Source organism: Panicum virgatum, chromosome 7N (genome assembly GCF_016808335.1).
Source record: "Panicum virgatum strain AP13 chromosome 7N, P.virgatum_v5, whole genome shotgun sequence".
NCBI lineage: Eukaryota > Viridiplantae > Streptophyta > Magnoliopsida > Poales > Poaceae > Panicum > Panicum virgatum.
In genome coordinates this window covers 19642782-19714870 of record NC_053151.1, presented here as the reverse complement: position 1 = coordinate 19714870, position 72089 = coordinate 19642782, and positions in this window count along the sequence as shown.

Here is a 72089-nt window from a genome sequence, read left to right as displayed (position 1 = left end):
TTGCCTTGATCCAAGAGCCAATGAGCCTAGCTTGCGACGGGACTTTTTCGATTCTGGAATTCGACTTGGACTTGAGGTCCACTGATTTGGAAGTTGATCCCGATGGTGATCCGTGATTAGCTTGTTAGCTTGTGGTCGTTGGCGTTGCTAGCCTGTGGAGATTGGTACGCACCAATATGGATGCTGCATGGAATCTTGTGTGCACTCGCCATGACGCTGATGGAGCCACGAACATAATCTGGTCCACGTGGCCGACATGGGTATGTTGAGCACCTGGTGGAAGTCGTCAAGGACTCGGCCACCAACAGTGCCGCATCTTTTCCCCCTTTTTTTTTGTAGCAGAACCGCTTCAAGGAATAGACCGGTTCGACTTGATTGTAGCCGCTGCTATATCTTCTTGGACTCGAGCTCGGCAACGGGACTCGCGCAGAGACAAAACAGAAATAACTCCGTTGGACCCGATTTGGATTGTGACTGTGTTGAATTCCATCTTGCCTCAGGCTTCGGCTTTGATCGAGCTGACTCGGATTCGCCGCCATTATTTCTGATTAGATCAGAAATTTTTGGATTCACCAAGATCATCAGCAACTTTGTCAATGTCGCGGATGAAGTTTGGCGCCGATGATGTAGACTCCCTGATCTTGGCCAGATAGCTGATGAAGCTGCCAACACCATTGGTGATGCCTATCTAGGAGCCGCAGACGAGCGTTGTACCCTAGCTGGGCACGACATTGTTGAAGTTGAAGTTGGCCATCGAATTCGCCGATGAACTCGCCGAATCCCCTACCTGGCGCGCCAGCTGTCGGTGTTTACCGCCAAACCAGCTCAGGAATACCCTTAGCAGTAAGGTTTGTAGGTAGGGATCGACTGCTCTGGAACTCGATGGTGCAAGGAACACAAAAATTTAGACATGTTCGGACCCCGAGTTGCATAATACCCTACGTCCTTTGTGGTTGTTTGTATTGCCTTAGGTGTTGATGTTGTTTGGAGGGGGTCCCTGCCCGCACTTATATATCCGAGGGGACAGGGTTACATGGAAAGTCCTAGCCGAGTACAGTTGGAGTCCTACTACAACACGATCGGGTAGTTTCTTTGTACTGCAGCTAGTTCTATGCCTATTCGGGTAGTTACAAGAGATGTGAGGTACATCAATGAGTTATCCCTTACTCTAGAATATTCTATGCCTGTGAGCAGTCCCGCTGCCCCGGGTTTGACAGGACCGGGCCTACCCCCACCCCGAACCACTACCCCACGAGAAGAAGAAAGCTCCAAGGACCCATCCAAAGAGGTCAACATGGTATGACTCCTAGAGATTGAAGACGATGACGACTCGATGGAGCGAGTCAACCTCGACGAGTACAACTCCGACGACTACAAGGAGTACCTCTCCGATGAAGACATGCTGAACGACCCGGTTACCGCTCAGGCGAAGGCCACACCTGAGCATAGATCTCTCCCACAAAAACCCACCCCCTCCTCCCTCCTCCGGCAGTCACGGTTCCTGTGAAGCTAGAAGACGAGGACAGGGAGGTTGAGATGGCGCGCCACAGGATCCGCAACTAGAAGCTAGAAGACCAGGACCTTCCTGGAAGTTTCCTAGATGAAGGCGGTGGCCAGTGCTTGGGCCCACTGGTCTGCCGACCAGTGAGTGGTTCCACCGACCTTCTTCTTTGGAGGGAAACTAGATGTTCATTTCATTCGACTTGGCATGTTTGGTTCATATGCTTGGCTTATGTGTGTGGTCCTTTTATGATGAATATTTGAGTTAGTTTATCTTGCATGTCAACTTGAGTAGTAAAATCTTGTCATAACATCAGTTTCATCCCCCTTATTTGGGTGCTCTAGAACTAAGGCTCCTGATAGTGATAGATGTCCTTGCACAAAGCTAGAGTAGTAATCGTCAATGCAAATGTGGCATTTGGGTTAAGGTTTACGTTTGAATATTGCCATGTTTCAATGGTTTGTAGAGGTAGCCTACAGGTGGTGACAGCCCTATTTTGTGCCACCGTAATCCTCCATGTTAGGTTGGGGGGGTAGGAGGTGCATAAATGTCCATGATGGCCAGACAATCATATCTATCTGACATGTGTGGTTCTCCCAGTAGTGTCATGAATCTTTAGTTCATCTTGATCATGCAGTTGGATAAACAACTCCGATATATTTTATGCTTGCTAAAGTTCCATGATGTTTCTAGTACCCTTGTTCGCTCTTCATTCCTCTACTACCCATGACTATTAAGTATGTTATAAGCTCATCTTGTGTCCCACTACTTTTGCCATATATTATCATTTATCCCTATTCAGATCTAGATATTAATTCAGTAGAAGTTCTCCCTAGTTTAGTAAATTCTTTACACCGCCGTCTTCCCTGCGGAAATATGAATGACATCCCAGTATACTCTCGGGTAAAATGCTACACTGGTAATTCTTTGTGCTTGCGGAATGATTCATGATTCAAGAATACTCAAGTTCCTCAGTAATTGTGCTAAGAAATGTTAAGCATTTCTTGGTACCATTGCTTGTACAGGTATTTTAATTATGTATCTAGAGATGATGTTAAGAAATACCAACAGCATACTTTGTTTGCGAGAACATCCATGGTCTAATAGGTCCTCGGAAGGAGTATAGGGACTGGGAGAGGCAAGTAAGTAAAAAACTTTGTCAATGTTTGAACTTGTACTGTAAATAGTCATAATTAATATTTCCACTTTTCCAAAGATTTAGGCGATGAACGACGCACTTATCTCAGAGGAAAGGATTCTGGCAATTCAAGAAGCCATGTGCGGATTTATTGTTGAGCAAGTCCTCGACACAAATGGCGAATACTACTATGATGGAGAGACATTTATTGTTGAGCAAGTCTCCGGCGACGAAGACACAAAGGGCGAATACACAAAGGCCCCTTTGCTCCGGCCCAAGCCTCCGGCGACGGGCCTCCGCTTCGCTCCATCGGAAGTCGGCCTTTTCTTGTGCAATAATTTGGATCACAACATAACAAACTCCACCTTGAGACAAATTCCTTCTTGTAGCATGAATCAAATCATCATCTGAACACAACAAAGAACAAAACTTCTGGCGCCAAATAGCCTCTTGGGCCAAACTATCAAACCAACTAAGCTTGAGCAAAGCTCAAACTTAGCAATAGGAACTGGCTTTGTCATCATATTAGCAGGATTATCATGAGTATAGATTTTGCATACTTTTAATTTACCTTGTGTGACCACATCACATACATAATAGTACTTGGCATCAATATGCTTAGTTCTCTCATGGAACATCTGATCTTTAGGGAGACATATAGCACTTTGATTGTCACAGAACAAGTTAATGCAAGAATCAACTCCACAAAGCTCAGGAAATAAACCTTTCAACCAAATTGACTCTTTGCACACTTCAGGAATAACCACATTTCGGGGTCGTTGGGAAAAGAATCTAGGCATCACATATACCCGGGTGGCAATAGGCTATCTCATCGCACTGTTTTCAGTTGGGATAATGCAGGTTTGTTGCAACGACGGTCGGCGTGGCAATATGTTGTTGAAGCAACGACCTTGGTCGTCGTGCTAACCAGTGCGAAGGTTGCTATAGCTGATTTTGCAACCACGTAGGTTAGATGCAATCACGCACTAGTGCAATGGAAGATTTCGGTTGCAATAGCATATATTGCAACGATATCCAGGTGTGGCAATAACTCATATGGTGTTGCAATATCCTTGTAAGATATAGCAACAATTTGTTACCCTTGGCTATATCCTAAGAGGATGTCACAATGCCTCTTGAAGTCGTCGCTATACATTTGAAGGATATACCAATGCCAGGACTTGTCATCGTTATATCCTTAGAAGATATCACAACGCTAGGAAGAGTCGTTGGTATATCCATAAAGGATATCACAATGCCGGTTATTGGCGTCGTTATACCCTTAGACGATATCACAACGCCAGGTCGTGTCGTCGCTACATCCGTAGAGGATATCACAACGCCAGAACGTGTCGTCGCTACATCCGTAGAGGTTATCACAATGCCAGATATTGGCATCGCTATATCCTTAGAGGATGTCACAATGCCAGGACGTGTCGTCGCTACATCCGTAGAGGATATCACAATGCCAGTTGCAGCTGTCGCTATACCATTAGAGGATATCACAATGCCAGTTGCAGCTGTTGCTATATCCTTGTAGGTTATCACAACGCCAGTTGTAGCTGCTGCTATATCCTTGGAGGATATCACAACGTCACTTGGAGTCATCGCTATATACTTATAGGATGTCCCAACGATAGTACGAGGCGTCGCTATGTCGTTATAAGATATCCCAACGGTAGTTCGAGTCGTCGCATTTTATTTGGTATCTATCCCGTCAACGATACGATTCGTTGCTATATTCTGTGTCGGAAATCCCAACGCCATATGAATCGTGCCAATATCAGAACAAATCCAAATATAATAGAAATTGATGCAAAACACAATTCCAATCTGTGACACCCTAGCTGTCTGCACAGTAGAACTGCATTTATTTTATGCATCATGTGCTTAATTTGTGTGAGCAAGGGTCTTATTTTAAAAATATAAGGTTAATTGTGTAAATATGATTTAATGCAAGGTCCTTTCTATAATTTAATTTGAATAGGGTGTGCAAATATTGCTTTTGTGAAGGGTTTCTTTGTAAAATTCAGTGTAATCATTACATGGCAGGAAATTTTAATTTTCAGTCTAAAATTAAGGTGAAATTGCTTTGGAAAAGACAAAAGTCCATTAAATTCAAAATCCTTTCTATGTTTTCAAAATAACTCTTTAACCTTTGGTCAAATCAATTTTTGCACAACACCAAAGTTGTAGATCTTGAAAAGTTAAACAACTTTCATGTTGGGCACTTTTTCATTTGAGTCCTAGTTTAGGAGTTATTTTTGTTTTATAGTAGGACCCCTGAACTTTTCAAAAATTGCAAACAAGTGCAGCCTTCATCTCCCTCCTCTCTCCCTCTCTGCTTCCTCTGCCGCCGGCGCAGAGCGGCGCCGCCCGCCACCGAAGAAGGGCCGGGAGGCCACCTCCTGCTGGCCACCGCCACACGCGGCACCCCCGCAACCCCCTGGCCCCACTCCACCCCGCACTGGATCCATCCTCCCCTTGCCACGCTGCCCGGTCGAGCTCCGCGGCCGCCACCTCGCTGCCACCGTGGCAAGCTCGGGGAAGAGCTCCGGCTTCCCATCTCTCGCGCGCCTCAGCACCAGGAGAACCCCCGCATCCCAGTTTCCCCGTCCCCTCGCCAGCTCCCCGCCCCAAAACTCCAGAACGCTGTCGCCGCACGCCCGAACGCCGGCGAGCTCGAGCTCACCGATGCTCTGCCCTTCCAGACCTCCTCCACCCGCGCAGACCCCGCCATCAGCTCCACCTAGCTCTTGCGCAGCTCCCCGGCCACTCCTCTTCCACCCTCGACCACCGGAGCACCCTCGCCGCCGATCTCCTACGCCGACCGCCGCTACTCACTGTCGACGAGCCTCTTCCGGCCGCCTCCTCCTCGACCCAAACCCACTAGCAGGTAGCGCTTGGCGCCCTAAAGCTCCCCAGTCCCTCCAACCTCGCCGCCGACGCCCAGAGCCGCCGGAATCGGCCGGTCAAACTCCTCCCTTTTCTCTGACTCCGTCCAAGGGCTCTTTTGCAAGCCTCTTTTTCTTTCTAGGCGCCTATCTGCAAGATTTCAGTCCTTTCTCTTTTGTTTCTAGCTGAACTTTGAAAATGCCTAGAAATTCGTACAAACATTAGAAAAATACAAATTCAAATGTTTTGGAATCCTTGTTACAAGACCTACAAGTTTTGTTATATACACATCTTCAGTTATGGTCTGCATGTTAATCCAAGAAAAAGAATAGAATAAATAGGCTTTAATTGTTCTAAGAGTTGTACTCAGTAACTTCATGTGGTTTTTGGCTATAATATGTCATGTAGTGTTACTAGTGCCGGGTAAAAATTTGAACCCTTTTTGACATCTTTAACTAGGTCAAAGTTTCAATATTCCTAGATCTACTATTTTTGTTAATGTATTTATTCTGGTAGAACTATTATAGTTCTGTGTCTGAAACTTTTTACATACATACATGTCACTAAAAACTTGCTGTTTCTAAAGTTTGGGAAATTTTAGATCTGTTTAACTATATTTTTGATTTAATACTTGTTAAATAGGCTTTAATTATGGTAAATAGTTTCCTTACTTAGAAAAATTTGAAAATATTTGTGGAACTCTATTTTGGTCATATATTCATGTCTGTAAAATTTGAGGTCCAGAAACTCTATATAACTTTCTGTACTAATTAGTTTTACCATATGTAGTTTAATTTTGTCTAAATTTTTACTTCTGTTTTATGCCTAGTTAAATTTTCAAAAATTTATAGGGCGTTCATAAGCATAATATGGTACGCGGTAAGCCTAGTAGCTGATTGGACCGGTGAGTGGATATATCTTTCACTGTCTCTTAGAGATAGGTTTTTATTATGTTTATGTTGCGCAACACCACGGGTGTAGGGAGGAAGTTGGTGTCCTGTAGTCGGGGAGAGTGACCCTATCCACAAGCCAGAATGAAAGGTCAACAGTTGTTTGGGAATGACCCGATGGTGTTCTAAACGTGTTTGTTAGGTTGGAAATCCGATTCGAATCGTCCGTCTCTCGCGGATATTGAGACTACATGATCCCTTTGCCACACAGAGTAATAAGAGTAATATTATTATGATCAATCTTGATGTTTGACTAAAGTTCTACCATGGTTGATTAGAATTAGTTGCTTACATGGAATGGTTAATCAACTAGAATATTGAAAGCTAAAATGTGAAATTAAGGACCTACTCTTTTTTGCTTTTCAGCAAAAGGAAAACCAGAGCCTTACAGAACCCTGCATAGTCTAGCTAAGTGGACTAAGTATATCCGTTGACGGTTAAGTCTTGCTGAGTATTAGTATACTCAGCCTTGCTGTTGAATCCTGTTTCAGGTATGAGTTTCGAGGACCAGACCGCTAGTCTGACATGGCCTTGCTCTTTGCCCTATGGCTGGTCCGTAGAGTGGGATCCGTCTCCGGCCGGCAATGACCCCGACTAGTGATACCTTGCTTGGGCTAGCTTGGTATGCTTTTGCGACGTGTTGTAGCCGTCGTGTTTTCTTTCTGCTGCTTAAATTCTGAACTTTAAACTTATGTCTTGTATAACATTTTACTGAGTTTGGACCTGTAATAATACTTTGAACTTGTTGTAATAAATGCTATGCCTGTGTTGTAAGATATATGGTTGTAATATCTCTGACTCGCCTTCGTGTGGGGTATGCTTGTTCGATCCGAGATCCGGTGGTTGTATCGGGACGTTACCCGACAGACCAAGAATTGTTCCGTTTGAAGTGCGTTTGAGTCAGTGTTGCCTTTATGGTGATGGCCAGCGCACTTGAGCCGGGATAATTTAGGTTGTTCTGCCACAGCTGGTATCAGAGCTGCAAGTGTACACCAGAGTTGTTGGAACTTTAAAAATTGATTTCCGTATAAAATTGGACCAACAAAGTATTTATAAAACTATGTTGGTTTCATTAAGGATTGTGCATAGAATGTAAAGCCCTAGGGGAATTTAAGGGGGTTACTAAGGTGGCTATCTACTTATGGTTTACTTATATCTGACTTCCAGCACTTTACATTTCTGTCAAACCTTACTTTTGTGCACAATCAATCTTTTAAATTCTGTAACGACGCACCTACGCTAAGGTAAGAAGGTAAGGATCCTCAGTCAGTTGAGGGAGTCTGACCTTTGTGTTGGTGATACGAGCCGAACGCTGCCCTGAAGCAGTGGCTTACTTGAGGTGCTACCAATATACCAACTATTAGTTGACTATATTGGGAGTAAAGTATACACAGTCAGCTGAGGGAGTCTGACCTTCCTGTTGGTGATGCGAACCGAACGCTGCGCTCAAGCAGTGGCCTACTTGAGCTACTGCCATTATATTGACCATCGGTCAATTATATTGGGAGTAAAAGTACCCCATGAATACGTTGCCCTGGTAGCGTATGAGCACTGTCCATGCAGTGTTGGACGCATGGATGCCGCTTCTATAGTGAGCGGTAATGTATGGGAACGCTTTCATGAGTGCTGGCATGAAAGGTTCAATGCATATATATGTTCTGTCAATCTTCTGCAGGTATACGAACCGCGATTCGATAAGTTAAGAACGGTTAGAATTTATCGACTAGATATTATAGGGAGAGACGTATCTATGTTATGCCATCGTACTAACTGCGTAAGCCCAACAATAGTTGGCAATTGTTTATCTTGAGAGGGCGAATAGATCGTGCATGCATAATTTGAGGATGTTTGATTTGATTCCTAGGATTTGAATTTGTTACATGAGCCTTTTTAAGGAATTTCTAGTATGGGTCATCATGAATATGTCTTTGTATGCTTAAACAATAGGTTGAGTTAAAACTCGATATGTGGTAAGGAAGTGTGATGGTAGGTTTGTAATATAAAGAATACCTTGGATTTAATATAAGTAGTGACTACCAGTTTGGAAATCATGTCCTTTCTGCTTGCCGAATTTTTATCTCTTCATCTGTGCATTTTTAGACTGTTTGATGAATACCAAAGTTGTTGAAAATTTTGTAACCTGGGTGTTCACCAATTTTAGCCTATTTGGATCTGTGTAGCTATATTTATAGTCAAAACACTACCATGATCCCTATTGAAAAATAGCATAGCACAGAATGACTCAAAGTGAATCTTTAGGTTACCTTTCCTACTATTTTGCTTCAGGAGTTGAATACCGAAATGGTAGAGTACGAAGTTATCTAACAGCTGACCAATTTTGAGCTATGTTGGTTGAGCAAATGTGTGTTATGCATATTGTGTTACACCACATTTTGTTAAATTCTACTGATTTGGTTTTGCTATCCAATGTATGATCATTACATATACCATTGATTTTGGGAGCAAGGATAATGTATCTAATGGATGTCTTCCCTAATTACAGATGGTTGGTCATACCCGTGGATTGCCCGAAGGCTTCGGCCGTGAAACTGGCAGTGGATCTCAGTAGCCACCGCCACCACCGCCGAATCTGGCCGAGCTAATGGCCATGCAAACCGAATTGCTTCGTCAGCTGGTGCAAGGGCAGCAGAATCTGCCAGGCCAACAGCAGCGTGGAGGACGTGATGAGCAACCAACAGGTTACCAGGAATTCTTTGGTACCCAACCTCCGCTGTTCAGCCGGACTGATGAACCATTGGACGCCGATGCTTGGCTCCGTACTATTGAGTCCAAGTTTGCCTTGCTAGCAGTACCTTGTGCTGATGCGAACAAGGCTCATTTCGCCGCCCAGCAGCTTCATGGCACCGCGCGCATTTGGTGGGATCACTATTGTGCTATGCAGCCTGCTGGACATGTTATCTCTTGGGAGGAATTCCGGAATGCCTTTAGGACACATCATATTCCAGAGGGACCGATTGAGAGGAAGTTGAATGAATTCTTGGCTTTGAATCAAGGGACCCGCACTGTTTTTCAGTATGCACAGGCATTCAATCATTTGTGCCAGTACGCCGGCCATCATGCGGATACTGATGCCAAGAAGCGCGGCCATTTTTGTCGTGGCCTCAACACCAAGCTCAAGGAACGCCTGAACCTTGTTCAGCCAAATACTTATAATGAGCTGGTCAATATGGCCATTACTCAAGAAGATTGTATCGCCGCGCACCGAGCCGAGAAGAAGCGAAAGGCACCAACGGGACCCTTGAGTGCTCAGCCACCGAGGTATCGTCTGGTGCAGAATACTCCACCAAGAGCTCCACAAAGAAATGCCCCCAACGGGCAGGTTTGTTTTTAGGCCGCCTCAGCAACAGGGAGGATTCAGACCTCCAGTCTTTCAGCAGCTGCAGTAGTTTCGCCCAAGGCCAAAGGCCCCATAGTTCAATGGCGGGAACGACGACAATCGATGTTTCAATTGCGGCAGTACTTCCCATTTCGCCAAGAATTTCCCGCAACCCAAGAAGTCTTATATAGGGCAAGGGCAAGAAGCAAATGGTGCAAGTCCGACAGGGGCGAGTTAATTTCACTACACTTGCAGAGCTTCCCGAAGGAGCACCAGTCATGTCGGGTACTTTCTCTATCCACAATAAACCCGCAGTCATATTATTTGATTCTGGTACAACTCATAGTTTTATAAGTGCCAAATTTGGAGCAAGGGTAGGATTGGATTTTTGTCATACCAAGAGATCTTACATGATAGCAACCCCTAGTGGGAAGATAGCTTCCAATCAAATCATTAGACATGTGCCAATTAAGTTGGGTAGCAAATTGATAAAGACAGATTTGATCTTGTTGAACTTAGAAGGCATGGATGTTATTTTGGGCATGGATTGGATGACTAGACATAAAGTACTGTTAGATATATCTTCCTGAGCTATTGAGATAGATTCACCTTATCAAGGAGCCACCATACTCTATCTGCCACAACGAGAGTGCTTCAACTCTTGTGCCTGTGCCATAAAAGAAATTAAAATTGAAGATATTCCTGTTGTGTGTGAGTATGCGGATGTATTTCCAGATCATTTTCCTGGAATGCCGCTTGATAGAGATATTGAATTTGTTATCGAGCTTCAACCCAGTACCGCCCCTATTTCTAAGAGGCCGTACCGTATGCCTCCAAATGAGTTGGCAGAATTGAAAATCCAACTTCAAGATCTTCTTGACAAGGGTTTTATACGTCCGAGTGCTTCACTATGGGGATGTCCAGCCCTGTTTGTGAAGAAGTAGGACAACAGTTTGAGGCTATGTGTTGACTATCGACCACTCAATGCGGTTACTATTAAAAACAAGTATCCTCTTCCCAGCATTGATATCCTGTTTGATCAGTTAGCTGGAGCCAAGATTTTCTCTAAGATCGATCTTCGTTCTGGCTACCATCAAATAAAGATCAAACCCTGTGACATTCCGAAAACAGTTTTCTCGACCAGATATAGACTCTATGAGTATCTAGTTATGTCTTTTGGTCTTACCAATGCCCCGGCATACTTTATGTACTTGATGAATTCAGTCTTCATACCGGAGCTTGATAAATTCGTCGTGGTGTTCATCGACGACATTTTGATCTACTCCAAGAATGAAGAAGATCATGCTCAGCATTTACATATCGTTCTTCAGCGATTACGAGATCATCACCTTTATGCCAAATTCTCCAAGTGTGAATTTTGGTTGGATAGTGTGAAATTTTTAGGTCATACTATCTCCAGTGAAGGTATATCAGTTGATCCAACTAAAGTGCAAGAAGTGATGGATTGTAAAACTCCTACTTCAGTCCATCAGATTCACAGTTTTCTCGGTTTAGCCAGATACTATCGTTGATTCATTCCTGATTTCTCCAGAATAGCCAAGCCTATGACGAAGTTATTAAAGAAAGGAGTGAAATTTGTTTGGGATGATAAATGTGAAGAAGCCTTTCAAACTCTCAAAGCGCGACTAACTACTGCTCTAGTGCTAGCTACACCGGACAGTACCAAACCTTTTGATGTTTATTGTGATGCTTCTGGTACGGGACTTGGTTGTGTACTTATGCAAGACAACCGGGTGATCGTTTATGCATCAAGAGCTCTCAGGAATCATTAGAAGAACTATCCAACACATGATCTGGAGTTAGCAGCTGTCATACATGCTCTTAAGCTCTGGAGACATCATCTTATGGGAACTCCTTGTAACATTTACACTGACCATAAGAGCCTCAAGTATATTTTCACCCAAGCTGATCTCAACATGAGACAGAGACACTGGCTAGAATTGATAAAGGACTATGATCTAGAAGTGCACTATCATCCAGGAAAGGCTAATGTGGTTGCGGATGCACTTAGCCGCAAGTCACAATGCCATTGTCTATATATAGAGCCATTCAACGAAACTCTATGCCAGGAAATGATGAAACTAAACCTAGAAATGGTACCTCAAGGAAGTCTGAACCATATAGCTGTCGAGCCTACACTTCATGATAGCATCATCATGGCACAATTACATGATGAAGGTATCAAAATCATCAAGGAAAAGTTATCCCAGGGAGAAGCAAAGTACAAATGTTTCCGTGTGGATCATAAAGGAGTTCTGTGGTTTGAATTTCGTCTTGTTGTACCCAAGAACCACCAGCTTAGAAAACAAATCCTTGATGAGGAACATCTATCGAAGTTTTCTATTCATCCCGGTAGTACCAAGATGTACCAGGATCTTAAACAGAATTTCTGGTGGACTCGAATGAAAAGTGAGATCGCCAAATATGTTACTGAGTGTGATGTCTGTCAAAGAGTTAAGGCTAGTCACTTGAAAGTAGCTGGTACTCTCCAACTTTTACCCATTCCATCATGGAAATGGGAGGACATCAGTATGGATTTTATCGTTGGCTTACCCAACACTTATCAGAAGCATGATTCTGTTTGGGTAATCGTTGATAGGCTTACCAAGACTGCTCATTTTATTCCTGTGAATACAACTTATTCTGCCAAGAAATATGCAGAGATCTATCTCGACCAGATTGTCCGTTTCATGGAGTTCCAAAGACGATTATTTCTGATCGTGGGGTGCAGTTTATTGCACGTTTCTGAGAACAATTGCAAGAATCCCTTGGAACCAAATTGATTCGTAGTTCAGCCTATCATCCACAAACAGATGGGCAAACTGAACAAATCAATCAAATCCTTGAAGATATGTTGAGGGCATGTGCTATTCAATATGGCAAGAACTGGGGTATGTGCTTAGCACTGGCAGAGTTCTCATATAATAACAGTTACCAATCCAGCTTGCAAATGGCACCATTTGAAGCGTTATACGGTCGAAGGTGTTGAACTTTTTTGAGTTGGTCACAAGCCGAAGAACGCAAAGTCTTTGGGCCAGATCTAGTCATTGAGGCAGAAGAGAAAGTCAAAGTTATCTAGACTAATCTTAAAGTTGCCCAATCAAGATAGAAAAGTTATGCAGATAAAAGAAGAGAACCTTTACAGTTCAAGGTAGGGGATTTCGTATATCTGCGAGTATCTCCTACTAGAGGTGTTCAATGCTTCGGCATAAAAGGGAAATTGGCACCCTGATACATCGGACCATTTGAAATCATCAAAACTTGTGGTCCAGTTGCTTACCGAATCCATCTTCCTTCTCAGTTGGCCGCCATTCATGATTTTTTCCATATCTCTCAACTCAAGAAATGCATCAAAGTGCCCACTGAGATCATTAAACCACAAGATATCAAAATGAAAACCGATCTATCTTATGCTAAGTATCCAATCAGAGTTCTTGACACCAAAGAAAGAAGTACCAGAAGGGAGAAAGTTAAAATGTACAAAATCCAGTGGAATCACCATACTGAGGAAGAAGCCACTTGGGAGACTGAAACTTATCTCCAAAGAAATTTTCCCGATTTTCTTAGAACCAATCCAGGTACCAAATCTTTCCGTCCTTAATCTTCCTGTAATCTCGGGGCGAGATTCCTTTTAGGAGGGAAGGTTGTGACACCCTAGGTGTCTGCACAGTAGAACTGCATTTATTTTATGCATCATGTGCTTAATTTGTGTGAGCAAGGGTCTTATTTAAAAAATATAAGGTTAATTGTGTAAATATGATTTGATGCAAGGTCCTTTCTATAATTTAATTTGAATAGGGTGTGCAAATATTGCTTTTGTGAAGGGTTTCTTTGTAAAATTCAGTGTAATCATTACATGGCAGGAAATTTTAATTTTCAGTCTAAAATTAAGGTGAAATTGCTTTGGAAAAGACAAAAGTCCATTAAATTCAAAATCCTTTCTATGTTTTCAAAATAACTCTTTAACCTTTGAACAAATCAATTTTTGCAAACACCAAAGTTGTAGATCTTGAAAAGTTGAACAACTGTCATGTTGGGCACTTTTTCATTTGAGCCCTAGTTTAGGAGTTATTTTTGTTTTATAGTAGGACCCCTGAAATTTTCAGAAATTGCAAACAAGTCCAGCCTTCATCTCCCTCCTCTCTCCCTCTTTGCTTCCTCTGCCGCCGGCGCAGAGCGGCACCGCCCGCCGCCGAGGAAGGGCTGGGAGGCCACCTAATGCTGGCCACCGCCACACGCGGCACCCCCGCAACCCCCTGGCCCCACTCCACCCCGCGCTGGATCCATCCTCCCCTCGCCACGCTGCCCGGTCAATCTCCGTGGCCGCCACCTCGCCACCGCCATGGCAAACTCGGGGAAGAGCCCCATCTTCCCATCTCTTGCGCGCCTCAGCACCAAGAGAATCGCCGCATCCTAGTTTCCCGTCCCCTCGCCAGCTCCCCGCCACAAAACCCCAGAACACTGCCGCTGCACACCCGAACACCGGCGAGCTCGAGCTCACCGATGCTCCGCCCTTCCAGACCTTCTCCGCCTGCGCAGACCCCGCCATCAGCTCCACCTCGCTCTTGCGCAGCTCCCCGGCCACTCCTCTTCCACCTTCGACCGCCGGAGCACCCTCGCCGCCGATCTCCTACGCCGACCGCCGCTGGTCGTCGTCGATGAGCCTCTTCCGGCCGCCTCCTCCTCGACCCAAACCCACTAGCAGGTAGCGCTTGGCGCCCTGAAGCTCCCCATTCCCTCCAACCTCGCCGCCGACACCCAGAGCCGCCGGAATCGGCCGGTCAAACTCCTCCCTTTGCTCTGACTCCGGCCAAGGGTTCTTTTGCAAGCCTCTTTTTCTTTCTAGGGGCCTATCTGCAAGATTTCAGTCCTTTCTCTTTTGCTTCTAGGCTGAACTTTGAAAATGCCTAGAAATTCGTAGAAAAATCAAAAAAATACAAATCCAAATGTTTTGGAATCTTTGTTACAAGGCGTACAAGTTTTGTTACATACACATCTTCAGTTTTGGTTTGCATGTTAATCCAAGAAAAAGAATAGAATAAATAGTCTTTAATTGTTATAGGAGTTGTACTCAGTAACTTCATGTGGTTTTTGGCTAGAATATGTCTTGCAGTGTTACTAGTGCCGGATAAAAATTTGAACCCTTTTGGACATATTTAACTAAGTCAAAGTTTCAAGATTCCTAGATCTACTATTTTTATTAATGTATTTATGCTGGTAGAAATATTATAGTTCTGTGTCTGAAACTTTTTCCATGCATACATGTCACTAAAACCTTGTTGTTGCAAAAGTTTGGGAAATTTTAGATCTATTTAACTATATCTTTGATTTAATGCTTGTTAAATAGGATTTAATTATGGTAAATAGTTTCCTTTCTTATAAAAATATTAAAATATTTGTGGAACTCTATTTTGGTCATATATTCATGTCTGTAAAATTTGAAGTCCATAAACTCTATAGAACTGTATGTACTAATTAGATTTACCATATATGGTTTAATTTTGTCAAAATTTGTACTTCTGTTTTATGCCTATTTAAATTCTGAAAAAATTATAGGGCGTTCATAAGCATATGAGTCCTTTTCTGAAAATTTTTGAGCTTCATAAGTGTTGTAGTTTGTTCTGTAGAATTTAATCTTTTTCCAGGTGCTGTCTGAATAAATGTTTTATTCTGAATAATGGCTGCATGAAATGGTATGAAATTTACAGGATAGATTGCTCTCTGTACTTCCTGTTTGAAGTAATTTTTCTGAATTTAAATGGTGGTTGTGTACTGAGTTACTTAATTCTTAGCAAACCATGATTTTCATGCTATGTGAATCAACTAAAACTTACTTTGTGAAGATAATCAAGTTGTCTTGTGAGGTAATCATGTTGTTTTGTGTAGTAAGACATGTTAAATAACTACTCTATAAACGATTGCTCATATACTAAGTTATGATTGCTATTTGTTAGAGTACAACTTTATCGTGAAGTGTGTGTGATTGTAATACCGTTTCTTGCATCACATATAGATACGACTATTCTAGCGGACGGGGCGTACGAGCTGATCCCGGAGTCTGAAGGATGTGATCAAGAAGCCCAGTTGAACGCCACTACACTAACTGAAGACCCGGACCAAAGTCCGGAAGAGCCCAAGGCTGATCTAGCTAGTGACTACCGCGAAGGTAAAACCCGGACATAAACCTAGTATTTCAAATAATGCACTTTTATATACTACTTACTTGTGCATTTACAGTTCTTAGGATTTGAATTGAAACCCAAGATGCATGATCCTAGGAACCTATGTACTGAACACTAGATTTGAGTTCGAGTAATTGCTATGCTTATAGGACCGGTAAAAGTCGAGTGATTGCCGGTCACTCGCGAGCTTAATAGGAGTTGCTTATTTTCTTTTATCTGCAATCACTATAAGGACGTCGGACGGGGCCATGTTTGATATCATGACCTTGGGTGAGACCCCATCTATGTTGATGAAATCTGCTAAGGTCGCGGTGTGTGGTAGAGGTGGTTAAGTGTTTGAATGTACTAGCCACATGCCGTAAATATGGTACGCGGTAAGCCTAGTAGCTGATCGGACCGGTAAGTGGATATACCTTTCACTCTCTCTTAGAGATAGGTTTTTGTTATGTTTATGTTGTGCAACACCACGGGTGCAGGGAGGAAGTTGGTGCCCTATAGTCGGGGAGAGTGACCCTATCCACAAGCCATGGCCAACGCACTTGAGCCGAGATAATTCAGGTGGTTCTGCCACACAATCATCAAAGCATCAAATAAGAATCCAGGGATTACAAACAAGCAGGACTCAAACCCTTAATGTATTCAAATGCAAACTTCTTTGTAGACATAAAACCAATAATGTCTACAACATCAAGCAACATCTAGTCTCAAGTGCACATATATATTAAAATAACATAGTTAAGAACATATGTCCATTGATCATAACCATTGGCCCGGCGATTGCAGATCTCAAAGCTAATGCCACATCAAAAGATGTCGAAAGCGTGGAATGATTAGTCTTAGTTTGCAGCCGAACCTTCATTCTCCTGCAGCTTAAGAGAAACATGGTTCATAGTGAGATGACAAAGTTATGGACTGTACATGTTTGCAAAAGCAAAATGGCAGTTCCTTACCTGCTGTTGTTTTCTTCTACTTGATCTCCTTTTAGCTATCAGCTGCTGTTGAGAAATGTATTTCTTACTAGCTGCTGCACCTTTCGCTCTCTTATCCTCGTTGAACAGACTCTTAGAAATGTTAGTTATGTCCTTTAAATTATGAGGTGGAACATTTTCTTTCTCTATTGTGGTTTGACTTTGTTGCCCAATCTGCATTGTAATGTGGCAATAATTAATTTTGCCTCTATCTGAATGCACAAAACATGGTGATACGAATTGTTCTAATTCATCACGTACCTGGTTCAGATGGTGCTTTGGAAGCTATACTGGTCTTTCAACATTACTAGTGTTTTCCTCAGTGTTCCTACCTCCATTCTCAGTTGGTGCAGCAGGAATGGTTACCTCAGTGCTCCTATGTTCATCTGCTGCCGTATTGTTCGATGCAGGGATAGCCTACATGTGTGCAATAATTAGGCAAGTAAGAGATTGGCCGCAGTCGTGCAGTAGTAAACCTCAACCATAAGCAATTATAGTTGCTCAGTATCATGATGCTAGTTAATTCAGGACATTACAAAGAAAATTGTACAATCTGATTTCATGCATTACCTCTTCTGTTGGCAGTAGATTATTATTTTGTGCCATCATTGTTCTGACCTCCAGCATCAGTTTCTGATTAAGTTTTGCTGCAAGCTCTTGCTTCTCTGCTTCCTTCTCAGCATCTTTCTGTGCCATCAGTTGTTGAAGTCGATGAACCTCTTTTGCCTGATCTTCAAGTCCGTCCTGAATGATTCATTTGTTACTGCGAGTCGACTTGTAACCATGGCCACGTGACTTGGAAGATTTGGCTCCTGTTGCTTCTAGGTACGTTTGCCGGAAAGCTTGGTCTTCTTCAACGGGGTTAGCTGCAGCACTTGTTGATTCTTCCTGTTCGTTGGATTCCGACGTTGACAGTCTCCATGATGTCTGAGACTTAGGGAAAGAGACAATGGAAGGTGCAGTTTATGTAATGCTCTGACAGAAATAATAAAATATAGTGTGGAAGCATGATTACGATCGAACAATTACTCACATAAATTTTTTCTGCTAGGTGTCCAGACCATATTCCTTGTCGTGTGTGCGTAACCTTAAAGAGTTGCAAAGTACTTGGCTCTGCACCAGTTTCTCTATCTCTCTGTGAGTGAAATATGAAATGACTTTAATATCATATTATTTGTTTTATGTATTGGAAGTAAAAAACAATGTAAGAAGTATTTACATTTTCCCAACTGCACTGCGAGTATGGTTTGGAACCCATCAGATGATTTGTTCTCAAATTCTGTCGATTTGAAGAGTTCTGACTGCTAACTAACTGCACCCAGCAAACAAGTAATGTTTATCAATGTAAATTTGAACTGATAATTCTGTAATTAGGTTTGTAAAGTAGTGTTGTAACTTGAACTTCTTAGATCCAAAGTACTTGATCAAATAATGCCACTCCACAATGTCTAAGTCTTCAGGACTATTTTTCATCCTCTCGTCATAAGTGTTGAATGCCTTGTAGGTAGCACTAAAAGTGGCTTGCCATCCTTTGTAGCGTTGTTGTGCAATCTTCCAAATCTTTTGCTTCATTTCATCAGTGTCTTCGATATCCCAACATGACTATACGAAAGAAAATAGATATTTTTAATGCAACCTTTTGTAGGTAGCTGATGAAGTGTCTACCACTATATATGCATGAGATAAATGAATAAATATGCATGTGTCATTTACATACCATAATTGCATGTGCGATACTAGTCTTGACATTTTCTTTCACATCTTTCCACCGTCTAACTCCAATTAGTGGAACCCTTTTCCTTGTAAACATAACCACTTCGTTCACAAATGTACGCCTGTTTTCTCCACATGGACCACCCCGCTTTGCGAAAAATTCAATTTTTAGTTTTTGATGCATCCCTCTCTTGGCCACTGCAGCAATACCTTTCAAGGTACCATGTCCAGTTTTCTTGCCACCATCTAATAATATAGACATAAGAGCTTATATTAACTACTGAAGAATAAAGACTGTAGCTAGTTTGCAATCATGTACCTTTCAGCTTCTTTATTTTCCTAGCATTACGTGGCCATTCTGTCGGAGGTGGGTCACTGCTACCATTTGCATCATTAGGTTCTGCGCGGCGCTTCTCGAATGCTTTATAATACACTGCCAAAAAATTGGATAACAGATGAACTAAGTACATTGACAAATTTCATTAGAAATTGGAAGTGCAAAAGAACAAATAAGTACTGATGTCTTTTAGATGGCCTTGGTGTCTTAACCATTCAGTGAATGTTTTTATAGTTTCTTCCCTGAAATCATCTCGTAGATCTGCAAGTAACGAACGATAATAAGTAAGTTAGTAAACCTCACTATTCTTTAGTGAACTAGAGACAGTATATATGTATTACCTGTTTCAGAGCCTTCGACCATGAGCCAATCTTTGTATGCATCAAGTTCAAAATCATCCCCCTCCTCCTCCTCCTCCACCTCCTCCATACCATCCTCATCATCATCACTCTCATTAACTCTCGATCATTTCAGGGGTGTAATTGGCACACTTCGTTTTTGTAGTTCCTCAGATGTCAACAGTATCATAATTTTCTTTCCATGCTCCATGTTTCCAATTACGTCGTCTAAATTTTTCAGGATATCTAATTCCTCATAAGTTGCTCTATCATTACCACATCTATTCTTGTAGTACAAGTAGTCCCGGGCACCATAGCAAAGCCCAGCTTTTATAGTAAGCAGGTTAGCAAATGATATGTCAGCCGTGTCCATAGTGCCAATGACCAGTTTCTCTTCCGGCTGTCTTGCTATAGGCAAGCAGTGGAATTCAACATCCCACTTTTCACCTGTAAATGATCTCTGTACACAACAAAAAAATATGGAAACATGTCGATGTTGACTCTCACTAACGATCATTTCCAGGCATCAACTTGATCAGAAAATCATGAGAGTTTGCATTTCTTACACGCATCATTATCCAATAAAGTCCCTAAACCACACTTTAACTATTAGAATATGCAAGTTGTGTTTTCAAGCTAATATGCAGATTGCAAGCACACTTTGGCCCGACATAAAATCGCAGAAATTATCAGAGCACCGATTCAGGTTCAGATGGACCAAAAGCGATGCAAGAACCCAATTCAAACGAGTCAAGACAGGCTAACCCCAACGTGAATCAGACAAGGAGGCCCAACACAGCTTGCCAGAAGAAGTTGGGGGCGGTTGGCGGCCCGGGCAGGCCGACCAAACTACCTGGTTGGCCGACCAGGCCCGTGGGCCCCACTGCCTCAGCTAGGGCACGTGGCGCCTCCCCGTTGGTCCCCTACGTCGGTTGTGCGGCTTCATCCCATGGCTCCCTGCTATAAATACAAGGGGGAGTGGAGAATAGGACACACACACACACACACACACACCACCACACCACACCTCTCATTTCCTCTCTTGCATTCCTTGCATAGTCTTTAGTCTTAGTGGAGTTTAGGAGAAGTCTAGGAGTCATCGAGTCGCCGGAGTTGCTCGAGAGTCTGGTATGGGTTCATCTCTAGCTCTCTCTTGTAATATTCGGTCGTTTGTAATAGAATTAGACTATGGTTACCGATATCTGCTTGAAGTATATTCTAAGTTATCGAGTATATGCTTCTTGTCATGGTTGCGTTATTATTCAATGCTTGCATTGCATGATCGCCCTGTGCTGGAGATGGTTAGTCTTTTGTTCTTAGAACTCTATCAACTGCTCCAGTATTCGTATGATTGCTCTAGTGTGATGTCTGTCCATCCGGTGGGTGGGGGCTCCGCGCGGGACACTAGAGTATCCCTTACTATTGTAGACATGGTGTCTAGATTAGCTAAGACTTGCTGGATGTCAACTATACCCACAATTTGTAGAGGTAGCCAGCACGTGGTGACAGCCCTGTCCGAGCCTTTTAGTAATCCTCCACATTCGGTATGGGGGGTAGGAGGTACATAAAGTCGCCGGGGTGTACGGGCTCCACCCGTTACTTCGATAGCGATCTCCCTGTTGTGTAGTTTAATCTCTGATGAGCTAACTAATGAGAAAGTGTAGATATATCTAGCCTAGCACAGCTGATTTGAGTTCTGACTTTTACCTTGCTCCCGGCGTAAAGCAATCTTTATTCTTTTATTTATCCAAGAGAGTAGTTTGTGTGTGTGTCACACTACCTCCTACCATGTTATTATCTTACCCCTATTTATGCATGAGAATATCCAATCTAGATAGAGCTCACCAACTGATCTATATATTCTCTCACTCATCGCCTTCCCTGCGGAAATATAAATGACACCCCGGTATACTCCCGAGTAAAATGCTACAGCGGTATTCAGTGCGCTTGCGGATCTATTCGTGGTTCATGAAATACTGCCATCCCAAATTGGCGTCTGCGGACGTCATCGCTAGGTGACGTTGGTAGGCGCCAACAAGCATTTTTGGCGCCGTTGCCGGGGAAGGCACAGAGTGAAATATATAGACAAAGTTGTGAATAAAATCGAAATTGGTATTCGCTTGCTAAACAGGCTAACTTGGCTTTGTTTTGTTGTCTTTGTTGATATGAAAACAGGGTGGTGTATGACCGGTTTCGACTTACCGCAAAACTTTCATTCTGATCCATAGTCACTTTTGAGGAGGACGCGAGCTCGTCTCGTATCACCTCGGAGATCACTCCTGGCAGTTGATCCAGCCATCGCATCGTCGTCAGCTCCTAGAGCTACGGCCTAGAAGACACTCCGTGATTACTCTGCTCCGTCTGCTAGCCAGGTCCCGACCGGACCCGAGGTTAACACCGGAGGAGAAAATTTCGAGATCAAGACGGGTCTCATTACGATGGTGCAGGCCAGCCCATTCTGTGGCAAGGCCAATGAGGATGCCAGCGCACATCTCCAGCAGTTCCTGGAGCTCTACAGTACTTTTGTTATCAAGGGTGTATCACAAGATGCAATCCGTCTCCATCTGTTTCCGTTTTCTCTCTTGGGGAGAGCGAAGCAATGGTTTGATGCTAACAAGGCTGCTGTGGATACTTGGGACAAATGTGCCAAGGCGTTCCTCTCGAAGTTCTTCCCGACGGGCAAAACCAATGCTCTTCGTGGTCGGATTTCGAACTTCTAGCAGGCATCAAATGAGTCAATTCCGGAAGCTTGGGAGAGGCTTTAGGAGTACGTTCTGGCGTGTCTGCACCATGGAATGGATAATTGGCTCATTCTACAAAACATCTACAATGGGTTGACACAGTCATCCCGTGATCATGTGGATGCCGCTGCGGGTGGGGCTTTCTTCTCGCTGACCATTGAAAGAACTACATCATTGATCGAGAAGATGGTTTCAAGCCAAGGTTGGAGTGATGATCGCCTCCAACCGCGCCAGCGAGGTATGCACTCCGTCAAGGAGACCGACATGCTCGCCATGAAGATTGATCTCCTCCTCAAGAAGTTTGAGGATTATTCCCAAGATAAGGCTTAGATGCAAACACTTCAAGTCTTGGAAACTCGCATGACGTGCGAGGTCTGCGGGAATATTGGACATTCGAGCGACAATTGCCCAGAAACCCAAGAAGAAGCTCTATTCCTCAATGGCAGCAATGGGTTTCGTCCACAAGGAGGTCAGGGGTGGAATCAACCACGCCCATATTACCAAGGAGGTAATGGGAATTCGAATTCTTTCGGTCCTAACCAGCCTACCTTGAGAGATCTTGTCTACGGCCAAGTGAAGATCAATGAGTTCCTTTAGAAGAAGTTGGCCGCTATGGACAAATCTATGGAGACTATCCATGCCAAGATCGATGGATTCTCCACTGCCATCAAGAATCAGTCGAGTTTCAACAAGATGATTGAGGCTCAACTAGCTCAAGTGGCTGCTACCATGCCCCCTGCTTTGGAGAATGTTAAGGCGATAACCACACGAGGAGGTAAAACTACTCAAGACCTGCCTTATCCTAATCATGTTATCAAGAAGAAAGCAAGCCCGGTGGTAGAAGAACCACCTCGGGAGGAGGAACCCGAGATGGTTCATGAAGGGAAGACGGCTCTGCATGAATTTTATGATACCCAAGTATTGTCGTTCCCTATGAGGGCAAGGAAGCCAAGTACAGATGAGCAGTTCAGCCGCTTTGTTGAGATAATACAACAAGTGAACATCAATGTGCCCTTGATGGATGCGATGAAGGTTCCGACCTATGCTCGTTATATCAAGGACATAATCAACAACAAGCGACCACTGCCAACTACCGAAGTAATCAAGCTCACTGAGGCATGCAGTGCAGCTATACTTCAACAATTGCCCAAGAATAAGAAGGACCCAGGATTCCCAACTATCAGATGTTCGATAGGGGCACAGAACTTCGATAAAGCCTTATGTGATTTGGGAGCCAGTGTTAGTGTGATGCCGAAGGCGGTCTTCGACCAACTCAACTACACAGAGTTGACACCAACACCCATGCAGTTGCAATTGGCTGACTCCTCAGTACGCACCCAGAAGGAATCGCTGAGGATGTCCCAGTGAGAGTACGGGACTGTTTCGTCCCAGTCGATTTTGTGGTACTTGATATGGATAATCAAAAGGAGACTACTCTCATTCTATGACGGCCATTCCTCAATACAACAGGTGCACATATTGATGTTGGGGTCGGAGAAATCCGACTCCATATCAATGGTAAAGAGGAGAAATTTGACTTCCGACCCAAGAGAGAGCAATGCTTGATGATCCGGGTCAAATTTGTGCCAAATCCTCAGAAAATAAAAGAAGTCAAAGTCACACCCTCTCAGAAAGATAGTCTTATACCTTTTATGAAGACACTTATGAAAGAAGATCCAGCGAACTCAAAAAGGTCTAAGAAGAAGGGTAAATCAAAGGTTACTACATCCGAGGATCCTGTTCCTACGCCGCCTACGCCATCAAAGAAGACCAAGAAAGTGTGGCGCAAGAAGAACAAGACGTCATCGACCGCTACTACTTCTCTAGGTACGAACGAAACGACCTCAACCTGACCAGGTATGGAGAAAGGTCCTGCTTTTCGACCCTAAACCAAGAGCTAGCTTGGGGGAGGTTCCTCCCCTAAGTCAACTGTATCCCTTTATTTGCTTTCAATAAAAATTGATAAAAACTTCCAAAAACAAAATAAAAATCTACTGCTTTATTTCCCTTTCCATGATGCGTGGTAAGAATGTTTTAACACCCTTTTGATAAGTTGAAAGGATGAGTTTTGCTTTGCTCTATCATGTCTGTTGTGCCTAGTTTGAAAATAAGAGTTCTTTTGAGTTTATATTCGTTGGTTATACAAATATCTTGCCAATGAACCTGAAAGTTCCGTGGGTTGCATATGCTTGATCCGAGTCGAAGTTGTTGTGAGTTTAGATATGGTAAATAAGGTTATGCAAGCTTGTTCTAGTGATGCTTAAAGTCTGGAGTTGTTTTCGAAAAAAAATTAATTAAAAGGGCAAGTTCCCCAGCAATATGCAATGTCCTACTAGAGCCATATGTCATATTCCATGAAAAAACCTTATACATATGCTGCTTGATGTTCTGTTGAATTTTGTCAAACTGGGTGACCCTAGTGAGATGCCCTTCATGCTTTCTCGATTATGAGCACGTACACGTCCCATCCATTTGCTATATTCTTACACTGGGAATTATCACCACCATTCATTCCACATCAATAAATGCTCCATGTCTCGGTGATTTCTCTCGTAGAACATCCCTGAAATAAAATAAAGTCAGATTATGGTTGCCCCAAAAAGAAGAGGAAAAATGGTATGCAAAAGAAGCATGACCAAAAAAAGGGAGAGAGAGAAAAAGGAGTAACCATGTCTCAATAAAAAGAGACAGGGATGGTTCGAGAGAGAAAAGCCATTACCTCAAGGAGTAAGCCGTATTCATCCATCTATCCATCCACTCATACACTTGCACCTTTTGATCGAGATTGCATGACTTGTTTCTCCATGGATCCTCTCTTTGACTTTACAATAAATAGAATACAAGTGTGCCCTGTTCTTATCCTACCTTGAGCTCCACAAAGGCTTGTAGTAGTAGGGAAGATCAAAGGCAAACATTGCCCTGGTAAGGAAATACAAGATGAGTGCCTCGAGAGAGTTATCCTGGGAGCTTTGCCATGTTTTCAAAAATCTTTCAAAAAAAAGTGTCTCCAGATGGATTGCGGATCTATGAACAAGTAAGTACTACTTTATGCACTGTTCTAACTCTCAATAGCCCAAGACAAGGAGACAGCTAAAAAGCCCCATGAGGGAGTAAGGTAATTGAGCAAAGGTATACTAACCAACTTATTTAAGCTTATAGATGAATCTCTTTGCTTCAGACTATGACATGACAGGTAAGGTACGAGTCAAAGTGATTTTCTGATCAACAACCTGATTTGTCCTACTTTGCTCGGGATGAGCAAATGACAGCTTGGGGGATCTTGTTGACGCTCACTAACGATCATTTCCAGGCGTCAACTTGATCAGAAAATCATGAGAGTTTGCATTTTTTACACGCATCCTTATCCAATAAAGTCCCTAAACCACACTTTACCTATTAGAATATGTAAGTTGTGTTTTTAAGCTAATATGCAGGTTGCAGGCACAGTTTGGCCGACATAAAATCGCAGAAATTATCAAAGCACCGATTCAGGCTCAAATGGTCCAAAAGTGATGCAAGAACCCAATTCAAATGAGTCAAGACAGGCCAACCCCAAAGTGGATCAGACAAGGAGGCCCAACACAGCCTGCCAGAAGAAGTTGGGGGCGGTTGGCGGCCCGGGCAGGCCGACAGACCTACCTGGTCGGCCGACCAGGCCTGTGGTCCCCACCGCCTCAGCCAGGGCACGTGGCACCTCCCCGTTGGTCCCCTACGTCAGTTGTGAAGGCTTCATCCCGTGGCTCCCTGCTATAAATACAAGGGGGGGTGGAGAATAGGACACACACACACACCACACCTCTCATTTCCTCTCTTGCATTCCTTGCATAGTCTTTAGGCTTAGTGGAGGTTAGGAGAAGTTTAGGAGTCATCGAGTCGCTAGAGTTGCTCGAGAGTCTGGTATGGGTTCATCTCTAGCTCTCTCTTGTAATATTCGGTCGTTTGTAATAGAATTAGACTATGGTTACCGATATCTGCTTGAAGTATATTCTAAGTTATCGAGTATATGCTTCTTGTCATGGTTGCGTTATTATTCAATGCTTGCATTGTATGATCGCCCTGTGCTGGAGATGGTTAGTCTTTTGTTCTTAGAACTCTATCAATGGCTCCAGTATTCGTATTATTGCTCTAGTGTGATGTCTGTCCATCCGAAGGGTGGGGGCTCCGCGCGGGACACTAGAGTATCCCTTACTAGTGTAGACATGGTGTCTAGATTAGCTAAGAGTTGCTGGATGTCAACTATACCCACAGTTTGTAGAGGTAGCCGGCACGTGGTGACAGCCCTGTCCGAGCCTTTTAGTAATCCTCCACGTTCGGTATGGGGGGTAGGAGGTACATAAAGTCGCCGGGGTGTACGGGCTCCTCCCATTACTTCGATAGCGATCTCCCAGTTGTGTAGTTTAATCTCTGACGAGCTAACTAATGAGAAAGTGTAGATATAGCTAGCCTAGCACAACTGACTCGAGCTCTGACTTTTACCTTGCTCCCAGCCTAAAGCAATCTTTATTCTTTTATTTATCCAAGAGAAGTTTGTGTGTGTGTGTCACACTACCTCCTACCATGTTATTATCTTACCCCTGTTTATGCACGAGAATATCCAATCTAGATAGAGCTCACCAACTGATCTATATATTCTCTCACTCATCGCCTTCCCTGCGGAAATATAAATGACACCCCGGTATACTCCCGGGTAAAATGCTACAGCGGTATTCCGTGCGCTTGCGGATCTATTCGTGGTTCATGAAATACTGCCATCCCAAATTGGCGTCTGCGGGCGTCATCGCTTGGTGATGTTGGTAGGCGCCAACAGTCGACAATATATATTATGAATTAGGGAAGTAAAATATGTGACCTAAGTGCTACATAAAGGTGGTGCGGCTTAGGCTGCTAATGGGTTATAACCCAGACTAAATCCACACCGAACCATTCTCCTTACAAATATCAAATCAAACCAGCCCAAACCACACCACCGCATGTTGCAACAAGACAAAACCAAGCTTCATGCAATTTAAAATAAAAACATCAATATTTTCTCAAAAAAGATCAACTAATGGCGACAAATGGTGCCAAGGACACATGTGCGCATGTGCACGAGGGTTTTCTAGAGCAAAACACCTATAAATGCTTACATAATCGCAATGTCTCAACTCAGTTTCTGATTGATTTCAACAGAGCAACAACCAAACCAAACCAAACTATTTTCTTTCTAAAACCAAACCAAATCAAACGAATAGCTAGAGCAACCATTTCCCTCCAAACTAAATGGGGACCGAAGCAAAATCCAAACTGCTCAACCCGGTTCAACTCTTGGCCAGATCCGCGAGTGGCAGAACACGAAAACATAGTCGTAGAGGAGGGAGGGAGTGGACTGGATCTAGGATGGAAGAAGACATTAGGCCCCCTTCAACTCTTGGCCAGATCCGCGAGTGTGTTCTTATGGATCTACGAAACACAAGAAACTGCCATGCATGGAGGGAGAACACAAACGAATCCGGGTACGCTAACAAGTCATTGGTGCATGGTATAATGTTTCATACCTGGCCAGGTTCTGATCGTCGAAATCAGCTTTATGGATCGGGAGTGTACATAGATGTCATATGTAAGCTGCAACCTCGTCATCGCCGGTGCTGGTGCGCGATGCTGCAGGTGCCATGGTTGTAGGTGTACTGGTTCTTTGCCGCACCGCCACTGCCGCCGCCGCCGCTAGCTAGGCAGACGAAGGGTTGACAGTCTTGGACTTTTACGAAATAAGCGCAAAGGGTTACGGGGGAAAGTGGTGGGGTCGCACGGCCGGGATAAAGGGGGTTCGCGGTTAGCCAAAAAAATAGGCGGGAATTTTGAACTCCAAGTACTAGAGTTGAGACAATAAAGGAGAAAAGAAAACTGGCGGGAATTGAAACGAAATAATTCGAGTGGTGAAACTTTGTTGGAGGGAAAATATATTGGTAGAACTAATAAGCGAGTTGATTGAACATAATATTGCGATTTTCAACCAAAATTGAACAAAATGTTCAAATTTTAGACGTTGCAATGTATGATTACAAAATTTATACGGCAAACTTCACAGAGTACATACAACGTAGATATGTGTACACGTATTTGGTATTTATTCATGTCACCTCTATAATATTATTATGTAACATACCATGTTTTCTTTACACAAGACTCTCATATCATCTCTATAATATAGTTGGAATCTTTTTATATGTAGAGATCCAAGTGAGGGTATTTTGAAAGTTTGTATAAAATGAAAGTAGCTATATATATCCAAGTTTCTCTTATGATGCATACAGCTTTGTTCATCCAAGGTCTCTCATCCTATGATGTATGTGTTATGAGGTTTTGTTACAATGCACATCACATGACATTATATTTTCATTTAATGCATTCTAAGATATGAAGCATATATATGACAATGCATTTTCTATTCACTTGAGCATTAATGTGGATTGGATGATTAATTAGTATCTTATCACTGATGATATACATATGGCCCTTGAAGTGATATTAAGATAATGCATTCCAAAAAATGTATATGGTCCTTGATTAGTATCTCATTAATGTCACGTTGGCAAAATATCAATTCATGAGTTCAAAATATCCAACACTTGAATTTAAATCATGAGTTCAAAATATCCAACCTTCATGAACTGCGACAATAGGACCCAGTTCATCTCCTGACTCTAACATGTGGATCCAGATAAGTAAGAAGGGGATCATCTTGCTTCTCCGACAAGTGGGACCCAGATAAGTCTGTTTGAGGAAAAAAAGGCCCCGCAAACGATCGCACGGCAGCTGCTGCGTCACATATCCAGGGGCATTGTTGCGAGTGCGCGAAGCACTGCAAGTGGCACAGCCTAGGGACCAGACGCAGTAGGCACGAGACGTTGCACCACAAGTCATATGAGCTGATAGAGGGGTATGTAAGTGAGTTCGAAGCAGAGCCGGCGACCAAGTATTTAACTAGGTATTTCTCTTTGTACGAAGCCAGGTGGGACTAAAATGCTTGTTGTTCCTCGGCTGCCGCGCGCCTACCTTACTGGGCCGAATCTCCGAAACGGCCCACTACGAAGCGGACGCCCGGTGTACATGAGGAGGCATATTCCTCACGTGCGCTTTCTTCTGTGCTTCTGACATGCAGGTCCCACATGTCGGCGCATGGATTTTTGGTCAGCTGTTCATCGACTGTTCACTCGTCTTTGTATTTTTATTTTGATTTGTAGTGAAATCTAGTAACATGTATATCTTTATCATTTCTTCCCAAAATCAGGTGGTTCTTTTTTGTACATTCTTGGAAAAAATTTAAGTATGTCATGGAGATCATTGCATAGTGTTCTCATGGAGTCTATAACGAAACATAATATAACATGATAAAAGGGCCTACGGATAACATAACTTGCTGGAGTACATAAACATCCTAAGGATGAGGGCGGAAGATGTGGAACATGGGCTCGCACAACCTACGAATCCTGCATTCCTCGTTGCAGTAGTTCGACCACTCGTTCCATCCGACATGGCTGTAACACCCGGTTTACAAAATGACATAAACCGAGCAATCATATACGTGCCAGGATCAAGTCACACGTATATACAACAGAATGAACAATATATCACAGCACATATCACGTAAAATATATAATAAAGCGAGTACGAATGTTATTTATTACATAAATGACAAAATGTCTGATACAAAGTATGCGGAAGTGTAAAATAGGTACGGAACTCTCGGAAGCTGGGCGCCACAGGGACTTCGACTGGGAGACGACCGCCTAGAAGTCCTCGTACTCTTGGTAGCTATGGGTGAACTCCTCCGCGTCGCCAGGAACTGAGCAGCAGTAGGGTATCCCCAAAGAGAACAAGAGTTAAAGAGTAGAGTAGGCAAGAGTGAGTACACAACTTGTACTCAACAAGTATAACACAAACTATGAGGCTCTAAGGTTGGCTGACTTAACTGCATTAGCCTTTAATCTTGGCAAAATTTTATTAAAGCTATTTACTACAAGTTGGTGAGTTACCATACCCCAGTTATATAGTAATTAATTAAAATTAATTATGATACTACTGAGAACCATACCAAACCTAACCACCCGGGGAACCCCCTTAATCAAAAGGAGATAACCCCACTAATCAAAAGGAGGATCTGGGCCGCTCATAACCGTGAGCACGGCTAGTATACCAGTTTTACACTCTGCAGAGGTTGCACATCTTTACCCACAAGTCGTGAGCTATGCTAGTTGTTCATCACACTTCCTTAGGTGAGATGGCTAGCAAGCACACTACGAGGCCGTTACAAAGAATCTCGTAGGTAAGGCGTAACCGCGAAGAGTTGGATCAGCGACGATGGGGCCCACCTCACGGGGGTACAAGCACGTAGCACAGACCAAGACAGAGGAGTAGGGACCATTGAAGCTTACCACCCTTGCCCCGCTGGTAAGTTAATCCAAACCAAAAAGACCTAATTAGTAAGCCAAGACCGTCCCATTCCAGTCTTGTGGTAGCGCTGTTGTCCCAGGTTGTCGCTCTATGAACCGGTCCTTAGGGAGAGTGGCCAACCAAGCACTAAGCACCATGCTGGCCCCCTAAATCATGTTTCTAGAAAAAAAACCAATTTTAACGAGACGTGAGCCACTCAAGAACAAAACACAGAGGTCCACTCTCAGAATTAAGTTGCATATACCATTAATCAAATTAATTAAAAAGGACCAAGTGTGTTATAGCGTGGCACCTAGCACAACTAACCAAAATGCAACCCAAAGGATATATATATATAAAGGATATGAAGTGGCATACAGTATTAAAATGCAGTATGGAATGGTATTTAAAAGTAACAGTTAGTTGTGTGGCGTAGCGGCAGCAGGCCACGGTTCTCCCATCGGCCATCAACCTGCGATGGGCCGCCGCTGATTGTGTGGAGCACCACTAGCGCTTTGGGGTCCGTGGGGTTCCGATGGTACCGTAGCATCACCAAGATGTACGCCGCGCAAGAGTCCCCAGTGATAGTGGCTTGGTTGACGAGTGCCTGCCCACCGGCGAGATCCCATCGCTCCATTATCATATGCATCCCAGCGATGCAGATGGCCTCGCGATTACCGGCGAGGCGCAAGCGATCCTTGAAGCGCGACCAACTGACGCCGGTCCACCGCCTCACGTACTGACAAATGCCCTGGAGCTGCAGGCGGCAGAGCACCTCGGGGGAGTCACAAACCCGCCGGAACATGGTGCAGATGCGACGAAGCCCCGCGTACCGGGTTGAGGCCCCCATCCCATGCCGGTCCTCAAGGTGGAGAAGGAGGATCTGGATGATGAGATCCTCTGGCAGCAACAACAATGACGGTGAACTCCTTCTCCTTGACAATGAATCCCTGGTCGCCGCTGCCCTCTTGCACTCTTTCCCTCGATTTAAATTGTTACAGGGATGCCGAGAAAGAGGAGATGCGGCGGCGTCCGGCGAGAGGAAGAAGGCGAAAAAACCCCGTTTGTGAGGGGACGTATTAGGGGAAGGGGGAAGAAAGGCAAAAGGACGGGACGACGAGGTAGTTTGGCTTCTAAACTGGCAACATAGCAATTGTTCCCATCCAAAGCCACTGATATGTGGGCCTGGCAAGTCAGGGCCCACAAGCGACCGAGAGGACGCATATGAATTATTGTAGACATATTTTAGAGTTTAGTTTTTTATATCAATATAAGAAACTAGACTAGAGTACCTATGGTTCTCTTCACCCAAGGTGCAGTAATTACATTTTATAGGGGTACATATGTAATTAATAGCTACCATTTTGGGTGTGTTTAGATCCCAAATTTTTACACCCAAAAATATCACATCGAATATTTGGACATATGCATGGAGTACTAAATGAAGTCTATTTATAAAAGTTTTTGCACAGATGGGTTGTAAATCGTGAAATGAATCTAATGAGCCTACTTAATCCATGATTTGCAACAGTGATGCTACAGTAATTATCCCCTAGTTATGGTTTAATCATTAATTAAGTAGGCTCATTAGATTCGTCTCACGATTTACAACCCATCCGTGCAAAAAAATTTGTAAATATATTTAATTTAGTACTTTAAAATGGCAAGATTCCATTACCAAAAAATTTTGGGTGAGGACCTATCAAGATCTTATGGAAAGATCTTCCAGCAAGCAGTGTGCCTCCTCCACTGCACCGCTGCAGAGCCTAGTACATTGCTTCGGCCATTGGGCAAAAGGGTCCCACTCAGAGGTCAGCAGTGATCAGACAGGGTGCAGAGACGGTTCCTTCCCAAGATGCCGCCTGACCTTCCTGTCGACCACCAGACAGTGCATGGTAGATGGTACTAGTTGTTTAGATCATTTGGCCACAAATTCTTGCTAATTTGGAGTAATAATTAAAATTTATTTACGAAAATTTTTACACGGATGAATTGAAAATCTCGAGACGAATCTAATGAGGCTAATTAATCCATGATAAATCCATAATTAGTGGATAGTTACTGTAGCATCTCTGTTGCAAATCTTGGATTAAGTAGGCTCATTAGATTCATCTCGTGATTTACAATCCATCTGTGCAGAAAGTTTTATAAATAGATCTTATTTAATACTCCATGCATGTGCTGAAACATTCGATGTGACATTTTTTGGTGTAAAATTTTGGGATGAAAACTGTAGTTGCTTTTGTGTCATGGTTCATTTATTAGAGCTGTCTCCAGAGAATACCTTTCCTACCACAAGCTGTCTCTAAAAAATATTATTCTATTTGGAGCACCGGGTGCAAAAGCAAGCACCATGGTTATTTGGATCACCCAGCTCTCAAGTAGTACGGAGTACTTGTCAATGTATGCATATATTTATTGTGTATGGTTGAAAATGCTAATTATCCTTCAAACTCAAGAGTTGTCGTGGGCCATAGGTTCCCTTTTCGTACAAATTGTAATAATACGTGGTATAAATTTTGGACATTATTTAACTTTGTTATGTAACAAAGCTTTATGTTTGAAAATTACACAAAAGGACTTGACAGTAGCATCAAACCTACTTGGTCATTAGTTCATTACACAAAAGCCATGATTTCTACTTGGACATTACACAAAAGCTAAAACAGGGCTCCTATCCTATGGGAAGAAATAAACCCAACACTTGATCGCCACGCGAAGGTCCTCCACCATAGCCTCGATCTGACATGTTAGAAGTATGCATTATCAGAGATAAGTACCACAATATTGGCATATGGAACTATTGGAACAGAGGGAATGAAGCAATTACCTCGGCGTTAGAAGGGGCCCTACGCGTACGGGGCCTGCAGTGCTCTTCATCGCTGTCTTCAGAGCATTCCGCAAAAATCCTCATTCGCGGAAAGTTGAGCTCATATGTCACGTTCGGCCCCAATCCCTAAATTAAGGAATCGAGACATGAATTAATACAAAATTATGTAATCACCCCCCTGCACACTGTCGCCATGGTATATTAGCCAATAAATCCAGAAATTGAAGTCATAAAATTTATTACAGCTCAGAAACAATTTCGCACACACAGCAAGAATCATTTAAATACACTAAATAATCAGGAGACTTGAAGAATAAATACACTTAAATTATTAATAATCACTTAAATAATGAGTTCTCCAATTGTAAAGGGGGCGATTTGGTAGGGGGAACAATACTTACCGGACGTTCCCAGTCAAAATCCGGCCATCTGCGCGGGTACTCCTTCTCGTCCGACGAAGCCTCATTGTTCTTGGCCTTCTTGTTGTTGGGGTTTTGCAGGAAACCCTCGTCGTCCTTGCGCTTCAAGGCCATCCGGGAGATGTCGGCGTCCACTTTCATGAACCTCGGCAGAACATCAGGGATGGCCTCCTGTGACGCTCACTCCAAAGCCGCCGGACCCGCAACCTCCACCGCTACTGTCTCTGCCCTCCTGAATGCTGTCGCTGCTACCAATGCAGGCTTCGGCGCCCAACTCCCTGCACGAAGGCGCGCCGAAGCTGTGGACTCTGCTGTCGATGAGGACGAGTCCATCTTCGCTCTGTAGGCCTCCACTAGATGGGATTGCAGTGGGGGGCTCGACTGTGGGGTGGTTTGTGAATTGATCGAACTTTTCGAACTTTGCACTGTAGAGCGGTGAATGGGAGGCAAAGGGGCAGTGCTGGTTGTTATGTTTGGAGTGGGTGGGGACAGTCCTCTACAATTTAATCCCCTTATGTCCCTGACGCATGGACCCAACCACGTCTTGGCTAACACATGGCCCACATATCAGTGACAAAGACAATCTGCTGTTCAGTATACATACATCGGGCAATGCTCAAGCCTTGTCAGGTGTGGGCACGCAATTGGGCCAGTTCTATGGGATGCAGATAGAGTTGGTATTTATCCTTTTAATCTAGAATTAAAATTTGTAATTGGTATTTCTCCGTCATACTTAATCCAAATTTGATGGTTATTTTTCTTGAATTTTTCTAAAATCACTCTCCTTTCGTCAATGGCATTTTTAATTACACATTCTATTTCGTAGATCCAATTTCTATGCCTTATCTTTTTTCCTCTAAATGCCGTATAGAAAAAGCCTTTGTTTTCCACAACCATTACTTTATACAACATTGTATTTTGTAATATTAAGGTGAGAAGAAGGTTTTGTTCAAATTTGACATGCATATGAGTTCGAACATGTTGATAAGTATGGAAAACTTCAATGTTCAAGTAACATTATATGGAACTATGTGAGAGATGTAGGCATTTGTACACAATGTAAATTCTTCCTTTATCATAACCATTTGAAATTTTTATTTAATGTTTAGGGACCAAAATGAGGTCACCACATCAATTTATAGATTGCTTAGACCATATTAAGATGTTATTTAAATTACTATATCATAAATTTGAGATATGAGTTTGAATTATCCCTATCAAACTTGCACTTTTTTGAAATATCTCCAAGATATGAGTTTGAAAGGAACATTTGACCATCATAAGCATCATTTGGACATAATTAGTGGAACATTCATTTAAGTGTATGCATATTTATTTATACAACATTCATCATCATGTAAAGCAAGTTTCATTTTTATTACGCAACTATGCCTCATTTTATTTTATACAAATACTAGATGTAAAATGATGAATTTGTGATATTTTTAATGAATTTTTGTGTTTCTTTTCCTAGTCTCAAAAATTAGTGGAACATTCAGTTTGTGCTGTTTTTCTTTTTGAGTTGTGATCAAACCATAGCAGATCCAAGGGTGATCCATGTCTTAGATTGTTATCTCTACTTTAATCTTTCCACAAACATTTTTTGTTGAATTTTTGAACTCTAGTAACTTAGGCATTTGAAGGCAACGTTTTTAATTTGAAAATAATTTAAAGTTTTCATTATGAATGAAAGTACAACAACGATTAGCCGAACCGCTTGTGTCAGTGTGTGTCGCGACCCACGCGGTGATGCCGCTGGGTCCCACATGACGTAGGCAAAAGGGCTTTAGCTTTTGGAGGGAAACATCAGCGGTGACCCCACCGATTTCCCGACAGTTGTTCCCACCCCCAATGCCAAAATCCAAAAATCTAAACTTACATGTGGGCCTTTTGCCTCGCTGGGACCCACCTGTCTGCCACTTGAGTCCCTCTGCTGTGTCCCCATTGCTTTGGAGTGGGAGGGGACAGTCCTCCAGAATTTGATCCCCTTATGTCCCTGACGCGTGGACCCAGCCACATCTTGGCTCACACATGGGCCACATACCAGTGGCAAAGATAATCTACTGTCCAGTATACATACGTCGGGCAATGCTTAAGCCTTGCCAGGTGTGGGCCCGCGATTGGCCCAGTTCTATGGGATGTAGATAGAGTTGGTATTTATCCTTTTAATCTAGAATTAAAATTTGTAACGGGTATTTCTCCGTCATACTTAATCCAAATTTGATGGTTATTTTTTCTGAATTTTTCTAAAATCACTCTCCTTACGTCAATGACGTTTTTAATTACACATTCTATTTCGTAGATCCAATTTCTATGCCATATCTTCTTTCCTCTAAATGTCGTATAGAAAAAGCCTTTGTTTTCCACAACCATTACTTTATACGACATTGTATTTTGTAATATTAAGGTGAGAACAAGGTTATGTTCAAATTTGACATGTATATGAGTTCGAACATGTTGATAAGTATGGAAAACTTCAATGTTCAAGTAACATTGTATGGAACTATGTGAGAGATGTAGGCATTTGTACACAATGTAAATTCTTCCTTTATTGTAACCATTTTAAATTTTTATGTAATGCTTAGGGACCCAAATTAGGTCACCACATCAATTTATAGATTGTTTAGACCATATTAAGATGTTATTTAAATTACTATATCATAAATTTGAGTTATAAGTTTGAATGATCCCTATCAAACTTGCACTTTTTTGAAATATCTCCAAGATATGAGTTTGAATGGAACATTTGACCATCGTAAGCATCATTTGGACATAATTAGTGGAACATTCATTTAAGTGTATGCATATTTATTTATACAACATTCATCATCATGTAAAGCAAGTTTCATTTTTATGACGCAACTATGCCTCATTTTTTTATACAAATACTAGATGTAAAATGATGAATTTGTGATATTTTTAATGAATTTTTATGTTTATTTTCCTGGTCTCAAAAAGTAGTGGAACATTCAGTTTGGGCTATTTTTCTTTTTGAGTTGTGATCAAACCATAGCAGATCCAAGGGTGATTCATGTCTTAGATTGTTACCTTTACTTTAATCTTCCCACAAACATTTTTTGTTGAATTTTCGAACTCTAGTAACTTAGTCATTTGAAGGCAACATTTTTAATTTGAAAATAATTTAAAGTTTTCATTATGAATGAAAGTACAACAACGATTAGCCGAACCGCCTGTGTCAGTGTGCGCCGCGACCCACGCGGTGATGCCGCTGGGTCCCACATGACGTAGGCAAAAGGGCTTTAGCTTTTGGAAGGAAACATCAGCGGTGACCCCAACGATTTCCCGACAGTTGTTCCCACCCCCAAAGCCAAAATCCAAAAATCTGAAATTACATATGGGCCTTTTGCCTCGCTGGGACCCACCTGTCTGCCACTTGAGTCCCTCTACCGTGTCCCCATTGCTTTGGAGTGGTTGGGGACAGTCCTCCAGAATTTAATCCCCTTATGTCCCTGACGCGTGGACCCAACCATGTCTTGGCTCACACATGGGCCACATATCAGTGACAAAGACAATCTGCTGTCCAGTATACATACCTCAGGAAATGCTTAAGCCTTGCCAAGAGTGGGCCCACGATTGGCCCAATTCTATGGGATGCAGATAGAGTTGGTATTTATCCTTTTAATCTAGAATTAAAATTTGTAACGAGTATTTCTCCATCATACTTAATCCAAATTTGATGGTTATTTTTTCTGAATTTCTCTAAAATCACTCTCCTTTCGTCAATGATGTTTTTAATTACACATTCTATTTCATAGATCCAATTTCTATGCCTTATCTTCTTTCCTCTAAATGTCGTATAGAAAAAGCCTTTGTTTTCCACAACCATTACTTTATACAACATTGTATTTTGTAATATTAAGGTGAGAACAAGGTTATGTTCAAATTTGACATGCATATGAGTTCGAACATGTTGATAAGTATGGAAAACTCCAATGTTCAAGTAACATTATATGGAACTATGTGAGAGATGTAGCCATTTGTACACAATGTAAGTTCTTCCTTTATCGTAACCATTTGAAATTTTTATGTAATGCATAGGGACCCAAATTAGGTCACCACATCAATTTATAGATTGTTTAGACCATATTAAGATGTTATTTAAATTACTATATCATAAATTTGAGACATAAGTTTGAATTATCCCTATCAAACTTGCACTTTTTTGAAATATCTCCAAGATATGAGTTTGAATGGAACATTTGACCATCGTAAGCATCATTTAGACATAATTAGTGGAACATTCATTTAAGTGTATGCATATTTATTTATACAACATTCATCATCATGTAAAGCAAGTTTCATTTTTATGACGCAACTATGCCTCATGTTATTTTATACAAATACTAGATGTAAATGATGAATTTGTGATATTTTAATGAATTTTTACATTTTTTTTCCTGGTCTCTAAAAATAGTGGAACATTCAGTTTGGGCTGTTTTTCTTTTTGAGTTGTGATCAAACCATAGTAGATCCGAGGGTGATCCATGTCTTAGATTGTTACCTCTACTTTAATATTTCCACAAACATTTTTTGTTGAATTTTCGAACTCCAATAGCTTAGGCATTTGAAGGCATCGAGTTTAATTTGAAAATAATTTAAAGTTTTCATTATGCATTGAATATACAACAACGATGAGCCGAACCGCCTGTGTCAGTGTGCGCCGCTGGGTCCCACATGTCGTAGGCAAAAGGGCTTTAGCTTTTGGAGGGAAACATCAGTGGTGATGTTGACGGTCATTAACGACCAATTTTGACTGACAACTCCTGCACAAAAGGGAACCACAAAGTGGAATAAATGCTAGCATAGGGTTTATTTATTAACAAATTCCACATATGGTGTTTGAGAATGTGTGTAGGTGGTTCTGAACTAATTTCGTAGGTTTCAAGTACACTTTGGCCCGACATAAATCGCAGAAATTATCAGAGCACCGATTCAGGCTCCAATGGACCAAGTGTAGCCCAAGAACCCAGTTCAGACCACTCAACATAGGCCAAGCCCAACTGGGTTAAGACAAGGAGGCCCAGGACAGCTTACTGGATGAAGCTGGGGGCGGTTGGCCCACCTGGCAGGCCGACCGACCTACTGGTCGGCCGCCCAGGCCCATGGGCCCCACCGCCTCAGCTTCAACACGAGGCGCTTCCCTGCTGGTTGCTTAAGTCGGTTCCAGGTGCTTCAGCCCGTGGCTCCCTCCTATAAATACAAGGGGAGGGGGTAGAGGAATGGACACACACACACACATCACACCCTCTCAACTCACCTTTCTCCCTTGGAGCTTGAGGCCTTCATCCTAGATGCTTAGGTAGACTAGCAGGTGTAGAAGAAGAGGGGGAGAGTGAGGAGGAGTCAGGGGAAGTGCCGGATCTATCGGCACTCTTCTCCGCTTGTACCTCGATGGATGCTTATTCGGTTGTAAGTGTTCGAGACTTTCTTTGTTTGTTTATTTGGAATTAGAGTTTAGATCGCAAGTTATCATCTCTGCCTTATATTAGTTGATGTGTATGCTAGCGAATAGCATTTGATCTTAGCTTAAGACCCCGGATAGAAAAGGGTAGTCTTGTCCAGGGCTAAGGTTAGTAGGAAAAGGCGTAGACGTGGTGTCTAGGCTGGACTATACCACTCAGTTGTCTGATAGTCCCACGGTTTATAGAGGTAGCCGGCAGGTGGTGACAGCCCTGTTCGAGCCTTTTAGTAATACTCCATGTTCGGATATCAGATTGAGCACATATTGGAACTACCGGTTTGCATAAGTCGGTCGATACCTTTAGCTCGAAGTATAACGGCGACGTGATCTCTTCTTCTAGGCATAGATTCTAGATATAGAAAGTCCTCTCTTCTATCTTCTCCACACCGGCGCGTGTGTCCTTGGATGAGCCTGAACCTATAGATAGTGTACTCCCATTCCTCAGTGGATACGATACCCTGGAATACTCTTGGGTGAAAGCTACAGCGGTATCCGTGTGCTTGCGGATTTTATTCGTGACGTTGCAAAATACCAACAAGCTTTCTGGCGTCGTTGCCGGGGAACGGTAGCTACATTATCTACGGACTCAGTCATCCTCGTATCTCTTTTTTTCTTTTTCCTTGATTCTACCTCAACCTTCGCTACCCATGGAGCAGCTATCCCTTTTACAGCTCTCTTCACCCAAGAGCGAGATCTACGAGCCAGCACCCTCTGCTAACCCAATTCTTTCTACTAGCTATGAACTCGACTCAGGCTACATAGCCTTTGTTCAGGAAAATTCCTTTTTAGGAAGGGATTGTGAAAATCCCTAGCATCATCTGCGCGAGTTCGAGCAAGTATGTTCATGCAAGAAAATTTTGGGCATGACACATGAAACTCTTAAATGGAAATTGTTTCCTTTTTCCCTTTCGAGAGAACTGAAGCAATGGTACATTTGTGTCGTAGGCGGTGTGAATGGAAGTTGGATTGAACTTCGGGACAAATTATGTTCTGCATTCTTTCCGCTTTCACGAATATGCGCCTTACGAACAGAAATTTTAACTTTCCGTCAGAATGATAAGGAATCAATCGGAGTAGCTTGGGCTAGATTTACCTTATTGGTAAAATCAGGCCCAGACTTGTCATTACCCTAGCATTTATTCCTCTAGCATTTTTATGCTGGTCTTGACAAGGAGTCTGCACACCATCTCGATCTTCCCTCTGGAGGATCTTTCACTCATCTTACCCCAACCGAAAGTAGGGAAGTCCTTGACAAAATCTTGGACAGAACCTCTTTCATTTGTATCCACGAGCCAGTCCCCACAGAGCCTGAGATGTGTCAAGCGGAGCCTTCAGAAATCAAATCAGAATCCCCTGAAAGCCAATCAGTAGATTCAATCTATGAGACCGCCCCGAAACATAAATCCGAAACATCGGAGAAAGAAGACCCTCTACCTCTGGAATTTCTCCGAAGTATCGAGCCAGATGTCTTTGAAGATTTCGGCAACACCTCAAGATACTTCTGCCAGAAGCGACCACCAAGCCCTGTCACTCCTACGGATCCCTTAGAGGAGAATTTTCTTCGGGAGACAGTTCAAGAGTTGACAACATTGATCAGCAATGAATGGCTGCAGGAAGAAGTGTCGTCTGTATCTCCAATTTATCTAAACTCTCCCTCCACATCATTCCGTTGCCGTCTCCAAAATCAAAATGTGGACGCTCTCTATAGTCCCGCTGTCGGAGCTAATCTCATGTCAGATGAGTTTGCCTTAGCTTTTCTAGGCAATTACAAACTCACTCCGACAGACAAACAACTTAAGAGACCAGGTTCTCTTACAAGCAGCTATGGGATAATCACCGATGTGCCATTATGGCACAATGATGTTAAAATCCGTCTAAACTTCCATATCTTCGAAGATCTCAACTTCGACTTCTTGATAGGACATCCCCTTAAAGCTCTCTTTTCGGATGTTCCTAAGGACGGATGTTTAAACATCAAGTTAGGGAAGGATACGTTCCACATCCCCGTGGATCGAGCATTGACATGCTCAGTGGAGGATCTCCCTATTCCAAAGCCGATCGAGGAAATAATGGCCACTTCCACCTCCGAGTTTTTTGACTTGGGCCTCAAGGAGGATATCGAGGAAATGCCGGAAGAAGTCAGCGATGCAGAAGAAGAATCCGGTGAAACTTCTGAACTGCTCACAACTGAGAAGCCATCACGACCTCCGATTGAGCTAAAGCCTTTACCTTCAGGGCTTAGATACGCCTTTCTGAATAGCGATGTAGAGTCTCCCGTGATCATCAGTGACAAACTCTCGGAAGAGGAGACGAATATGCTCATCGCTGTTTTAGAAAAGCATCGATCGGTCTTAGGCTATACCCTACAAGACCTCAAGGGCATCAGTCCTGCCCTCTGCACCCACTGAATCACATTGGATCCCACAATAGCACTTCTAGGGAACCCCAAAGAAGGTTGAACAATGCTATGAGGGAGGTGGTAAAGAAAGAGGTTCTTAAACTCCTAGATGTCGGAATTATCTATCCTGTTCCACATAGTGAGTGGGTAAGCCCAGTCCAAGTTGTGCCCAAGAAAGGAGGCATGACGGTGGTGGAAAATAGCAAGAACGAGCTAATTCCCCAACGAACCGTCACGGGATGGAGGATGTGTATAGATTACAGGAAACTCAACAAGGCCACTAAGAAGGATCACTTCCCACTACCTTTCATCGATAAGATGTTAGAGTAGTTGGCAAAGTACTCCTACTTCTGTTTTCTTGATGGTTATTCTGGTTATTCTGGTTACCATCAAATACCCATCCATCCCGAAGATCAGAGCAAGACCACTTTCACATGCCCCTATGGAACATATGCCTACCGATGAATGTCGTTTGGGTTATGTAACGCACCCGCGTCATTCGAAAGATGCATGATGTCCATTTTCTCCGACATGATCGAAGAAATTATGGAAGTTTTCATGGACGACTTCTCAGTCTATGGGACGACCTTCAATCATTGTCTAGAAAATTTGGACAGAGTCTTGCAGAGATGCCAAGAGAAGGACCTGATCTTCAACTGGGAGAAATGTCAGTTCATGGTCCGTGAAGGCATCATTTTAGGACACTTAGTGTCCGAAAGAGGGATAGAGGTGGATAAGGCGAAGGTTGAAGTCATTGAACAACTTCCACCTCCCATCAATGTGAAAGGAATCAGAAGCTTCCTTGGCCATGCCGGATTCTATCGAAGGTTCATCGCAAACTTCTCCCAGATTGCTAGACCCCTCACAGGTCTCCTAGCCAAGGATGCTCCTTTCCAATTCACAGATAAGTGACATAAAGCCTTTGACACGCTCAAAAAGGCACTCATCTTGGCTCCAATCATTCAACCCCTAGATTGGAAGCTTCCGTTCGAGATTGTGTGTGATGCTAGTGATTACGCGGTGGGGGCCGTACTTGGTCAAACCAAGGATAAGAAGCATCACGCTATCGCGTACGCAAGCAAGATACTTACTGGAGCTCAGCTCAATTATGCCACAACAGAAAAAGAGCTCCTAGCAGTTGTCTTCGCTATCGACAAGTTTAGATCCTATTTAGTGGGTACCAAGGTCATCGTCTATACAGACCATGCCGCACTCAAGTATCTCTTCACTAAAAAGGATGCTAAACCGAGGTTGATCAGATGGATTCTTCTACTCCAAGAGTTTGATTTGGAAATTAAAAATAAGAAAGGAGTAGAGAATTCAGTTGCGGATCATTTATCGCGTATGACCAATACGAATACCCAAGACCCACCGATAAATGACTTCCTACAGGATGATATGCTTCTCAAGGTAACAGCTTCGCACCCCTGGTATGTGAATATCGTAAACTTCATGGTTTCGGGGTATATACCCCCAGGGGAAAGCAAAAAGAAGTTAGTGCACGAGAGCAGACGCCACCTATGGGATGCTCCATATCTGTACCGAGTCTGTGCAGATGGGTTACTCAGACGTTGTGTACCCACGGCAGAAGGACAAAAGATCATAGAGAAATGCCATGCGGCACCATATGGAGGTCACTATGGCTTATTTCGCACTCAAGTGAAAATCTGGCAGAGTGGTTTCTATTGGCCATCTATGTATGAAGATACAAAGAACTTCATCTGCAGATGTCCAAACTGCCAGAGGCATGGAGGGATCACAACTCGCGATTCAATGCCCCTGAACTACAATCTTCAGGTCGAACTTTTTGATGTCTGGGGTATTGATTACATGGAACCTTTTGTAAGATCCCAAGGATGCGAGTATATTTTGGTCGCCGTAGATTACGTCTCCAAATGGGTCGAAGCCATGCCATGCAGAGCCGCTGATGCAAAGCATGCCCGTAAGATGTTCCATGAGATTATCTTTCCAAGGTTTGGCACACCACGGATGGTAATCAGTGACGGAGGGTCACACTTCATTGACTCAGCCTTCCGGAACTTTCTCAAGGAACTAGGGACAAGGCACAACATCGCGACTCCGTATCACCCTTAGACCAGCGGTCAAGCAGAAACATCTAACAAGCAAATCAATAATATTCTGCAGAAGACCATGAATGAGATGGGGAGGGGATGGAAGCTGAAATTACCGGATGCACTGTGGGCATACTGTATAGCATACAAGACACCCATTGGAATGTCACCCTATCAGCTTGTCTATGGGAAAACTTGCCACTTACTCGTAGAGCTGGAGCACAGAGCGCATTGGGCTATCCGGAAGTGGAACATAGATCTTAAAATAGCCGTAGAATACCGAAAGCGTCAAATCTCGGAATTGGAAGAATGGAGAGACAAAGCTTATCATAGTGCCTCGATTTACAAAGAAAGAACCAAGAGATGGCACGATAAGCGATTGAAGCCTAAGAACTTCAATCCCGGAGACAAGGTATTGCTCTTTAATTCCAGAGTCAAGTTATTTGGTCATGGGAAACTACGAAGCAAATGGCAAGGACCGTATCACGTCATCGACACATCACCACATGGAGCCATCACAATACAAGATGACAATGGTAACGCCTATAAAGTAAGCGGTCAACGACTCAAGCTTTTCCTAAACCATAATAAAGCTCTTGATGAGGAGATAGACGTGATTGACTTAGTTGGTCCCATACTTACATTCAAAAAGAGCCATATAGGCCAAAAGGGCAGGTGGGCCCATCCTACCTCTCAAACTTATAACCCCACCAGTTGACCCGCGCAAGCTGGGGCCCACTGGGGCCTAGCCTTGGCCGGCCGACCTATAGGTCGACCAAATCTGGGCCAGCCCCAGTGAGGCCCAGCTTCGGGGCACGGCCTGCTTGACCCACCTAGAGTCCAACTCCGCGAGGCGTGACGATGTTTCGCGACGAGAAAAGGAGTCTCGTACCCTTCTTCTTCTCTTCAGAAACCCTAAACTCCATACCTTGTTTCCATCTATTCCCCAAAATATCCATTGGTTCCACCAGCATTCCATCACCATCAACCCATGGCCGATAAGGAGATAGTCCCTTACATTGCGCCAGAATCCCGCCAGGACAATCCACTTAGCCCTATGGAGCAGTACTTCGTGGAGGCTCTTCAAGAAAAAGCCTTGTCGGTGACAGCAACCTCACCGGCAACACCTCGAAGCATCCCCAGAAGGAAGGACCCGAGGGGCGCTAGGGGTAGGTCGGCCGACTTCCCCATGAGCCCATTCGGCTCCAGGCTCCTCTGGTGGTTCTCCATCGCCTGGTGGAGCACTTCCAGATGAGGTACGGCGAAGCAAACCACGAAACAGGCCCTCCAAAAAGAAATTGGAGGTCTTTGCGGTCAAGTTGTTCCAAGACGAGAATGCACCCGGGCCAAGACTTAAGCCCGATGAAGAATATGTGCACTCGTGGATGACAAAGGAGGGCCGGATAATCAGCCACGACTACCGGCGCAACAAGATATCTCCTGATGAGTTGCCACTCCAACCACGCCTCACAATCTTTGGAGTGAGGCCACCAGCAAGAGCGGAAGATTATCAAGACAAGTCTGAGATAAGAAACTTTCCAATGAGCTTACAAAAGCTCATATGGCCGGTATCAGATTGGACACATCTCAGCAGAGGTTGAGAGAGGAGGTCAGAGAGATGCAAGGGAACCTCGATCTTTACCTCGAGTTTCTTGATGAGAGGATGGATCGTCTAGCAAAGGCACTAGGGATCCAAAACTTTGAGTAGGGATCTTAGATAAGACCCCTCTCGTTATCATAGGTTTAGTTAGGGCGCTAGTCTTAATCGAGTTGTTTAGGTTTAGGTCAGTCTAGTCACGCCCCGGTCTTTATTTCATCAAGATTTGTGAACTTTGGCTCCCCGGTGTTAATGCCGGCAGAGCCCCATTATCTTTCATATTTGGTTTGTTTTGTCTATGATCGAAGAGCAGGTCGAAAACAAGTGTGGGGGGAGATCCCATGACGCTACACATCTACGATCATATTCACACGTCATGTGCACCTCCCGCTCCGACTCATAAGTTTGCACTACCTCACTTGTTTCCTCCCTTTATCGTTTCTAAACATGAGCATATCTTTTCAAATCCTTGCACCTGTTTAAGAAATTTGATAATAAGAGCTCTTGATAGATGCCTTGCATAAATGTTTTTTATACCACGCTTATGTTTGTGAACCATATTTTATAGGACCCATGATGCTTAGTTGTTGACTAACGTGACATGTCTGGTTAAAGTTGTTCGTCTCTTTCATGTTAACCAGTTTGGGATTTTTAGTTTAAAAAAACGAAAACTAAGTTCTTGGTCTTATCTCTTTATCCACCATGCTACCAGAGCCATATAAAGTATGTCTCTCGGCTACATGATTGAGCTTGATCAAATTTTGTGACCCATCATGGTTCTGCTCTGTTTGCGCACTTGATTTAAGGTTTTATGTTCAGATGAATCTTGTGCTCCTTAAACACTGTCTGACAATGTTATCGAAAAAGAGAGATAGAGAGAGAGAGATGGAAAGAAGGCATGCCAAAGAAGCATGACCCAAAGAGAGAGAGAGAGAGAGAGAGAAAAGATGGCATGCCAAAGAAGCATGACTTAGCAAATAAAATCAGACATGCAAAGGAGCACATATTTATCTTTGCACTAACCTGATCAGTCATAAATATGAGTATACACCTATGGATCCAATCTTTGATCTTGCAACAGATTTGGGCCAAGCAGACGACATTCTACCTCATCCATCGAAACTCCATCTATACCATCAGAGCCGGTGAGGTAAAATAAGGATAAATGCTGGTAAGAGGCTACGAGCGACTCTGAGAGACCCATGGAGGAGAGTAAGACCATGAACAATTTTATAATAATATTTTTCAAAATCCCCAAGTCTGGCAACATGACAAGATGACACTTGAAGCCAAGATCATTCTATTCTTCAACAACTCAATATATCATGATAGACACATTCAAGTTCACAAGCAAGAGCAAGGTATGAAATAACTTTTGTGCAGGATATTCTATCAGGAAGCTATCGGCTCACCTTAGTCCTGACCTTTACTCGGGACGAGCAAAGGGCCAAGTGTGGGGGATCTTGTTGACGGTCATTAATGATCAATTTTGACCGTCAAATCCTGCACAAAAGGGAACCACAAAGTGGAATAAATGCTAGCATAGGGTTTATTTATTAACAAATTCCACATATGGTGCTTGAGAATGTGTGCAGGTGGTTCTGAACTAATTTCGCAGGTTTCAAGTACACTTTGGCCCGACATAAATCACAGAAATTATTTGAGCACCGATTCAGGCTCAAATGGACCAAGTGTAACCCAAGAACCCAGTTCAGACCACTCAAGACAGGCCAATCCCAACTGGGTTAAGACAAGGAGGCCCAGGACAGCCTGCTGGACGAAGCTGGGGGCAATTGGCCCACCTAGCAGGCCGACTGATCTATTGGTTGGCCGACTAGGCCCATGGGCTCCACCGCCTCAACTTCGACACGTGGCACCTATCTGCTGGTTGCTTAAGTCAGTTCCAGGTGCTTCAGCCCGTGGCTCCCTCCTATAAATACAAGGGGAGGGGGTAGAAGAATGGACACACACACATCACACCCTCTCAACTCACCTTTCTCTCTCGGAGCTTGAGGCCTTCATCCTAGATGCTTAGGTAGACTAGGAGGTGTAGAAGAAGAGGAGGATAGTGAGGAGGAGTCGGGGGAAGTGCCGGGTCTATCGGCACTCTTCTCCGCTTGTACCTCGACGGATGCTTATTCGGTTGTAAGTGTTCGAGACTTTCTTTGTTTGTTTATTTGAAATTAGAGTTTAGATTGCAAGTTATCATCTCTGCTTTATATTAGTTGATGTGTATGCTAGCGAGTAGCATTTGATCTTAGCTTAAGACCCCGGATAGAAAAGGGTAGTCTTGGCCAGGGCTATGGTTAGTAGGGAAAGGCGTAGATGTGGTGTCTAGGCTGGACTATACCACTCAGTTATCTAATAGTCCCACGGTTTGTAGAGGTAGCCGGCAGGTGGTGACAGCCTTGTTCGAGCCTTTTAGTAATCCTCCATGTTCGGATATTAGATAGAGCACATATTGGAACTACCGGTTTGCATAAGTCGGTCGATACCTTTAGCTCGAAGTATAATGGCGACATGATCTCTTCTTCTAGGCATAGATTCTAGATATAGAAAGTCCTCTCTTCTGTCTTCTCCACACCAGCGCGTGTGTCCTTGGATGAGCCTGAACCTGTAGACAGTGTACTCACGTTCCTCAGTGGATACGATACCATGGAATACTCTTGGGTGAAAGCTACAGCGGTATCCGTGCGCTTGCGTATTTTATTCGTGACGTTGCAAAATACCAACAGGTGACCCCACTTACATGTGGGCCTTTTGCCTCGCAGGGACCCACTTGTCTGCCACTTGAGTCCCTCTGTCGTGTCCCCGTTGCTTTATTAGAAGCCCAACCGTCTCGCCCCCAGTTGCCATTTTGCCATCTTCCAAGTTCACGTCCCTTAAATATCGCGGGTTTCCTTCCTCACTGGGGTTTCCTTCCTCCGTCGTCGCCGCCTACCTTCCACTTCTACAGTTCCACCCCTCCCATCGACACCCACCGCCTCCTCACCCAGCTGCATTGCGAGGATGGCCCATCGCAGGCACACTTCCCGCATGCAGCCATGCGAAGCTAGTGTTTGTTGACGCGAGATGATCACACACCAAGCCCAGGAGCCTCGTACGCCAAGCCGGACTGCACTTGATTCAAACCAAGGCGTGCCAGTCAATTTGACCTATAAATTGACAAGGAAACAACAAACTGTCAAATTCAAGAGTGTATCGGCTAGATTTCTGAATCACTCTTACGTGGCATAACGACAAGGTTCAGCCGATACAGAAAACGAAAGCAGATCGGGTATAAAAGTGTGTAATAAATGCGATCTACAGGGAATCGGCAATAGTCTGCCGATACCGATAAGCAACTAGACGGCTAGATCTTGAGCCGACACGTGCCGGGTAACAGTGTACAAACCCACGAATGTGTGGATCTAGACAAATCTAAGCTTATGACCAATCTAATCGGCTTTACAAGATTTATCATGATAAACAAGGAGCTTACAGCTGATTAAACAGATCAAAGCTTAGATAAATTCGGTAAACTTTGAATAGATCTGAACGAAGCCACAGCGATGCGCCCAAAAGCTAAAGCTCATATTTACTCGGTAAAATGAAGACTTACCAGCAAACCAAGTCGCTCAAATGTGAGGCATCCTTGATCAGCTTGAAAGAACTCACGAAAAAGAAAAAAAGATGGCGAAGTCGCCGACGAGAAAGTAAGTTGCAAGTAGAGTAAATTTGTGTTTGTTGAATGTGTATCAATCTTTACAATAGCCGGGGGCTCATATTTATACCCCATGCTAACACAATCCTAGCCAATTACGACAAAACATGATTCTATCTTAAGAAACAAAACTACTCTAAAAAATAAGATAACTCTTGCCAAACCGAAGCCAAAATATCTGGTCAATCTCTCCTTCCTCGGTCAGCAATATTTCCAACCGTGGCACACGACCACCTCTCCAGATCCACCGATCATACGATGCAGAACCTTTTCTCCTTTGCAACACTCTTCCTTGACACGTGTCAAAATCTGGTGTCAACACATGCCCCCCAATTTTGCAGTAAAATGCCCTTTTTACTTTGAAATTAACCTTTGTCATGATTACGCTGCCGAACGGTCTTTTCATTTACTGCTATCTTGCTTCCCGTGTGGGTGGCTAATGAAAATCTCTTCTTTGCCCTCACCCTTCCACCTTCTTATCCACACAACGGGCATCTGCCGATTCATCTTCCGTCTTTTTACCCGCACACCCCAATTAAACCCCGGGGTGAAAAACTGCACCGGTGCACGCAACCGATTCATCTCCCCTATCTTGGGCTATAAATCACCCCATCGGCACTATAGTTTCTCCATCTGCCAAAGCTTTCTTTGCCTTCTTCTTCCTCAAGCTCTCCAAAAACCCCAGCCTCTCCTCCTTTCTCTGAGCAAATGGCCAGCAACAAGCATGCCGGCGACAGTTCTTCCAGTGCTCCTCCACCGCTCAGTCCTCGCCTCGGGTAAGACACCTCTCTTTCTAGTCAATGCTGAATCTGACTACTTCTCATTTCTGTGGAGACGCCGCCGTTGAGCTCCCTGCCAACTTCCAAGATCTGGACGAGGGCACCCAAGGGTTCATCTGCGACCTCCTCCGCCAACTCGCCGAGGCCCGCCGTGATCTCGACCGAGCACAGACGGATCAAGTCGTCATCCGCGGCCATCTCACCAACGCCGACACCAAGGTTGCAAGTAAGTTTTCTTGACCAGGTCTTCTTTGGTGATCTTCTCCGAGTTTCTGTTCTAATCCTTCCATTTCTCAGACTTGGAGTCGCAAGTCCAGACCCTCCTGGACGCCTCCCGAGTTGCCATAGACTCAGTGAACGTGAGGGGGAGCACCGTCGCCGCACGCCTCCGGAACGTCCTGGCCCGCATCACGGAGGTCGCAGAGCACGGGGTCCACGTGGGCGCCTCCAGGGCCATCGCCGTCATCTCCACCATGTCAGGGGCGGACTACCGGCAGTGGGAGCAGGTCTTCCCCGAGTGGGGTGCAGTGCGGGAAGCCTTCGACGAGCTGGTTGATGACCTCAGCCTCGCCGCCGACGCCACTGTCGTCGACGTGAGCTTGGACAGGGTTGTCAGCCACCTCTTCGGAGCAGAGTCAGATTAGGTTGTAAATATAGCAGCCTATCTGGCTCTTTGTAAATATAATCAATGGACGGGCCTCCTCCCCTTTTCGCTTCTTGTCTTCACTGTGCTCTGATTTAATTTTTTTGTCTTGCAATCCACGATCATCTCACTGAACGAACCGAGATACCTCGAAAGTCGAACAGAAAACCCGAACCAAACTCAAACCATGCATTTAGATTGTATTTTTGATCTAAGGGCGATATATATCATATCGGCCATGAAAACACTTGAACGCATTATGACACGATCAAGCCCTTTCTTATTTTGCGCTAAAGGCAATACCTTTCTATATCGGCTATACTTGAAACCAACTGATTTTCTTGTGTAACCGGCTATGCATCTACCCACACACTTGGATAATACTTCTTCAGATACTTGCCATTAAGCGCACTAAAAACTCTTCTCCTTCCAGTGTTTCCAGAATGTACGCGTTCCCAGGAACACATCTGCTGATCTTGTACGGCCCCTCCCACGTTGGGGACCATTTGCCGAACTTGGGATCTTTTGTTCCTATTGGAAAGACCAGTTTCCACACAAGATCTCCTTGGTCAAAAGATTTAGCTTTGACTTTCTTATTATACCATCGGCCTACTCTTATGAAGGACTAGGCCTGATCTTCCGAGAGGTAGAGGTAAATCGATTGGTGGAGTGTGTGATGTTGGTGATCCGGCTTCTAATCAGCACGATTCGAAGTCAAGCAACTGTTACACCACTGCTCTGTTGGTTATCAACCAATCACAACTTGATTGACCTCGCCGAGAAGGCTTTTCCTGCAAGCGAATCGAAGAACACAAGCAAGAAGATGTAAACACGCAATCTGATATTGCAAATATGAATGAAGCAAATCAAAGAGGGGTTCAAGAACTCGATTCCAAAGGACTAATCGACACAGTGGAGGAGATCAAGAATGGGGGCCCTGGATCACTGTAAAAGGACTTGTCGCCACAGTTACAACGAATCAATCTCTATTTCTCGAAGAAAAACACAAGAACTAAACAAAACCCAAGTCTAAACAGTGGCGCCTACTGAGTTTAAAGGAGAAGGGGGCTTCCTAGGGTTAGGGGCGACCAGGGGGAGCACCCACAACTTGGGCTTAAGGTCCGACACGATACAAAGCCTGAAAAAGGTCCAAAACAGGTGTCGCAGCACCTTCCCCGTGGTCACACAGAATTATCCACGAGTCTTCTGGTGCTAAGACTAGAACCAAAAGAATCATCTCATCGTCATGATTCCAATGCATCCAAGATCACCTCATTCCGACTCCATATGAGGGAGATATCGCCGAAACCATGCAGGGGTGTTAGCTGAATCCGAGATGAACGTGAAAACCGAGTTGGAGTCGACTTGTAACTTGGAGATGAGGCCGGTTCGTGCATGTCCAGCGTGGCGATGTCCTCATCATACTCTAGCATTATTAGCCTCGATATTGATGAGAGCGTTCAGCCGATGTCCAGCCAAATCTTCCAACTCATCCTTCATCAACGTGACATAATCCTAAGCCGTCAACTGATCTTGAAACGTAACTCGTCTGGAACCAAGTCGAGTCTCCCAAGGAAGCACAGCTTCATGTCCATAAACCAATTGATATGGTGACACTTTGGTAGCCCCATGGCAAGACATTCTGTAGGCCCATAAAGCTTCATTAAGAGTGGTATGCCACCTCTTTGGCTATTCTTCAACCTTCCTCTTAATCAACTTAATGATTCCTTTGTTAGAAGCTTCTGCCTGACCATTGGCTTGAGCATAATATGGAGAAGAATTCAACAACTTAATCCCCATACTTGTAGCAAACTCTCCAAATTTCTCTGAAATAAACATACTACCTTGATCGGTTGTAATAGTTTGCGGAGTACCAAACCGATAAACAATATGTTCCTTCACAAACTCAACCATCTCTTTAGATGTCACAGTTTTCAAAGGAATAGCTTCTACCCACTTGGTGAAATAATTCATTGCTACCAGTATGAACTTGTGATTCTTGCTGCATGATGGATAAATTTGTCCAATTAAGTCAATCCCCCACCCTCTGAATGGCCACGGCTTAATAATAGGATTCATAGCCGATGCCGGTGCTCTCTGCACATTACCAAATTTCTGACACCCTTGACAACTCTTATAATAAGTGAAACAATTTTCTAATATGGTTGGCCAAATGTATCCGTTTCTCCTAATTAACCACTTCATTTTATATGCCGATTGATGTGAACCACAAACACCTTTATGTATTTCTCCCATTAAGACTTTAGCTTCCTCTTTGTCAAGGCATCTGAGTAGAACTCCATCAATCGTCCGATAATACAATTCTCCTTCAAGCAACACATACTTAGTCGCCTGAAATCTGATCCTTCGGCTTACTTTCTTGGAGGGATTTCCAAATATTCTACAATCTCTTTCCTCCAATCGTCAGCAGGTAATTCCAATGTCATCACACCTTCCATCGGCCGATAACCAGAAGCGTGTTGTGCCAGCCGATTAGCATCATCATTATAAAGCTTGGGTACATGTTCTATGGTCACCTTTTTGAATTCTTTCAACAATCGGCAACACTCTTCATGATAAACCCGTAGGATATCATCTTTACATTCATATATGCCGATCAACTGATTGACCACTAACATGGAATCCCCAAATATTTCTACCGCATCAGCTCTGATTTCTTGCAATAGCCGAATTCCTTTAAGCAAAGCCTGGTACTCAGCCTGATTATTGGTAGCAGTAGCTTCTATTAGAAAAGACAACTCAAACATTGCCCCCCGAGGCGATACCAAGACAATGCCAATACCAGATCCAACTCCACATGATGAACCATCAAAGAATAATGTCCATGGAACTAGATCAACAACTCTCAATTCCGGCCCACAATGCTGAACAACAAAATCGGCCATGACTTGCCCTTTAATTGCTTTAGCCGATTCGTATCTTAAATCAAATTCCGACAAGGCCAGAATCTACTTTCCAATTCTCCCACTCAAAATCGGCAATGAGAGCATGTATTTAATAACATCATCTTTGCTCACCACAACACACTCAGCCGATAACAGATAATGTCTAAGCTTGGTACAAGAAAAGTATAAGCAAAGACATAATCTTTCAACAGGAGAATACCTGGATTCAGCATCCAAGAGACTTCTACTAATGAAATATATCACATGTTCTTTTCCCTCGAGCTCTTGAATAAGGGCCGATCCGATAGCACACTCATCAGCTGATAAATATAATTTAAACGGCTTGTGCTTTTGTGGCAGAACCAACATAGGAGGCGATGTCAGATACTGCTTGATTTCATCCAACACCTTTTGCTGTGCTTCTCCCCACACAAATTTTTGATCGGCCTTCAACTTCAACAAAGGACTGAACGACTATATTTTACCGGATAGATTAGCAATAAATCTTCGAATAAAATTAATCTTGCCGATGAATGATTGAAGTTCAACTTTTGTTTCTGGAGCCACTACTTTGTTAATGGCTACAATAGTTTTCTGACTAATTTCAATTCCTCTTTCATGAACCATAAACCCAAGGAACTGACCAGCCGACACACCAAATGCACACTTGTTAGGATTCATCTTCAACCCATGTCTTCTTGTACATTCCAAAGCTTTACGTAAGTCCGTTAAATGTTCTTGATACCCCTTGGATTTCACCACAACGCCATCAATGTAAATCTCAACAATCTTGCCGATGATCTCATGGAAAATATAATTCATAGCTCTCTGGTATGTCACTCCAGTATTCTTCAACCCAAAGGTCATGACAATCCACTCAAATAAACCCACATGCCCTGGACATCTGAATGAAGTCTTATGAACATCTTCTTTAGCCATGAATATCTGATTATACCCAGCATTCCTATCCATGAAACTAATCACCTTATGCCCTGCAGCAGCATCCACTAACATATTGGCAACTGACATTGGGTAACCATCCATCGGCGTAGCCTTGTTGAGATTCCTGAAGTCAATGCATACACGTAGCTTCCCATTTTTCTTGTACACATGAACTACATTGGATATCCACTCAGCCTATCTGCGCTGCCTGATGAACTTCGCTTCTATCAACTTCGTGATCTCGGCCTTTATATCTCGTAAAATCTTAGGGTTGCACCGCCTTGAACCCTGCTAATGTGGCCGATATCTAGGCTTGATAGGTAACCGATGCTCAACAATAGATCGATCCAAACCCGGCATCTCATAATACTCCCAAGCAAAACAATCCTTATATTCTTTTAACAGCTTTACTAGATCTTGTTTATACTCAGGATCCAACTTTGCACTAATAAATGTCGGCCTTGGTAGACTATCTCCATCTCCAATATCTACTTCTTCTAAAGCATTGGCCGATGTGAACCCATGCCCCAACTTCCCTTCATCTTCTAGGAACTCATCCATTAGGAATGTTTTGGGGAACTGCTTTGATCGGTAGAAGAATAGTAGCTACGTCGACAGGTGTAGCCGATGATTCTGATTGCTGCCCATTATCGGCCTTTGGCTTGACAAGCCAAACTTCCAATCTGACCCTTCTCCTGGGTGCTTCTTTTCTCTCTTCTTCCTCCAGTGCTTCTGTCTGACGCAACCTCTGAACTCGTCTCTTCTGTGATCTGGTCAAACCTCCCGGGCACCATCGAGGCCGATCAATGTTATCATGAACAGGCTCTCTTTCTGGATCTCTGCGATGTGGGTACTCATCTGAAACTTGCGCAGCAGCAGTACGTTCAACTCGCTCATCGGCAGAAATCCTTCCTCCTGCAGGATCACGTAGCATGGTCCTGCCCCCCAGCCAATCATGCACTGAAACCCTGCCCCCCAGCCGATCATGTACATAGATGCGTCTATTATCATCTCTCTCTCTAATGATCGTCCCTCGAGGCCTTTTGTCGAAATGTGGCTTCTTGTGCGACCGGTCTTCACGATAGTAACCGTTGCACTCTGGACAGTTATCTACTATCGGCAAAGTCAGGCCTTCCTCCCAATAGTACACAAAGAAAGGACATCTCCAGTGCCCTTCATGTCGTTGTGCAGACTCTTCTCTGTACTGTCTCCTTTCTTGATCACGTTGAAACTTGTTCAGTAACATTTGAGACGTGACCATCTTCTTAGGTGCCGCTGATTCCTCTCTCTATTGCGGCTCCTTACCCTTACCTTCATCGGCCGTTATCGGTGCTCTGGTATCAACAGTCCTAGATTCTTTGGACGATTGCGATGTGAGCATCTTTGTTTGTAATGCATTCCCTTTCTTTCCAACATCCACCATATTTGCTGGAAACGGATGCCCATCAATCTTCATCGGCTTTTGGGTGTCTCAAACTTGAGCCTACCCTGTTCTATAGCCGATTGTATCTGCTGACGAAACACTTTGCACTCATTGGTGTAATGAGATGTTGCGTTGTGCCACTTGCAGTACTTGATATTCTTGAACTCTTAATGTGTCGGGATCTTATGATATGGCTTCAACTTAATCTGCCCCTCTGACAGTAACAGGTCGAAGATCTTGTCAGCCTTGGTAATATCAAACCCATATTTCTCGGGTTCTTTGTTACCAAAAGGACATGAGATCGGCTTTTTGCTATTCTGGACCCACTCAGCCGATCCCACCATCTGATCATCATCTGAATCAGAAGTGTCTGAGCAGTCAACGATATTGACTTTCTTCTGGAAGTTGCCTCTCTTCTGCTCATACGGTCTTGCCTCCCCTGTCATCCTGTTAGCCATCTGACTAATGCTGTAGAACTCCTGAGAAGCATACTTCTCCTTGATGTGTGGCAAGAGTCCTTGGAAGGCAACTTCTGCAAGCTGCTGATCAAATAGAACCAGACTAAAACACCGTTTCTTGACATCTCTGAACCTCTGAATAAAAGCAGCGACCGATTCATCATTCCTTTGCCTCAAGTTGGTCAAATTGGTCAGCTTCATCTCTTCTATACTAGAGTAGAAGAACTGGTGGAATTGTTTCTCCAGATCGGCCCAAAATATAATGGAGTTGGCTGGCAACGTCGTGAACCATGTAAAGGCTGATCCAGATAGGGACATAGAGAACAAACGCACCTTCAATGCGTCGTTCTGAGCTACTTCTCCACATTGTATGATAAATCTATTGATGTGTTCCACTGTGGAGACCTCCCCTTGTCCTGAAAACTTGGTGAAATCTGGAAGCTTGTACTTATGGGGCAACGGCAACCGATCATAAGCAGCCAGATATGGAGTTCAGTACATCAGATTCTGCTGCTTGGGCTTCAAACCAAACTGATCTCTCATCACCTCAGCGATCTTGGATGCCCAGTCAATTTGCTGACCATCAGCTCATGCTTCCTGTGGCGCTGGCGTAGTCATCGGCAAGGTTGCCGATGCTAGTTGGACATTTGGTGTGGTCATCGGCTGAGCAGCCAATGCAGTCCATGTAACTTGCTGAGGTGGTTGATTAGATGGTGATTGGTAGAGCACCATCTCATTACCATGACTGCTTTGCACCGTCCTCTGACTAGGCTGTTGTTGTGCCACAGGAGGTATGTTGGGCACATTCACGTGACGCACAAAACCAGTTGCTAGATCCTGAAACACCCAGGTGACTCCATTGGCATGGGGAACTCTGTTCGCTAGGACTTCTGTAGGAGACTTGGGCTGCAGTACCATTGCTAGATTCTGTTGTTGAGGTGTCGGCCATGGGGCCGACACGTTGCTTGGGCTTGCTGGCGAAGGAAATAACGCTAGTGTAACCAACGGCTATGAAGCCGGTGCGCATCTTGAGGCTGGGTCGGCTGAGGAGCCGACTCATTGACTTGCTGATCCATCGGCTGAGAAACTGATGTACTTGGCTGCCCTGTTGGAGATGGAATCATGTAATCTGGAGGCATAACAAATCCAGTAGTAGGATCCCAGCCAGTTGGGTATCCTGACGCGAAGCTTCCCTGTGTATATGTAGCCATTGGCGTGGAACTGGTGTACACAGGAGGAAACTGAGTCGACGCCATAGTACTAATCTGCCTCAGCTTGGGGGTCAATCTGTGATGTCCCAATAGCCGATCTAGTAAGAGAAAAGACCATCTGACTGGCCTGTTGATAGGCCGGTCCTACAAAACCAGGTGTCCCCCTGTCTTGCAGCGTCTTGAGCACAGCATTGTGAACATAGTTAGCCATAATCGGAGCATGATTCACGAAAGCGTGTCCGATCGCCTGATTCATCTGATGTATCATCCTGTCCTCATTGTAGGGTGGAAGAGTAGAAAAATTATACTTTTTGATTATCTCTCCACTACTATTGGTGCTGTAGGATAAGAGGCACTGGTGCTCAAAAGCTTTCACGACCGCTTGGAGTTCTGCTTTTTGCTCTTCCTTCAGCTTATCCTTGTTGATCGGGATCTGGTTCTGCTCAGAAACCTCTGCCTTCCCGTCAGTTGACATCTTGATGTTTAGTGTCTCACCGAGCGTGCCAAAAGATGTGTTGACACGAGATGATCACAAACCAAGCCCAGGAGCCCCGTACGCCAAGCCCGGACTGTACTTGATTCGAACCAAGGTGTGCCAGTTAATTTGACCTATAAATTGACAAGGAAACAGCAAACCGTCAAATTCAAGAGTGTATCGGCTGGATTTTCGAATCACTCTTACGCGACGTATCGGTAAGGCTCTGCCGATACAGAAAACAACAGCAGATCGGGTATAAAAGTGTGTAATAAATGCGATCTACAGGGAATCGGCAATAGTCTGCTGATACCGATAAGCAACGAGATGGCTAGATCTTGAGCCGACACGTGCTGGATAACAGTGTACAAACCCACGAATGGGTGGATCTGGATAAAGCTAAGCTTATGACCAATCTAATCAGCTTTATAAGATTTATCGTGATAAACAAGGAGCTTACAACCGATTAAACAGATCACTAAGCCAGATAGTTTGTGAATGAATCTAAATGAGAAAACAGCGATGCCCTCGAGATTAAAGATTAGATAAATTCAGTAAATTTTGAATAGATCTGAACGAAGCCACAGTGATGCACCCGGAAGCTAAAGCTCAGATTTACTCGGTAAAACGAAGACTTACCAGCAAACCAAGTCGCTCGAATGTGAGGCGTCCTTGATCAGCTTGAAAGAACTCGCGAAAAAGAATAAAGATGGCGAAGTCGCTGACGAGAAAGTAAGTTGCAAGTAGAGTAAATTTGTGTTTGTTGGATGTGTATCAATCTTTACAATAGCTGGGGGCTCATATTTATACCCCACGCTAATACAATCCTAGCCGATTACGGCAAAGCATGATTCTATCTTAAGAAACAAAACAACTCTAAAAAATAAGATAACTCTTGCCAAACCAAAGCCAAAATATCTGGTCAATCTCTCCTTCCTCGGTCAGCAAGATTTCCAACTGTGGCACACGACCACCTCTCCAGATCCACCGATCGACGACGCAGAACCTTTTCTCCTTTGCAACACTCTTCCTTGACACGTGTCAAAATCTGGTGTCAACAGTGTTCCCTCCTTCCGAAGTCCGGTGGCTCCGTCGAGGTAGTGCCGCCCCTCATCCACCCCTCGAAGTCCGGTGTCTCCGTCGAGGCAGCGCCGCCCCTCATCCACCCCTAGAAGTCTGGTGGCTCCGTCGAGGCAGCACTGCCCCTCATCCACCCCTCGAAGGAGCGGCCGCCATGCCATGGAGGCACAGGTCTTCGTCAACTTGGACCACGCCGTCAATCTCGTAGTCCCCGTCGTGCCACAGGGCTTTCGAGCAAGCTACGAGCGGGCCGCCCCTAGGAAGGAAGGAATATTAGTAACTGCCGAAGCCTCATCATCGCATAGCAAGAACAAGGTGAGCCATACCCTTTCAACCATCTTTGTAGTCTTAAATTGGATGTTTGACAGTCTCACTACGATGCATCTATAAGATCAAGATTCACAATTGGAAGATTCATTTTTTCTGGATTCACATTTGCTAGATGCATCTATTTTACATTACTGTTGCAATCTGATACTAAAAATAGACGATATTCAGTGCATGATAAATTAAACGAGTACATAATTGCTTTGTAGGTATATTTAAGATAACAACATTTAATATTGATTCATGGTAAGTTAGTTCATACATGATCGATTAAACAATGACACAATTCAGCAATTTTATTAGCAATTGATTTGTTTCTGTAGTTGCCCTTGTAGTTCATCTAGCAATTAGTTTATGATATATGAATTCCTCCAAGATTGGTTGCCCTGTCTGTTACTGAACACTTGTAAAAATTGGTTTGTTCTAGAAATCGACTCGCCACTTGTACATCGGATTCGTACTGAAGACAGACGACGACACGGTGATGGGCGTGGACACCCCTGGCCTACCAGGAACCTTAATTGAGGTGAGGGCAACATTACTAGTTGAGTTAAAATGTTTGATTTTCTTTCTAACTGTGCGCCTAATTTCCTTGTAATTCAGACCAAAGGAAATAAGTATGAGTTGTGATTCCCAAAGATCAAATTCAAGATGATGCTTAATTATGGTAGTGATGAAGACGAATACGTTGGAACAACTAAGTCGGTTCGTCAGGTAATGTTCCTACCCTATCAGCAAAACAGGCTACGAGATTTGTAATTGTTTTAGCAAATGTAGGTTCATCTAGGCAACAAACGTGACGAGTTTTGTTAAATTATTATAAATCTTATTTTTTGCAATTGGCATGCATGCAGTTGATGACCTACTCTAAATGCTTATTACTGTGACCCCCTTTTCCAATGGCAGATTTATCAAATGGTGGAGGCTCTTCGCATTGCAATCAAGCGCAAGCATGAGAGGGGTGAGCTGTACACTCTGGAATCTGATGATGAGTGAAGCGGAGGAGGAAGTGACCAGAACTGAAGGAGATACAATTTCTACTTGTGCAATCTTTGGTCTGTTTGTCTAGTGTTGGAAAACTAGGAAATCTGGGATGTTGCCAGTACTATATATGGTACCTTAAGAACAATTCTGCTTTCGCAAATCTGGGATGTTTGGCAATACTATATATTGTACTAGCAAATGTTCGTATTTTCCTTTCGCAAGAACTGGATGTTGATCCGTCCTTATACCCAATTCTTGCAGATCCTTCCTTTCCCACAAGTCGGACCCACCATTTAGTCATACAACCTATAGTCACAGAAAGGTCAAAGGCACTGGTCAACACTGCATGCAGTTTGCCCCTCTTCCGGTAACATACATAATATACCCAACTGGGTCAGTTTTTCATATGCCTCTCTGATGCGTGGGTCCAACGGTGCTGGGCCCCACGAGTCAGTGACTGATCACTAAACGAGTCCCTTTATATGTATAAATGAAGCAACGCGGCGGATTCGACCCCAACCAATGTCTCGCCCCTTCTCCGCCCCTTCCCTCACCAATCTGGCCCATCAACTCCTGATTGGCACTGCCTCGCTCTCGCCGCCTCGCTGTCGATGACTCGCTTCGCCATCGCCATCATGGTCCGCTGTAGGATCAAGAGCAACGACTAGTGGGGGGGTGAATAGGCGGTTTAAAAACTAAAACACCAACACTAGAGAAATTTAATTAGTAATAAAAGAAAGCCCTATGTCATGCAACTACTAATTCTAGTTTGGGTTTGCAACCTAGGGTGACAAGATACAATTCAAGCTCTAGTAAAGTAAATTGCTCAAAGTAAATACAAGAATTGAAATGAGCAAGGGAAATAACCGAGCTTGACACAAGAGTTTATCCCATGGTGTCGATGACTTACCGGTCACCCCTAATCCACATTGAGGTGGATTCCAATAATCAACCGCTCCTCTATCAAGAACCTCTTGATCTTGAGCCGGTTTGAATCAAGGAACCGCTCTACACCTCGATTCCACTAGAGTTGCTCTTCACCACTCCGGTGAGGTGAGCACAAGACCTCTCACAACTGAGATCGGGGCTCCTCAACAATCTCCTTGGAGGAGCTCCACGAAATCCTCTTCTCCAAGCCGTCTAGGGAGCGGCAACTCCCAAGAGTAACAAGTCGATGACGCTTGCTTGAAGTTTCCCTAATGCCACAAAGCTCAAACTCTTGATGCAATGCACTAGGATACTCTCACACTCTCAAGAATGCAACCTCTAAGCAAGTGTGTGTGTGAGAGAGGGATGGCTCGCTCTAATTTGTCAAGAATGTAGTCCAAATGGCCGGGCATTGGGTATATATAGCCATCCCCTCAAAAACTAGCCGTTACACTCTTTTCTGCAAAATCGTGGTCCGTCCGCGGTTCAAAAACCGGACTGTCCGCCGTTATAACCCAGTGAGTCAGAGTGCAATGATTGTGTATCAGAACTAGCTGTTACAGCCCTGGTGGACCGTCCGCGCCCCAGGGGCAGACCGTTCGCGGTTATAAGTTCCACACCACCAGAGACAAACATCATCTCTGGTACAATTTGAAAATGACCAGCGGACCGTCTGCGCCCCAGGGGCGGACCGTCTGCCATTCAACCCATCAGCGCAACCAGAGGAACAACCTCTCTGGTACAAGGCTTTAAATGAGCGGTGGACTGTCTGCGCCCCAGTGGTGGACCGTCCGCCGTTCAACTCTCTTGTTTGTCTCTGGTACAATTTTGATTAGTGTTGCGGACCGTCCGCCCACCTGGGCCGGACTGTCCGCCAGCCAAGTCTATCTCCCACCAGAGCCAAACATGCTCTCTGGTACAGGGGCGGACCGTTCGCACCCTAGGGGCGGACTGTCCGCACTTAGGCAGTCAGCTCTCACACTTGAGATCTTTTTCAAACTTTTTCAAAACGTCGTTAGCCCTCATGCATGCACCTAGACATTTTGAGCAAAATGGCACTAAAGACCCATCAAGCACAAGTACACGACCCCTCTTGATAGTACATCTATCTATCCAACAAATTCGGTCACTTTTCATCTACTAATCACCTTGTGACCGACAAAATGAAAAATCCCTATTTGATACATTTGCCTTGAGCCCAAGCTTAGCACATCGTCTCCAAAACGTCATACGATCACAATCAAATCCCTTTCATCCGTGGATCAACCTATACTCATTATCTCAAATGAAATCGTTAATCCACAAACTATTGTCATTAATTACCAAAACACGAATTAGGGGCCTAGATGCTTTCAATCTCCCCCTTTTTGGTAATTGATGACAACACTAAATTTTGGAGTGATAAAAGTGTTCAAGTCTACTTTATACACTAGGCATAAGGTAGACTTGGAATTGAACTTTGGAAGAACTTACTCATTTTCCTTGAAAATTTCAGAATATGATATGAATAAATTCACCTAAGTTCGATGAGTAGAGAGAACTCCCCCTTGATATGTGCTTATAAATTTGAATGAATACCAAGAGCACATATATATGAAATTTGACAATTTTGACGGAGTTTCCCCTACAAGTGGAAATTGAGGCATACAAAATACAAGATATATATATAATATGAACTTGACAAGATTTGCACAACCTCAATAAGCCACAACAATGAACATAAGCCATAAGAGTATTACAAGCCAACGAAGTTCATCACACATTACAAACCAAATACTCAAATTCAGTTCGAATCACAAACCAAGTCCATGCAAGACACAAATCATAAACATGTAAAGCAATAGAGTTCGACACAAATAAACATGAGTGGCGAGCGGAAGCAAATCAAATAGAAGAATCTCCATGCGAAGTCCATGAGCTCCCCCTAGATCCAAGCACTCCAAAGTCCATCTCCCCCTTTGGCATCAATTGCCAAGAAGATCAATCCATCGGTGGTGGAGGTGGTGGTGGTGTGTAGAACGGCTGATGCGGGTAGAACTCTGGAGGCGGCACTGGAGCCGGGAACACCGAGTAGAAGTGATCAGAGAACCCAGTGAAATTTGTGCTGAATGTGTCAAATCTCTGCTCAAGCTGCTGCTGCCTCTGCTCAAGCTGCTCAAACTTCTCAGAAGAAGGAATATCCTCAAAGCGTGAGTCCAGGGCTGCTATGTCAGAGTGGAGACTCTCCTGGACCCCCTGCATCTGAGTCATCATGGGCTGGAAGAACTGCTGAGTCATCTGCATCTGCATATTCTGAAAGCCCAAGTTCATTTGATTTTGCATCTGAGTTGCCAAACCCTCAATCTGACTAGACATCCCCTGCTGCATGGATGCAAAATATGGATCAAAGTAACCAGCTGGTGGAGCCCACTGCTGCTGCACTGGAGGCTGTGGAGGTGGCATGGCATGCTGTGCTGCAGCTGCACCCATATGAGCATCGTCATCATTGTCACCATCATCATCTTGCCCATGTTCTGCCTCATCCATATCATCTCCTGGGAAGGGAGTTAAGGGCCTCAAGAGAAAACCTGTGTCATTCTTGAAAGGCCTAAAAGGTATATGCCTGCACTCACAAATACCTCTGAAGCTGGTCTTGGCCTTGATGATAGACATGATGTATGGAGCAAAGTAAAGGTTCATCTCAAGGTTTAGCCTCAGATCTGCTAGCTGATCCATGATAAGTGCAATAACAGTGATTTTGTTGCCATTCATCACATGAGAAATGACATTCCAGTACAGACCTCTGATCTTGTCCTTGTTGCCACTCTTAGGCATAAAAGTGACTTTAGCAATCTTATTGATCACGGCTGAATGATGCCTAAGACCCTGAGTACCTCCAAAGACCCTAGCAATCCCCACATTTGCAGTTTCATAGTACATGGGGTAATCATTCTCATCTAGAGGGTTCTCCAATACAACATTCACACTTTGCTCACTTGTTTTAAAATCATAATCCAACTGATTTGCAGCAGCAAACTGGGCAAAGGTAGCATAATAAGTTCTCTTGCCAGTTGTCCACCAAATTCTTTCTTCTACCATGTTTATCTCAAGGGTGGTATAGAACTGACGGAAGACAGTTTCATTCCAATCACACCTATGCTGCAAAAAGTTTGCTAATCCCATAACCTCAAATCTATCAACTAATGCAGACATAACTGGCTGTGACCTCATGTACCCTAGGTCTATCAAAAAGTTTTATTTTGTACCTCAGTTTTGAAGTAGAGAATGTTGATGTCCCGAGGCACATTGAGCTGATTTACTGATCTAGCATTTGCATATGACTCAGCCGTCCACTATCTACTAGGAAGATCTAGCCCCATCAGATCAGTGACATCATCGTCTTCTCCCTCAGCATCTTCCTCAGAGGAATCATCTCCAACATTGCCAACTGAAGATGCTGCAGCCAATTCACTGGGGTTAGGATCATAATCTACATCATCTGAGTCATCACTGTCCCTGTGCCTCTTTGATGCACTTGCTTTCTTAATCTTGGAAGTGGTGGTCTTTTGGATCTTCTGAGGTGGCCTGAGATCAAGAATTAACCATAAGAATCATATATTCAAGTACAAGAGATGTGGCATAACAAATCATCACAAAGTAACAGACATCAGCAAAACTGTATACTGGCGGACCGTCCGCAAGAATATCGCGGACTGTCCGTGTCCCTGTGCAGATTCTGTGTAACGGCGGACTGTCCGCCAGCCTAGTGCGGACCATCTGCGATAGATCTGTTCATGCGCAGGAAACCCAAAATCGCCCCAAAACTTGATTCATCCATAATTTGAGTTCTGGATCAAATCTACCAATCAAATTTTAACCATAACATCTCCTCATCACTAGGAACAATGTTCCCTAAGTGTTTTCAAGAATCCATGGCCCAAAAACAGATCAGAGGCCCTAACCCTTACTCCTTCCAATGATGAAATCCAAGAACAAAATTTAGGGATTTGACAAAATACCGAGAGGACATGATGAGATTGTCACGGAGTGTCTGGTGATGCTCCCGGACCGTCCAGGAATCACGACAAACAACCTTGACCTTGATCTCTTCCCACGTGCTCGAGAGAGAAGAAGAGAGACCTTTTGGATGGTGTGGTTGTGGTTTGGTGGGGGAGAGAGAAAGGGATACCCCATATAAGTCATATCTGGCCGAACCCACCATTCTGCGTAGGCGCGGACCGTCCGCCTTTGAAAAATCTGACCAATACCCGTCTGGAACTATTTCTGGTAAATTTTTCTCACCAACGGCGGACTGTCCGCGGACCCTGGGTGGACCGTCCGTGCTTTGCTCAGAGAACATACCCTCGGTGTATCCGATGCTAACCGGTTGCACCGATGACCCGCGGATTGTCCGCGGTCCTTTGGCGGACCATCTACTGTTTATTTTTACTGCTGAAATCCTTTCTGCAGAGCCTCTGGTGAACATTTTTATGAACGGTGGACCGTCCGCCTCTTACCCGTGAACCGTCCGCGCTTCCGAAATTCAGACTGTCCAGAATTCTTCCAACTTTCACAAATCCAACTTTGATTTGGGATCATTGCTCATATAAAAATCTAAAAATCTCAAAACTAGCATGAAAACCTTCCAAAGACTCATATGAGCTAGTATCAACAAGAAATCAAAAATAAACCAAGTAAAATCATGAAAACTCATAAATGGCTCAAAAAAATGCTCCAAAAATTCAGAAAATTGAAACAAAGGATGCATTGAAGAATTGCATGTCATATGGACTAGTTTTCAAGCCACATTTGAGAAGTCAATGATATTGAGCTCATTTCTTAACTTGCAAAACCGAGATTCATCCAATGGCTTGGTGAATATATCCGCTAATTGATCATCCTGCCAATTCCATCAATCTTGATATCACCCTTGTTCACATGATCTCTAAGAAAATGATGACGGATATCAATGTGCTTGGTTCTTGAATGTTGCACCGGATTAGTTGCAATTTTCACGGCGCTTTCATTGTCACACAATAAGAGTATCTCATCAAACTTCACACCAAAATCTAGAAGAGTTGGTTCATCCATAACAATTGTGCACAACAACTTCCGGCCGAGATATATTCTGCTTCGGCGGTTGAAAGAGCCACGGAATTTTGCTTCTTTGAAGACCAAAAAACAAGAGATCTTCCAAGAAATTGACAACCACCGGAAGTACTTTTCCTATCAACCTTGCACCCCGCATAATCCAAATCCGAAAATCCAACCAAGTCAGAATGAGCACCCTTGGGATACCACAAGCCAATATTGGGAGTAAATTTCAAGTATCTCAAGATTCTTTTGACGGCGGTCAAATGACATTCTCTAGGTGCGGCTTGAAATCGTGCACACATGCAAACACTAAATATGATGTCGGGCCTAAATGCGGTCAAATAAAGAAAACTACCAATCATAGAACGGTAAAGTTTTTGGTCAACCGGGTTACCTCCCTCATCTAGGTCGAGATGCCCATTGGTAGCCATAGGAGTCTTTATTGGTTTTGCATCTTCCATACCAAATTTCTTCAAGATATCCTTCACATATTTTGATTGGCAGACAAAGGTGCCTTCCTTGTGTTGCTTGATTTGAAGTCCAAGAAAGAAACTCAATTCACCAATCATGGACATCTCAAACTCCATAGACATCATTTCACCAAATTCCTCACAAAAACTTGGATTAGTTGAACTAAAGATAATGTCATCAACATAAATTTGGCAAACAAACAAATCCTTACCAATGGCTTTAGTGAACAAGGTAGTATCAACCTTACCAATTTTGAAGCCCTTAGAAATAACAAAATCCCTCAATCTTTTATACCAAGCCCGTAGAGCTTGCTTAAGACCATAAAGAGCTTTTGAGAGCTTGTATACATGATTTGGCTTTTTAGGATCTCCAAAACTGGGAGGTTGCGCAACAAATACAAGTTCACTAATCTTGCCATTCAAGAAAACACTTTTCACATTCATTTGATAAAGTTTTATGTTGTGAGAGCAAGCATACGCTAATAATATTCTAATAGCTTCGAATCTAGCAACGGGAGCAAAAGTTTCACCAAAATCCAAACCTTCGACTTGAGTGAAGCCTTGAGTCACCAATCTTGCCTTGTTTCTCACAACCATTCCATCTTCATTTTGCTTGTTTCAAAAGACCCATTTAGTTCCAATGACATTATAATTCTTGGGCCTTTCCACTAAATTCCAAACTTGATTCTGGGTGAAATTATTCAATTCTTCATGCAAAGTATTTACCCAATTCGGATCTCTCAATGCTTCATCTACATGGTTAGGTTTAAGAAAAGATACAAAAGAATAATGTTCACAAAATAAAGAAATGCGAGATCGAGTTTGGACACCCTTACTAATATCACCCACGATTTGATCCACCGGGTGATCCTTTGCAAGAATATGATGAATTCTTTGAGGAACAATGGGCTCTTGAGTTGATGTAGAAGGTGAACTAGATGAACCCACTTGATCTTACACTTGAGCATCATCATTACTTGAGTCTTGTACAATTGGTTGTGCTTGATCATTTGAGATAGAGGTTGAAGGATTTACTCTAATAGAAATAGAAGGACCATCTTCATCCTCATCTTCTTCTCTTGGTCTAACATCACCAATTGACATACTCTTCATTGCATTTCTCAAGCCATTGCTTCTCACATCATCAAGATTTTCTTGTTCATTATGAGACCCATTGGTTTCATCAAACTCCACATCATAGGCTTCTTCAACAATGCCATGAGTTTTGTTGTAAACTGATAAGCCTTGCTACAAGATGAATACCCAAGAAGAAAATCCTCATCACATTTACTTTGGAACATTGATAACCGAGTTCGCTTTTTGAGGATATAGCATTTGCAACCAAACACTATAAAATATGAGATATTTGGCTTCCTTCCAATAAGCAACTCATATGGGGCCTTGTTATGAAATCTCTGGCAATATAATCTATTAGAAGCATGACAAGCCATGTTGATTGCTTCGGCCCAAAAGCTATCTGAAACATTGTACTCCGAGAGCATTTATCTTGCCATATCAATCAAGGTTCTATTTTTCCTCTCAACAAGACCATTTTGTTCCGGAGTGTACTTGGTTGAGAATTCATGCTTGATTCCTTTCTCATCACACCATTCCTCAACTCTTGTGTTTCTAAATTCACTTCCATTGTCACTCCTCACTTTCTTCACCTTGAGCTCAAATTCATTCTCGGCCCTTGTTATGAATTTCTTGAATGTGTCATAAGTATCGGCCTGGTCATGAAGAAAGAAAACCCTTGTATATCTTGAATAATCATCCACTATCACAAGACAATAGCAATTCCCACTAATGCTTCTATATGCTGTAGGACCAAATAAATTCATATGCAGTAATTCCAATGGTCTCTTGGTTGACATGACACTCTTAGTGGGATGAGCATTTGCAACTTGCTTTCTGGCTTGACATGCACTACATAGCTTATCTTTTTCAAATTTCACATTCTTCAAGCTAACTACTAAATTATGCTTCAAGAGTCGGTTAAGTTGTCTCATGTCAACATGACCAAGTCTTCTATGCCATAACCAACTCAAAGATGATTGAGAGAACAAGCAAGTAGACAAGTTTGCCTCTTTAGTACCAAAATCCACAAGATATACATCCACATGTCTAAATCCCGTAAATATGTGATCATTTTCATCCAAACTAGTCACTACAACATCATATTTAGTGAAACTACACTTATAGCCAAAATCACAAAGTTGAGTGACCGCTAAGAGATTGAACTTGAGAGAATCAACTAGCAAAACTTTTGAAAGAGAATGATCACTTGAGATAGCAATTGTACCAATTCCTTTGACCTTGCCTCGGCTATTGTCACCAAAGATGATATCACTATAACCAACCACATTATCATCAAGAGAAGAGAACATCTTTGGATCTCCGGTCATGTGTTGAGTGCATCCACTATCAAGCACCCAATGTCTTCCTCCGGCCTTGTAATTCACCTACAAAAGAGAAGTAACACTTTTAGGTACCCTAATTTTCTTGGGTTCTTGGATGTTAATTACCAAGGTTTTAGGCACCCAAATGGCATTCTTTTTAGCACCATATATAGGTAACCCAACATATTTAGCACTAACACAACCCTTAGAATCCTTTATAACAATATAACTAGAATCAAAGGATATGACTTTGTTGTTGGTGCAATTCTTCTCATTATGGCCCATCTTTTTGCACTTTTCACAATATGGCCTTCCATCTTTCTTCACAAATACGGTCTTGGTTTCATAAAAAGCCTTCTTGCCTTTCTTTGGAATATACCCAAGACCTTGCCTATTCAAGGTGAACTTTTGGCTTGACCAACAATGGTTGAATTTGGCTCTACTATCATAGCACTTGCTCAAATCATTGGCCAAACAAATCACCTCCTTCTTCAATTTCTCATTTTCCAAGACAAGTGACTCATCACAAGAAGATTTATCACTTGTGCTACAAGAGGGGTTAGTAGAGCTAGATACACAACATGATTTGCAAGTTCCACTACTAGCCCCCATGCTCAACTTAGCCATGTCCTTGTGATCAAGCAAGGTGTTGTGAGCTTCCTTAAGCTTCTCATGAGTTTCTTTAAGATTCTCATGAGAGGTCTTTAGCTCCTCATAAGAAGCTTGGAGTGAACCATACTTCAACTCCAAGTTCTTCAACTTTTCCTTTTTCTTGATCACAAGATCACCGGCGTCGGTGAGCATGTCTACAAGATCATCATATGAAAATTCTTCAAGTTCATCATCTTGTAATACCTTTGCACCACCTTTTGCCATAAGACAATGTGGTATGGAGAAGACTGATGGAGCCTCCTTGATGGCGATCCCGGCAACTCCCTTGGATGGCTTGTCATCATCATCATCATTATCATCATCATCATCGGAGCTTGCATAGGAATCCCACTCAACAAAATAGGCTTGACCATTTTTCTTCTTCTTGATGAACTTCTTCTTCTTCTCATCATCATTTTTTTTGTTCTTTTTGTTCTTGTCATTTTTCTTGTTTGGACAATTTATGATGATATGACCGACTTCACCACATTGGAAGCAAGTCTTGTCAACAAAAGAATTTTTCCTTGATGATTGTCCTCTCTTGCCAAAGTTCTTCTTGATCATCATTCTATTGAACCTCTTGACAAAGCGAGCCATCTCCTCATCCGATTCTTCTTCTTGACAACCACTTTCTTCTTCATTTTTGCTATCTTGAGCCTTGAAAGCCACACTTTTGTTTTTCTCATCAATTTCTCCCCCATGAGCTTCATCTTGAGATTTCTTGAACATGTCATGGGTAAGTACTTCTCCCAATATTTGTGTGGGAGTAGCGGTCTTCACATTTGACCTCACAAGTAAGGTCACAATGGTATCATATCTTTCCGGAAGAACTCTAAGAAACTTGTGATTGAAATCCGCATCCGGCACCTCAAATCCGAGCCCTTTGAGCTCATTCACAATATCATTTTGCCGGTTGAACATCTCGGCTACACTCTCATCCTTTTTCATGATAAATTCACTAAACTTGCCCTTGAGCACATATAATTTAGCCTCCTTCAGACTTGATGTTCCCTCATGAATTTCCATGAGCTTCTTCCATATGTCATTTGCATTTGTGAGGCTCTTGACTCTATTAAATTCACTCACATCAAGAACACTAAAGAGCATATTAACCCCTTGATCATTTAGCACTTCATTTTCCTCATCTATTGGGGTCAAGTTCTTTGCATCTAGAATGACATATCCATCATTCACAACTCTCCACAACTTTCTACTCATAGCCTTGAGATGAGCCGACATTCTAGTCTTCCAATAATCAAAATTATTCCCATCAAAGAAAGGTGGCTTCCCAACATGAATACCATTATCACAAGTCATTATTCTATTCCAAGATGGTTAAATCCGCAATTAAAAGAGTACTTAGCTCTGGTACCACTTGTAGGATCAAGAACACCGACTAGAGGGGGGTGAATAGGAGGTTTAAAAACTAAAACACCAACACTAGAGAAATTTAATTAGTAACAAAAGAAAGCCCTATGTCCGACAACTACTAACTCTAGTTTAGGTTTGCAACCTAGGGTGACAAGATACAATTCAAGCTCTAGTAAAGTAAATTGCTCAAAGTAAATACAGGAATTGAAATGAGCAAGGGAAATAACCGAGCTTGACACAAGAGTTTATCCCGTGGTGTCATGACTTGCCGGTCACCCCTAATCCACGTTGAGCTGGATTCCAAAAATCAACAGCTCCTCTATCAAGAACCTCTTGATCTTGAGCCGGTTTGAATCAAGGAACCGCTCCACACCTCGATTCCACTAGAGTTGCTCTTCACCACTCCGGTGAGGTGAGCACAAGACCTCTCACAACCGAGATCGGGGCTCCTCAACAATCTCCTTGGAGGAGCTCCACGAAATCATCTTCTCCAAGCTGTCTAGGGAGCGGCAACTCCTAAGAGTAACAAGTCGATGATGCTTGCTTGAAGTTTTCCTAATGCCACAAAGCTCAAACTCTTGATGCAATGCACTAGGATGCTCTCACACTCTCAAGAATGCAATCTCTAAGCAAGTGTGTGTGAGAGAGAGGGATGGCTCAGCTCTAATTTGTCAAGAATGTAGTCCAAATGGCCAGGCATTGGGTATATATAGCCATCCCCTCAAAAACTAGCAGTTACACTCTTTTCTGCAAAATCGCGGACCGTCCACGGTTCAAAAACCGGACTGTCCGCCATTATAACCCAGTGAGTCAGAGTGCAATGATTGTGTGTCAAAACTAGCCGTTACAGCCCTGGCGGACTGTCTGCGCCCTAGGGGCGGACTGTCCGTGGTTATAAGTTCCACACCACCAGAGACAAACGTCGTCTCTGGTACAATT